Source organism: Salmo salar, chromosome 02 (assembly GCF_965601325.2).
Source record: "Salmo salar chromosome 02, fSalSal1, whole genome shotgun sequence".
NCBI lineage: Eukaryota > Metazoa > Chordata > Actinopteri > Salmoniformes > Salmonidae > Salmo > Salmo salar.
The window spans coordinates 88,409,916-88,482,004 of NC_138292.1; the positions used below are offsets into that span (position 1 = coordinate 88,409,916).

General features: G+C 44.1%; 1 protein-coding gene and 1 long non-coding RNA gene across 8 annotated transcripts; both read right to left on the bottom strand.

Moving 5' to 3' along the window:
* Positions 1 to 27,111: 27,111 nt before the first annotated feature.
* On the bottom strand, positions 27,112 to 30,948 carry LOC106594139 (uncharacterized). 7 transcript variants are annotated; one of them, XR_014382318.1, is made up of 6 exons: positions 30,755 to 30,930; positions 30,386 to 30,485; positions 29,383 to 29,521; positions 29,193 to 29,273; positions 28,859 to 29,045; positions 27,112 to 28,497 (listed from the first exon to the last, which is right to left on the bottom strand). It is a non-coding gene; the product is annotated as an uncharacterized LOC106594139 (long non-coding RNA). The 7 variants fall into 7 exon arrangements; XR_014382315.1 differs by having other exon boundaries at positions 28,859 to 29,041; positions 30,755 to 30,921; XR_014382314.1 differs by having other exon boundaries at positions 28,859 to 29,273; positions 29,383 to 29,971; positions 30,755 to 30,948.
* Positions 30,949 to 42,812: 11,864 nt separating this feature from the next.
* LOC123732503 (uncharacterized) lies at positions 42,813 to 54,176 on the bottom strand. The gene is made up of 2 exons (XM_045711706.2): positions 53,585 to 54,176; positions 42,813 to 46,284 (listed from the first exon to the last, which is right to left on the bottom strand). The coding sequence occupies exons 1-2, from the start codon at positions 53,916 to 53,918 to the stop codon at positions 45,230 to 45,232; spliced, it is 1,389 nt and encodes a 462-aa protein (XP_045567662.1). The 5' UTR covers positions 53,919 to 54,176; the 3' UTR covers positions 42,813 to 45,229.
* Positions 54,177 to 72,089: the final 17,913 nt, after the last annotated feature.

A 72,089-nucleotide genomic window follows, 5' to 3' on the forward strand; every position in this document is an offset into this window, starting at 1 on the left:
ATATAACCTGACTAGAGGGAGCCAGTCGTCAACGTAACCTGACTAGAGGGAGCCAGTCATCACTATAACCTGACCAGAGGGAGCCAGTCGTCACTATAACCTGACTAGAGGGAGCCAGTCGTCAATATAACCTGACTAGAGGGAGCCAGTCGTCACTATAACCAGACTAGAGGGAGCCAGTCGTCACTATAACCTGACCTAGAGGGAGCCAGTCGTCACTATAACCTGACTAGAGGGAGCCAGTCATCACTATAACCTGACTAGAGGGAGCCAGTCGTCACTATAACCTGACTAGAGGGAGCCAGTCGTCACTATAACCTGACTAGAGGGAACCAGTCGTCAACGTAACCTGACTAGAGGGAGCCAGTCATCAACGTAACCTGACTAGAGGGAGCCAGTCGTCACTATAACCTGACTAGAGGGAGCCAGTCGTCAACGTAACCTGACTAGAGGGAGCCAGTCATCAATATAACCTGACTAGAGGGAGCCAGTCGTCAACATGACCTGACCTAGAGGGAGCCAGTCGTCACTATAACCTGACTAGAGGGAGCCAGTCGTCAATATAACCTGACTAGAGGGAGCCAGTCGTCAATATAACCTGACTAGAGGGAGCCATTCGTCACTATAACCTGACTAGTTGGAGCCAGTCGTCACTATAACCTGACCTAGAGGGAGCCAGTCGTCACTATAACCTGACTAGAGGGAGCCAGTCATCACTATAACCTGACTAGAGGGAGCCAGTCGTCAGTATAACCTGACTAGAGGGTGCCAGTCGTCACTATAACCTGACTAGAGGGAGCCAGTCGTCAACGTAACCTGACTAGAGGGAGCCAGTCATAAACGTAACCTGACTAGAGGGAGTCATTCGTCAACGTAACCTGACTAGAGGGAGCCAGTCGTCACTATAACCTGACTAGAGGGAGCCAGTCGTCACTATAACCTGACTAGAGGGAACCAGTCGTCAACGTAACCTGACTAGAGGGAGCCAGTCATCAACGTAACCTGACTAGAGGGAGCCAGTCGTCACTATAACCTGACTAGAGGGAGCCAGTCGTAAACGTAACCTGACTAGAGGGAGCCAGTCATCAATATAACCTGACTAGAGGGAGCCAGTCGTCACTATAACCTGACTAGAGGGAGCCAGTCGTCACTATAACCTGACTAGAGGGAGCCAGTCGTCAATATAACCTGACTAGAGGGAGCCAGTCGTCAACATGACCTGATCTAGAGGGAGCCAGTCGTCACTATAACCTGACTAGAGGGAGCCAGTCGTCAATATAACCTGACTAGAGTGAGCCAGTCGTCAATATAACCTGACTAGAGGGAGCCAGTCGTCACTATAACCTGACTAGAGGGAGCCAGTCGTCACTATAACCTGACCTAGAGGGAGCCAGTCGTCACTATAACCTGACTAGAGGGAGCCAGTCATCACTATAACCTGACTAGAGGGAGCCAGTCGTCATTATAACCTGACTAGAGGGTGCCAGTCGTCACAATAACCTGACTAGAGGGAGCCAGTCGTCAACGTAACCTGACTAGAGGGAGCCAGTCATCAACGTAACCTGACTAGAGGGAGCCAGTCGTCAACGTAACCTGACTAGAGGGAGCCAGTCGTCACTATAACCTGACTAGAGGGAGCCAGACGTCAATGTAACCTGTCTAGAGGGAGCCAGTCATCAATATAACCTGACTAGAGGGAGCCAGTCGTCACTATAACCTGACTAGAGGGAGCCAGTCGTCACTATAACCTGACTAGAGGGAGCCAGTCGTCAATATAACCTGACTAGAGGGAGCCAGTCGTCAACATGACCTGACCTAGAGGGAGCCAGTCGTCACTATAACCTGACTAGAGGGAGCCAGTCGTCAACGTAACCTGACTAGAGGGAGCCAGTCGTCAACGTAACCTGACTAGAGGGAGCCAGTCGTCACTATAACCTGACTAGAGGGAGCCAGTCGTCACTATAACCTGACCAGAGGGAGCCAGTCGTCACTATAACCTGACTAGAGGGAGCCAGTCGTCACTATAACCTGACTAGAGGGAGCCAGTCGTCACTATAACCTGACTAGAGGGAGCCAGTCGTCACTATAACCTGACCAGAGGGAGCCAGTCGTCACTATAACCTGACCAGAGGGAGCCAGTCGTCACTATAACCTGACTAGAGGGAGCCAGTCGTCACTATAACCTGACTAGAGGGAGCCAGTCGTCACTATAACCTGACTAGAGGGAGCCAGTCGTCACTATAACCTGACTAGAGGGAGCCAGTCGTCACTATAACCTGACTAGAGGGAGCCAGTCGTCAACGTAACCTGACTAGAGGGAGAAGGTCGTCAACGTTACCTGACTAGAGGGAGCCAGTCATCAATATAACCTGACTAGAGGGAGCCAGTCGTCAACATAACCTGACTAGAGGGAGCCAGTCATCACTATAACCTGACCAGAGGGAGCCAGTCGTCACTATAACCTGACTAGAGGGAGCCAGTCGTCAATATAACCTGACTAGAGGGAGCCAGTCGTCACTATAACCTGACTAGAGGGAGCCAGTCGTCACTATAACCAGACTAGAGGGAGCCAGTCGTCACTATAACCTGACCTAGAGGGAGCCAGTCGTCACTATAACCTGACTAGAGGGAGCCAGTCATCACTATAACCTGACTAGAGGGAGCCAGTCGTCACTATAACCTGACTAGAGGGAGCCAGTCGTCACTATAACCTGACTAGAGGGAACCAGTCGTCAACGTAACCTGACTAGAGGGAGCCAGTCATCAACGTAACCTGACTAGAGGGAGCCAGTCGTCACTATAACCTGACTAGAGGGAGCCAGTCGTCAACGTAACCTGACTAGAGGGAGCCAGTCATCAATATAACCTGACTAGAGGGAGCCAGTCGTCACTATAACCTGACTAGAGGGAGCCAGTCGTCACTATAACCTGACTAGAGGGAGCCAGTCGTCAATATAACCTGACTAGAGGGAGCCAGTCGTCAACATGACCTGACCTAGAGGGAGCCAGTCATCACTATAACCTGACTAGAGGGAGCCAGTCGTCACTATAACCAGACTAGAGGGAGCCAGTCGTAACTATAACCTGACCTAGAGGGAGCCAGTCGTCACTATAACCTGACTAGAGGGAGCCAGTCATCACTATAACCTGACTAGAGGGAGCCAGTCGTCACTATAACCTGACTAGAGGGAGCCAGTCGTCACTATAACCTGACTAGAGGGAACCAGTCGTCAACGTAACCTGACTAGAGGGAGCCAGTCATCAACGTAACCTGACTAGAGGGAGCCAGTCGTCACTATAACCTGACTAGAGGGAGCCAGTCGTCAACGTAACCTGACTAGAGGGAGCCAGTCATCAATATAACCTGACTAGAGGGAGCCAGTCGTCACTATAACCTGACTAGAGGGAGCCAGTCGTCACTATAACCTGACTAGAGGGAGCCAGTCGTCAATATAACCTGACTAGAGGGAGCCAGTCGTCACTATAACCTGACTAGAGGGAGCCAGTCGTCACTATAACCTGACCTAGAGGGAGCCAGTCGTCACTATAACCTGACTAGAGGGAGCCAGTCATCACTATAACTTGACTAGAGGGAGCCAGTCGTCACTATAACCTGATTAGAGGGAGCCAGTCGTCACTATAACCTGACTAGAGGGAGCCAGTCGTCAACGTAACCTGACTAGAGGGAGCCAGTCATCAACGTAACCTGACTAGAGGGAGCCAGTCGTCAACGTAACCTGAATAGAGGGAGCCAGTCATCACTATAACCTGACTAGAGGGAGCCAGTCGTCAACGTAACCTGACTAGAGGGAGAAGGTCGTCAACATAACCTGACTAGAGGGAGCCAGTCGTCAACGTTACCTGACTAGAGGGAGCCAGTCATCAATATAACCTGACTAGAGGGAGCCAGTCGTCAACGTAACCTGACTAGAGGGAGCCAGTCATCACTATAACCTGACCAGAGGGAGCCAGTCGTCACTATAACCTGACTAGAGGGAGCCAGTCGTCAATATAACCTGACTAGAGGGAGCCAGTCGTCACTATAACCAGACTAGAGGGAGCCAGTCGTCACTATAACCTGACCTAGAGGGAGCCAGTCGTCACTATAACCTGACTAGAGGGAGCCAGTCATCACTATAACCTGACTAGAGGGAGCCAGTCGTCACTATAACCTGACTAGAGGGAGCCAGTCGTCACTATAACCTGACTAGAGGGAACCAGTCGTCAACGTAACCTGACTAGAGGGAGCCAGTCATCAACGTAACCTGACTAGAGGGAGCCAGTCGTCACTATAACCTGACTAGAGGGAGCCAGTCGTCAACGTAACCTGACTAGAGGGAGCCAGTCATCAATATAACCTGACTAGAGGGAGCCAGTCGTCAACATGACCTGACCTAGAGGGAGCCAGTCGTCACTATAACCTGACTAGAGGGAGCCAGTCGTCAATATAACCTGACTAGAGGGAGCCAGTCGTCAATATAACCTGACTAGAGGGAGCCATTCGTCACTATAACCTGACTAGTTGGAGCCAGTCGTCACTATAACCTGACCTAGAGGGAGCCAGTCGTCACTATAACCTGACTAGAGGGAGCCAGTCATCACTATAACCTGACTAGAGGGAGCCAGTCGTCAGTATAACCTGACTAGAGGGTGCCAGTCGTCACTATAACCTGACTAGAGGGAGCCAGTCGTCAACGTAACCTGACTAGAGGGAGCCAGTCATAAACGTAACCTGACTAGAGGGAGTCATTCGTCAACGTAACCTGACTAGAGGGAGCCAGTCGTCACTATAACCTGACTAGAGGGAGCCAGTCGTCACTATAACCTGACTAGAGGGAACCAGTCGTCAACGTAACCTGACTAGAGGGAGCCAGTCATCAACGTAACCTGACTAGAGGGAGCCAGTCGTCACTATAACCTGACTAGAGGGAGCCAGTCGTAAACGTAACCTGACTAGAGGGAGCCAGTCATCAATATAACCTGACTAGAGGGAGCCAGTCGTCACTATAACCTGACTAGAGGGAGCCAGTCGTCACTATAACCTGACTAGAGGGAGCCAGTCGTCAATATAACCTGACTAGAGGGAGCCAGTCGTCAACATGACCTGATCTAGAGGGAGCCAGTCGTCACTATAACCTGACTAGAGGGAGCCAGTCGTCAATATAACCTGACTAGAGTGAGCCAGTCGTCAATATAACCTGACTAGAGGGAGCCAGTCGTCACTATAACCTGACTAGAGGGAGCCAGTCGTCACTATAACCTGACCTAGAGGGAGCCAGTCGTCACTATAACCTGACTAGAGGGAGCCAGTCATCACTATAACCTGACTAGAGGGAGCCAGTCGTCATTATAACCTGACTAGAGGGTGCCAGTCGTCACAATAACCTGACTAGAGGGAGCCAGTCGTCAACGTAACCTGACTAGAGGGAGCCAGTCATCAACGTAACCTGACTAGAGGGAGCCAGTCGTCAACGTAACCTGACTAGAGGGAGCCAGTCGTCACTATAACCTGACTAGAGGGAGCCAGACGTCAATGTAACCTGTCTAGAGGGAGCCAGTCATCAATATAACCTGACTAGAGGGAGCCAGTCGTCACTATAACCTGACTAGAGGGAGCCAGTCGTCACTATAACCTGACTAGAGGGAGCCAGTCGTCAATATAACCTGACTAGAGGGAGCCAGTCGTCAACATGACCTGACCTAGAGGGAGCCAGTCGTCACTATAACCTGACTAGAGGGAGCCAGTCGTCAACGTAACCTGACTAGAGGGAGCCAGTCGTCAACGTAACCTGACTAGAGGGAGCCAGTCGTCACTATAACCTGACTAGAGGGAGCCAGTCGTCACTATAACCTGACCAGAGGGAGCCAGTCGTCACTATAACCTGACTAGAGGGAGCCAGTCGTCACTATAACCTGACTAGAGGGAGCCAGTCGTCACTATAACCTGACTAGAGGGAGCCAGTCGTCACTATAACCTGACCAGAGGGAGCCAGTCGTCACTATAACCTGACCAGAGGGAGCCAGTCGTCACTATAACCTGACTAGAGGGAGCCAGTCGTCACTATAACCTGACTAGAGGGAGCCAGTCGTCACTATAACCTGACTAGAGGGAGCCAGTCGTCACTATAACCTGACTAGAGGGAGCCAGTCGTCACTATAACCTGACTAGAGGGAGCCAGTCGTCAACGTAACCTGACTAGAGGGAGAAGGTCGTCAACGTTACCTGACTAGAGGGAGCCAGTCATCAATATAACCTGACTAGAGGGAGCCAGTCGTCAACATAACCTGACTAGAGGGAGCCAGTCATCACTATAACCTGACCAGAGGGAGCCAGTCGTCACTATAACCTGACTAGAGGGAGCCAGTCGTCAATATAACCTGACTAGAGGGAGCCAGTCGTCACTATAACCTGACTAGAGGGAGCCAGTCGTCACTATAACCAGACTAGAGGGAGCCAGTCGTCACTATAACCTGACCTAGAGGGAGCCAGTCGTCACTATAACCTGACTAGAGGGAGCCAGTCATCACTATAACCTGACTAGAGGGAGCCAGTCGTCAACGTAACCTGACTAGAGGGAGCCAGTCGTCAACTATAACCTGACTAGAGGGAGCCAGTCGTCACTATAACCTGACTAGAGGGAGCCAGTCGTCACTATAACCTGACTAGAGGGAGCCAGTCGTCACTATAACCTGACTAGAGGGAGCCAGTCGTCACTATAACCTGACTAGAGGGAGCCAGTCGTCACTATAACCTGACTAGAGGGAGCCAGTCGTCACTATAACCTGACTAGAGGGAGCCAGTCGTCACTATAACCTGACTAGAGGGAGCCAGTCGTCACTATAACCTGACTAGAGGGAGCCAGTCGTCACTATAACCTGACTAGAGGGAGCCAGTCGTCACTATAACCTGACTAGAGGGAGCCAGTCGTCACTATAACCTGACTAGAGGGAGCCAGTCGTCACTATAACCTGACTAGAGGGAGCCAGTCGTCAACGTAACCTGACTAGAGGGAGCCAGTCGTCACTATAACCTGACTAGAGGGAGCCAGTCATCAATATAACCTGACTAGAGGGAGCCAGTCGTCAACTATAACCTGACTAGAGGGAGCCAGTCATCACTATAACCTGACCAGAGGGAGCCAGTCGTCACTATAACCTGACTAGAGGGAGCCAGTCGTCAATATAACCTGACTAGAGGGAGCCAGTCGTCACTATAACCTGACTAGAGGGAGCCAGTCGTCACTATAACCTGACTAGAGGGAGCCAGTCGTCACTATAACCTGACTAGAGGGAGCCAGTCGTCACTATAACCTGACTAGAGGGAGCCAGTCATCACTATAACCTGACTAGAGGGAGCCAGTCGTCACTATAACCTGACTAGAGGGAGCCAGTCGTCACTATAACCTGACTAGAGGGAGCCAGTCGTCAACGTAACCTGACTAGAGGGAGCCAGTCATCAACGTAACCTGACTAGAGGGAGCCAGTCGTCACTATAACCTGACTAGAGGGAGCCAGTCGTCAACGTAACCTGACTAGAGGGAGCCAGTCATCACTATAACCTGACTAGAGGGAGCCAGTCGTCACTATAACCTGACTAGAGGGAGCCAGTCGTCACTATAACCTGACTAGAGGGAGCCAGTCGTCACTATAACCTGACTAGAGGGAGCCAGTCGTCAACATAACCTGACCTAGAGGGAGCCAGTCATCACTATAACCTGACTAGAGGGAGCCAGTCGTCACTATAACCTGACTAGAGGGAGCCAGTCGTCACTATAACCTGACCTAGAGGGAGCCAGTCGTCACTATAACCTGACTAGAGGGAGCCAGTCATCACTATAACCTGACTAGAGGGAGCCAGTCGTCACTATAACCTGACTAGAGGGAGCCAGTCGTCACTATAACCTGACTAGAGGGAGCCAGTCGTCAACGTAACCTGACTAGAGGGAGCCAGTCATCAACGTAACCTGACTAGAGGGAGCCAGTCGTCACTATAACCTGACTAGAGGGAGCCAGTCGTCAACGTAACCTGACTAGAGGGAGCCAGTCATCACTATAACCTGACTAGAGGGAGCCAGTCGTCACTATAACCTGACTAGAGGGAGCCAGTCGTCACTATAACCTGACTAGAGGGAGCCAGTCGTCACTATAACCTGACTAGAGGGAGCCAGTCGTCACTATAACCTGACTAGAGGGAGCCAGTCGTCACTATAACCTGACTAGAGGGAGCCAGTCGTCACTATAACCTGACTAGAGGGAGCCAGTCATCACTATAACCTGACTAGAGGGAGCCAGTCGTCACTATAACCTGACTAGAGGGAGCCAGTCGTCACTATAACCTGACTAGAGGGAGCCAGTCGTCAACGTAACCTGACTAGAGGGAGCCAGTCATCAACGATAACCTGACTAGAGGGAGCCAGTCGTCAACGTAACCTGACTAGAGGGAGCCAGTCATCACTATAACCTGACTAGAGGGAGCCAGTCGTCACTGTAACCTGACTAGAGGGAGCCAGTCGTCAACTATAACCTGACTAGAGGGAGCCAGTCGTCACTATAACCTGACTAGAGGGAGCCAGTCGTCACTATAACCTGACTAGAGGGAGCCAGTCGTCAACGTAACCTGACTAGAGGGAGCCAGTCGTCACTATAACCTGACCAGAGGGAGCCAGTCGTCACTATAACCTGACTAGAGGGAGCCAGTCGTCACTATAACCTGACTAGAGGGAGCCAGTCGTCACTATAACCTGACTAGAGGGAGCCAGTCGTCACTATAACCTGACTAGAGGGAGCCAGTCGTCACTATAACCTGACTAGAGGGAGCCAGTCATCACTATAACCTGACTAGAGGGAGCCAGTCGTCACTATAACCTGACTAGAGGGAGCCAGTCGTCACTATAACCTGACTAGAGGGAGCCAGTCGTCACTATAACCTGACTAGAGGGAGCCAGTCGTCAACGTAACCTGACTAGAGGGAGCCAGTCGTCACTATAACCTGACTAGAGGGAGCCAGTCGTCAACGTAACCTGACTAGAGGGAGCCAGTCATCAATATAACCTGACTAGAGGGAGCCAGTCGTCACTATAACCTGACTAGAGGGAGCCAGTCGTCACTATAACCTGACTAGAGGGAGCCAGTCGTCACTATAACCTGACTAGAGGGAGCCAGTCGTCACTATAACCTGACTAGAGGGAGCCAGTCGTCACTATAACCTGACTAGAGGGAGCCAGTCGTCACTATAACCTGACCTAGAGGGAGCCAGTCGTCACTATAACCTGACTAGAGGGAGCCAGTCATCACTATAACCTGACTAGAGGGAGCCAGTCGTCACTATAACCTGACTAGAGGGAGCCAGTCGTCACTATAACCTGACTAGAGGGAGCCAGTCGTCACGTAACCTGACTAGAGGGAGCCAGTCATCACTGTAACCTGACTAGAGGGAGCCAGTCGTCACTATAACCTGACTAGAGGGAGCCAGTCGTCACTATAACCTGACTAGAGGGAGCCAGTCGTCACTATAACCTGACTAGAGGGAGCCAGTCGTCAACGTAACCTGACTAGAGGGAGCCAGTCATCACTGTAACCTGACTAGAGGGAGCCAGTCGTCACTATAACCTGACTAGAGGGAGCCAGTCGTCACTATAACCTGACTAGAGGGAGCCAGTCGTCACTATAACCTGACTAGAGGGAGCCAGTCGTCACTATAACCTGACTAGAGGGAGCCAGTCGTCACTATAACCTGACTAGAGGGAGCCAGTCGTCACTATAACCTGACTAGAGGGAGCCAGTCGTCACTATAACCTGACTAGAGGGAGCCAGTCGTCACTATAACCTGACTAGAGGGAGCCAGTCGTCACTATAACCTGACTAGAGGGAGCCAGTCGTCACTATAACCTGACTAGAGGGAGCCAGTCGTCACTATAACCTGACTAGAGGGAGCCAGTCGTCACTATAACCTGACTAGAGGGAGCCAGTCGTCACTATAACCTGACTAGAGGGAGCCAGTCATCACTATAACCTGACTAGAGGGAGCCAGTCGTCACTATAACCTGACTAGAGGGAGCCAGTCGTCACTATAACCTGACTAGAGGGAGCCAGTCGTCACTATAACCTGACTAGAGGGAGCCAGTCGTCAACTATAACCTGACTAGAGGGAGCCAGTCGTCACTATAACCTGACTAGAGGGAGCCAGTCGTCACTATAACCTGACTAGAGGGAGCCAGTCGTCACTATAACCTGACTAGAGGGAGCCAGTCGTCACTATAACCTGACTAGAGGGAGCCAGTCGTCACTATAACCTGACTAGAGGGAGCCAGTCGTCACTATAACCTGACTAGAGGGAGCCAGTCGTCACTATAACCTGACTAGAGGGAGCCAGTCGTCAACATAACCTGACTAGAGGGAGCCAGTCGTCACTATAACCTGACTAGAGGGAGCCAGTCGTCAACTATAACCTGACTAGAGGGAGCCAGTCGTCAACTATAACCTGACTAGAGGGAGCCAGTCGTCACTATAACCTGACTAGAGGGAGCCAGTCGTCACTATAACCTGACTAGAGGGAGCCAGTCGTCACTATAACCTGACTAGAGGGAGCCAGTCGTCACTATAACCTGACTAGAGGGAGCCAGTCGTCACTATAACCTGACTAGAGGGAGCCAGTCGTCACTATAACCTGACTAGAGGGAGCCAGTCGTCACTATAACCTGACTAGAGGGAGCCAGTCGTCACTATAACCTGACTAGAGGGAGCCAGTCGTCACTATAACCTGACTAGAGGGAGCCAGTCGTCACTATAACCTGACTAGAGGGAGCCAGTCGTCACTATAACCTGACTAGAGGGAGCCAGTCATCACTATAACCTGACTAGAGGGAGCCAGTCGTCACTATAACCTGACTAGAGGGAGCCAGTCGTCACTATAACCTGACTAGAGGGAGCCAGTCATCACTATAACCTGACTAGAGGGAGCCAGTCGTCACTATAACCTGACTAGAGGGAGCCAGTCATCACTATAACCTGACTAGAGGGAGCCAGTCGTCACTATAACCTGACTAGAGGGAGCCAGTCGTCACTATAACCTGACTAGAGGGAGCCAGTCGTCACTATAACCTGACTAGAGGGAGCCAGTCATCACTATAACCTGACTAGAGGGAGCCAGTCGTCAACTATAACCTGACTAGAGGGAGCCAGTCGTCACTATAACCTGACTAGAGGGAGCCAGTCGTCACTATAACCTGACTAGAGGGAGCCAGTCGTCACTATAACCTGACTAGAGGGAGCCAGTCGTCACTATAACCTGACTAGAGGGAGCCAGTCGTCACTATAACCTGACTAGAGGGAGCCAGTCGTCACTATAACCTGACTAGAGGGAGCCAGTCGTCACTATAACCTGACTAGAGGGAGCCAGTCGTCACTATAACCTGACTAGAGGGAGCCAGTCATCACTATAACCTGACTAGAGGGAGCCAGTCATCACTATAACCTGACTAGAGGGAGCCAGTCGTCACTATAACCTGACTAGAGGGAGCCAGTCGTCACTATAACCTGACTAGAGGGAGCCAGTCGTCACTATAACCTGACTAGAGGGAGCCAGTCATCACTATAACCTGACTAGAGGGAGCCAGTCGTCACTATAACCTGACTAGAGGGAGCCAGTCGTCACTATAACCTGACTAGAGGGAGCCAGTCGTCACTATAACCTGACTAGAGGGAGCCAGTCGTCACTATAACCTGACTAGAGGGAGCCAGTCGTCACTATAACCTGACTAGAGGGAGCCAGTCGTCACTATAACCTGACTAGAGGGAGCCAGTCGTCACTATAACCTGACTAGAGGGAGCCAGTCGTCACTATAACCTGACTAGAGGGAGCCAGTCGTCACTATAACCTGACTAGAGGGAGCCAGTCATCACTATAACCTGACTAGAGGGAGCCAGTCGTCACTATAACCTGACTAGAGGGAGCCAGTCGTCACTATAACCTGACTAGAGGGAGCCAGTCGTCACTATAACCTGACTAGAGGGAGCCAGTCATCACTATAACCTGACTAGAGGGAGCCAGTCATCACTATAACCTGACTAGAGGGAGCCAGTCGTCACTATAACCTGACTAGAGGGAGCCAGTCGTCACTATAACCTGACTAGAGGGAGCCAGTCGTCACTATAACCTGACTAGAGGGAGCCAGTCGTCACTATAACCTGACTAGAGGGAGCCAGTCGTCACTATAACCTGACTAGAGGGAGCCAGTCGTCACTATAACCTGACTAGAGGGAGCCAGTCGTCACTATAACCTGACTAGAGGGAGCCAGTCGTCACTATAACCTGACTAGAGGGAGCCAGTCGTCACTATAACCTGACTAGAGGGAGCCAGTCGTCACTATAACCTGACTAGAGGGAGCCAGTCGTCACTATAACCTGACTAGAGGGAGCCAGTCGTCACTATAACCTGACTAGAGGGAGCCAGTCGTCACTATAACCTGACTAGAGGGAGCCAGTCGTCACTATAACCTGACTAGAGGGAGCCAGTCGTCACTATAACCTGACTAGAGGGAGCCAGTCGTCACTATAACCTGACTAGAGGGAGCCAGTCGTCACTATAACCTGACTAGAGGGAGCCAGTCGTCACTATAACCTGACTAGAGGGAGCCAGTCATCACTATAACCTGACTAGAGGGAGCCAGTCGTCACTATAACCTGACTAGAGGGAGCCAGTCGTCACTATAACCTGACTAGAGGGAGCCAGTCGTCACTATAACCTGACTAGAGGGAGCCAGTCGTCACTATAACCTGACTAGAGGGAGCCAGTCATCACTATAACCTGACTAGAGGGAGCCAGTCGTCACTATAACCTGACTAGAGGGAGCCAGTCGTCACTATAACCTGACTAGAGGGAGCCAGTCGTCACTATAACCTGACTAGAGGGAGCCAGTCGTCACTATAACCTGACTAGAGGGAGCCAGTCGTCACTATAACCTGACTAGAGGGAGCCAGTCGTCACTATAACCTGACTAGAGGGAGCCAGTCGTCACTATAACCTGACTAGAGGGAGCCAGTCGTCACTATAACCTGACTAGAGGGAGCCAGTCGTCACTATAACCTGACTAGAGGGAGCCAGTCGTCACTATAACCTGACTAGAGGGAGCCAGTCGTCACTATAACCTGACTAGAGGGAGCCAGTCGTCACTATAACCTGACTAGAGGGAGCCAGTCGTCACTATAACCTGACTAGAGGGAGCCAGTCGTCACTATAACCTGACTAGAGGGAGCCAGTCGTCACTATAACCTGACTAGAGGGAGCCAGTCGTCACTATAACCTGACTAGAGGGAGCCAGTCGTCACTATAACCTGACTAGAGGGAGCCAGTCGTCACTATAACCTGACTAGAGGGAGCCAGTCGTCACTATAACCTGACTAGAGGGAGCCAGTCGTCACTATAACCTGACTAGAGGGAGCCAGTCATCACTATAACCTGACTAGAGGGAGCCAGTCGTCACTATAACCTGACTAGAGGGAGCCAGTCGTCACTATAACCTGACTAGAGGGAGCCAGTCGTCACTATAACCTGACTAGAGGGAGCCAGTCGTCACTATAACCTGACTAGAGGGAGCCAGTCGTCACTATAACCTGACTAGAGGGAGCCAGTCGTCACTATAACCTGACTAGAGGGAGCCAGTCGTCACTATAACCTGACTAGAGGGAGCCAGTCGTCACTATAACCTGACTAGAGGGAGCCAGTCGTCACTATAACCTGACTAGAGGGAGCCAGTCGTCACTATAACCTGACTAGAGGGAGCCAGTCGTCACTATAACCTGACTAGAGGGAGCCAGTCGTCACTATAACCTGACTAGAGGGAGCCAGTCGTCACTATAACCTGACTAGAGGGAGCCAGTCGTCACTATAACCTGACTAGAGGGAGCCAGTCATCACTATAACCTGACTAGAGGGAGCCAGTCGTCACTATAACCTGACTAGAGGGAGCCAGTCGTCACTATAACCTGACTAGAGGGAGCCAGTCGTCACTATAACCTGACTAGAGGGAGCCAGTCATCACTATAACCTGACTAGAGGGAGCCAGTCGTCACTATAACCTGACTAGAGGGAGCCAGTCGTCACTATAACCTGACTAGAGGGAGCCAGTCGTCACTATAACCTGACTAGAGGGAGCCAGTCGTCACTATAACCTGACTAGAGGGAGCCAGTCGTCACTATAACCTGACTAGAGGGAGCCAGTCATCACTATAACCTGACTAGAGGGAGCCAGTCGTCACTATAACCTGACTAGAGGGAGCCAGTCGTCACTATAACCTGACTAGAGGGAGCCAGTCGTCACTATAACCTGACTAGAGGGAGCCAGTCGTCACTATAACCTGACTAGAGGGAGCCAGTCGTCACTATAACCTGACTAGAGGGAGCCAGTCGTCACTATAACCTGACTAGAGGGAGCCAGTCATCACTATAACCTGACTAGAGGGAGCCAGTCATCACTATAACCTGACTAGAGGGAGCCAGTCGTCACTATAACCTGACTAGAGGGAGCCAGTCGTCAACGTAACCTGACTAGAGGGAGCCAGTCGTCACTATAACCTGACTAGAGGGAGCCAGTCGTCACTATAACCTGACTAGAGGGAGCCAGTCGTCACTATAACCTGACTAGAGGGAGCCAGTCGTCACTATAACCTGACTAGAGGGAGCCAGTCGTCACTATAACCTGACTAGAGGGAGCCAGTCGTCACTATAACCTGACTAGAGGGAGCCAGTCGTCACTATAACCTGACTAGAGGGAGCCAGTCGTCACTATAACCTGACTAGAGGGAGCCAGTCGTCACTATAACCTGACTAGAGGGAGCCAGTCGTCACTATAACCTGACTAGAGGGAGCCAGTCGTCACTATAACCTGACTAGAGGGAGCCAGTCGTCACTATAACCTGACTAGAGGGAGCCAGTCGTCACTATAACCTGACTAGAGGGAGCCAGTCGTCACTATAACCTGACTAGAGGGAGCCAGTCGTCACTATAACCTGACTAGAGGGAGCCAGTCGTCACTATAACCTGACTAGAGGGAGCCAGTCGTCACTATAACCTGACTAGAGGGAGCCAGTCGTCACTATAACCTGACTAGAGGGAGCCAGTCATCACTATAACCTGACTAGAGGGAGCCAGTCGTCACTATAACCTGACTAGAGGGAGCCAGTCGTCACTATAACCTGACTAGAGGGAGCCAGTCGTCACTATAACCTGACTAGAGGGAGCCAGTCGTCACTATAACCTGACTAGAGGGAGCCAGTCATCACTATAACCTGACTAGAGGGAGCCAGTCGTCACTATAACCTGACTAGAGGGAGCCAGTCGTCACTATAACCTGACTAGAGGGAGCCAGTCGTCACTATAACCTGACTAGAGGGAGCCAGTCGTCACTATAACCTGACTAGAGGGAGCCAGTCGTCACTATAACCTGACTAGAGGGAGCCAGTCGTCACTATAACCTGACTAGAGGGAGCCAGTCGTCACTATAACCTGACTAGAGGGAGCCAGTCGTCACTATAACCTGACTAGAGGGAGCCAGTCGTCACTATAACCTGACTAGAGGGAGCCAGTCGTCACTATAACCTGACTAGAGGGAGCCAGTCGTCACTATAACCTGACTAGAGGGAGCCAGTCGTCACTATAACCTGACTAGAGGGAGCCAGTCGTCACTATAACCTGACTAGAGGGAGCCAGTCGTCACTATAACCTGACTAGAGGGAGCCAGTCGTCAACATAACCTGACTAGAGGGAGCCAGTCGTCACTATAACCTGACTAGAGGGAGCCAGTCGTCACTATAACCTGACTAGAGGGAGCCAGTCGTCACTATAACCTGACTAGAGGGAGCCAGTCGTCACTATAACCTGACTAGAGGGAGCCAGTCGTCACTATAACCTGACTAGAGGGAGCCAGTCGTCACTATAACCTGACTAGAGGGAGCCAGTCGTCACTATAACCTGACTAGAGGGAGCCAGTCGTCACTATAACCTGACTAGAGGGAGCCAGTCGTCACTATAACCTGACTAGAGGGAGCCAGTCGTCACTATAACCTGACTAGAGGGAGCCAGTCGTCACTATAACCTGACTAGAGGGAGCCAGTCGTCACTATAACCTGACTAGAGGGAGCCAGTCATCACTATAACCTGACTAGAGGGAGCCAGTCGTCACTATAACCTGACTAGAGGGAGCCAGTCGTCACTATAACCTGACTAGAGGGAGCCAGTCGTCACTATAACCTGACTAGAGGGAGCCAGTCGTCACTATAACCTGACTAGAGGGAGCCAGTCGTCACTATAACCTGACTAGAGGGAGCCAGTCGTCACTATAACCTGACTAGAGGGAGCCAGTCGTCACTATAACCTGACTAGAGGGAGCCAGTCGTCACTATAACCTGACTAGAGGGAGCCAGTCGTCACTATAACCTGACTAGAGGGAGCCAGTCATCACTATAACCTGACTAGAGGGAGCCAGTCGTCACTATAACCTGACTAGAGGGAGCCAGTCGTCACTATAACCTGACTAGAGGGAGCCAGTCGTCACTATAACCTGACTAGAGGGAGCCAGTCGTCACTATAACCTGACTAGAGGGAGCCAGTCATCACTATAACCTGACTAGAGGGAGCCAGTCGTCACTATAACCTGACTAGAGGGAGCCAGTCGTCACTATAACCTGACTAGAGGGAGCCAGTCGTCACTATAACCTGACTAGAGGGAGCCAGTCGTCACTATAACCTGACTAGAGGGAGCCAGTCGTCACGATAACCTGACTAGAGGGAGCCAGTCGTCAACTATAACCTGACTAGAGGGAGCCAGTCGTCACTATAACCTGACTAGAGGGAGCCAGTCGTCACTATAACCTGACTAGAGGGAGCCAGTCGTCACTATAACCTGACTAGAGGGAGCCAGTCGTCACTATAACCTGACTAGAGGGAGCCAGTCGTCACTATAACCTGACTAGAGGGAGCCAGTCGTCACTATAACCTGACTAGAGGGAGCCAGTCATCACTATAACCTGACTAGAGGGAGCCAGTCGTCACTATAACCTGACTAGAGGGAGCCAGTCGTCAACGTAACCTGACTAGAGGGAGCCAGTCGTCAACGTAACCTGACTAGAGGGAGCCAGTCGTCACTATAACCTGACTAGAGGGAGCCAGTCGTCAACTATAACCTGACTAGAGGGAGCCAGTCATCACTATAACCTGACTAGAGGGAGCCAGTCGTCACTATAACCTGACTAGAGGGAGCCAGTCGTCACTATAACCTGACTAGAGGGAGCCAGTCGTCACTATAACCTGACTAGAGGGAGCCAGTCGTCACTATAACCTGACTAGAGGGAGCCAGTCGTCACTATAACCTGACTAGAGGGAGCCAGTCGTCACTATAACCTGACTAGAGGGAGCCAGTCGTCACTATAACCTGACTAGAGGGAGCCAGTCGTCACTATAACCTGACTAGAGGGAGCCAGTCGTCACTATAACCTGACTAGAGGGAGCCAGTCGTCAACGTAACCTGACTAGAGGGAGCCAGTCATCACTATAACCTGACTAGAGGGAGCCAGTCGTCAACGTAACCTGACTAGAGGGAGCCAGTCATCACTATAACCTGACTAGAGGGAGCCAGTCGTCACTATAACCTGACTAGAGGGAGCCAGTCGTCACTATAACCTGACTAGAGGGAGCCAGTCGTCACTATAACCTGACTAGAGGGAGCCAGTCATCACGTAACCTGACTAGAGGGAGCCAGTCGTCACTATAACCTGACTAGAGGGAGCCAGTCGTCACTATAACCTGACTAGAGGGAGCCAGTCGTCAACGTAACCTGACTAGAGGGAGCCAGTCGTCAACATAACCTGACTAGAGGGAGCCAGTCGTCAACGTAACCTGACTAGAGGGAGCCAGTCATCACTATAACCTGACTAGAGGGAGCCAGTCGTCAACGTAACCTGACTAGAGGGAGCCAGTCGTCACTATAACCTGACTAGAGGGAGCCAGTCGTCACTATAACCTGACTAGAGGGAGCCAGTCGTCAATATAACCTGACTAGAGGGAGCCAGTCGTCAACATAACCTGACTAGAGGGAGCCAGTCGTCACTATAACCTGACTAGAGGGAGCCAGTCGTCACTATAACCTGACTAGAGGGAGCCAGTCGTCAACTATAACCTGACTAGAGGGAGCCAGTCGTCACTATAACCTGACTAGAGGGAGCCAGTCGTCACTATAACCTGACTAGAGGGAGCCAGTCATCACTATAACCTGACTAGAGGGAGCCAGTCATCACTATAACCTGACTAGAGGGAGCCAGTCGTCACTATAACCTGACTAGAGGGAGCCAGTCGTCACTATAACCTGACTAGAGGGAGCCAGTCGTCACTATAACCTGACTAGAGGGAGCCAGTCGTCAACGTAACCTGACTAGAGGGAGCCAGTCGTCACTATAACCTGACTAGAGGGAGCCAGTCGTCACTATAACCTGACTAGAGGGAGCCAGTCGTCAACTATAACCTGACTAGAGGGAGCCAGTCGTCACTATAACCTGACTAGAGGGAGCCAGTCGTCACTATAACCTGACTAGAGGGAGCCAGTCGTCACTATAACCTGACTAGAGGGAGCCAGTCGTCACTATAACCTGACTAGAGGGAGCCAGTCGTCACTATAACCTGACTAGAGGGAGCCAGTCGTCACTATAACCTGACTAGAGGGAGCCAGTCGTCAATATAACCTGACTAGAGGGAGCCAGTCGTCAACTATAACCTGACTAGAGGGAGCCAGTCGTCACTATAACCTGACTAGAGGGAGCCAGTCGTCACTATAACCTGACTAGAGGGAGCCAGTCGTCACTATAACCTGACTAGAGGGAGCCAGTCGTCACTATAACCTGACTAGAGGGAGCCAGTCGTCACTATAACCTGACTAGAGGGAGCCAGTCGTCACTATAACCTGACTAGAGGGAGCCAGTCGTCAACTGTAACCTGACTAGAGGGAGCCAGTCATAAACGTAACCTGACTAGAGGGAGCCAGTCGTCACTATAACCTGACTAGAGGGAGCCAGTCGTCACTATAACCTGACTAGAGGGAGCCAGTCGTCACTATAACCTGACTAGAGGGAGCCAGTCGTCACTATAACCTGACTAGAGGGAGCCAGTCGTAAACTATAACCTGACTAGAGGGAGCCAGTCATCAATATAACCTGACTAGAGGGAGCCAGTCGTCACTATAACCTGACTAGAGGGAGCCAGTCGTCACTATAACCTGACTAGAGGGAGCCAGTCGTCAATATAACCTGACTAGAGGGAGCCAGTCATCACTATAACTTGACTAGAGGGAGCCAGTCGTCACTATAACCTGATTAGAGGGAGCCAGTCGTCACTATAACCTGACTAGAGGGAGCCAGTCGTCAACGTAACCTGACTAGAGGGAGCCAGTCATCAACGTAACCTGACTAGAGGGAGCCAGTCGTCAACGTAACCTGACTAGAGGGAGCCAGTCATCACTATAACCTGACTAGAGGGAGCCAGTCGTCAACGTAACCTGACTAGAGGGAGAAGGTCGTCAACATAACCTGACTAGAGGGAGCCAGTCGTCAACGTTACCTGACTAGAGGGAGCCAGTCATCAATATAACCTGACTAGAGGGAGCCAGTCGTCAACGTAACCTGACTAGAGGGAGCCAGTCATCACTATAACCTGACCAGAGGGAGCCAGTCGTCACTATAACCTGACTAGAGGGAGCCAGTCGTCAATATAACCTGACTAGAGGGAGCCAGTCGTCACTATAACCTGACTAGAGGGAGCCAGTCGTCACTATAACCTGACTAGAGGGAGCCAGTCGTCACTATAACCTGACTAGAGGGAGCCAGTCATCACTATAACCTGACTAGAGGGAGCCAGTCGTCACTATAACCTGACTAGAGGGAGCCAGTCGTCACTATAACCTGACTAGAGGGAACCAGTCGTCAACGTAACCTGACTAGAGGGAGCCAGTCATCAACGTAACCTGACTAGAGGGAGCCAGTCGTCACTATAACCTGACTAGAGGGAGCCAGTCGTCAACGTAACCTGACTAGAGGGAGCCAGTCATCAACGTAACCTGACTAGAGGGAGCCAGTCGTCACTATAACCTGACTAGAGGGAGCCAGTCGTCACTATAACCTGACTAGAGGGAGCCAGTCGTCAATATAACCTGACTAGAGGGAGCCAGTCGTCAACATAACCTGACTAGAGGGAGCCAGTCGTCACTATAACCTGACTAGAGGGAGCCAGTCGTCACTATAACCTGACTAGAGGGAGCCAGTCGTCAATATAACCTGACTAGAGGGAGCCAGTCGTCACTATAACCTGACTAGTGGGAGCCAGTCGTCACTATAACCTGACCTAGAGGGAGCCAGTCGTCACTATAACCTGACTAGAGGGAGCCAGTCGTCAACGTAACCTGACTAGAGGGAGCCAGTCATCACTATAACCTGACCAGAGGGAGCCAGTCGTCACTATAACCTGACTAGAGGGAGCCAGTCGTCAATATAACCTGACTAGAGGGAGCCAGTCGTCACTATAACCAGACTAGAGGGAGCCAGTCGTCACTATAACCTGACCTAGAGGGAGCCAGTCGTCACTATAACCTGACTAGAGGGAGCCAGTCATCACTATAACCTGACTAGAGGGAGCCAGTCGTCACTATAACCTGACTAGAGGGAGCCAGTCGTCACTATAACCTGACTAGAGGGAACCAGTCGTCAACGTAACCTGACTAGAGGGAGCCAGTCATCAACGTAACCTGACTAGAGGGAGCCAGTCGTCACTATAACCTGACTAGAGGGAGCCAGTCGTCAACGTAACCTGACTAGAGGGAGCCAGTCATCAACGTAACCTGACTAGAGGGAGCCAGTCGTCACTATAACCTGACTAGAGGGAGCCAGTCATCACTATAACCTGACTAGAGGGAGCCAGTCGTCACTATAACCTGACTAGAGGGAGCCAGTCGTCAATATAACCTGACTAGAGGGAGCCAGTCGTCAACATGACCTGACCTAGAGGGAGCCAGTCGTCACTATAACCTGACTAGAGGGAGCCAGTCGTCAATATAACCTGACTAGAGGGAGCCAGTCGTCAATATAACCTGACTAGAGGGAGCCATTCGTCACTATAACCTGACTAGTTGGAGCCAGTCGTCACTATAACCTGACCTAGAGGGAGCCAGTCGTCACTATAACCTGACTAGAGGGAGCCAGTCATCACTATAACCTGACTAGAGGGAGCCAGTCGTCAGTATAACCTGACTAGAGGGTGCCAGTCGTCACTATAACCTGACTAGAGGGAGCCAGTCGTCAACGTAACCTGACTAGAGGGAGCCAGTCATAAACGTAACCTGACTAGAGGGAGCCAGTCGTCAACGTAACCTGACTAGAGGGAGCCAGTCGTCACTATAACCTGACTAGAGGGAGCCAGTCGTCACTATAACCTGACTAGAGGGAACCAGTCGTCACTATAACCTGACTAGAGGGAGCCAGTCGTAAACGTAACCTGACTAGAGGGAGCCAGTCATCAATATAACCTGACTAGAGGGAGCCAGTCGTCACTATAACCTGACTAGAGGGAGCCAGTCGTCACTATAACCTGACTAGAGGGAGCCAGTCGTCAATATAACCTGACTAGAGGGAGCCAGTCATCACTATAACTTGACTAGAGGGAGCCAGTCGTCACTATAACCTGATTAGAGGGAGCCAGTCGTCACTATAACCTGACTAGAGGGAGCCAGTCGTCAACGTAACCTGACTAGAGGGAGCCAGTCATCAACGTAACCTGACTAGAGGGAGCCAGTCGTCAACGTAACCTGAATAGAGGGAGCCAGTCATCACTATAACCTGACTAGAGGGAGCCAGTCGTCAACGTAACCTGACTAGAGGGAGAAGGTCGTCAACATAACCTGACTAGAGGGAGCCAGTCGTCAACGTTACCTGACTAGAGGGAGCCAGTCATCAATATAACCTGACTAGAGGGAGCCAGTCGTCAACGTAACCTGACTAGAGGGAGCCAGTCATCACTATAACCTGACCAGAGGGAGCCAGTCGTCACTATAACCTGACTAGAGGGAGCCAGTCGTCAATATAACCTGACTAGAGGGAGCCAGTCGTCAATATAACCTGACTAGAGGGAGCCAGTCGTCACTATAACCAGACTAGAGGGAGCCAGTCGTCACTATAACCTGACTAGAGGGAGCCAGTCGTCACTATAACCTGACTAGAGGGAACCAGTCGTCAACGTAACCTGACTAGAGGGAGCCAGTCATCAACGTAACCTGACTAGAGGGAGCCAGTCGTCACTATAACCTGACTAGAGGGAGCCAGTCGTCAACGTAACCTGACTAGAGGGAGCCAGTCATCAACGTAACCTGACTAGAGGGAGCCAGTCGTCACTATAACCTGACTAGAGGGAGCCAGTCGTCACTATAACCTGACTAGAGGGAGCCAGTCGTCAATATAACCTGACTAGAGGGAGCCAGTCGTCAACATGACCTGACCTAGAGGGAGCCAGTCGTCACTATAACCTGACTAGAGGGAGCCAGTCGTCAATATAACCTGACTAGAGGGAGCCAGTCGTCAATATAACCTGACTAGAGGGAGCCATTCGTCACTATAACCTGACTAGTTGGAGCCAGTCGTCACTATAACCTGACCTAGAGGGAGCCAGTCGTCACTATAACCTGACTAGAGGGAGCCAGTCGTCAACGTAACCTGACTAGAGGGAGCCAGTCATCACTATAACCTGACCAGAGGGAGCCAGTCGTCACTATAACCTGACTAGAGGGAGCCAGTCGTCAATATAACCTGACTAGAGGGAGCCAGTCGTCACTATAACCAGACTAGAGGGAGCCAGTCGTCACTATAACCTGACCTAGAGGGAGCCAGTCGTCACTATAACCTGACTAGAGGGAGCCAGTCATCACTATAACCTGACTAGAGGGAGCCAGTCGTCACTATAACCTGACTAGAGGGAGCCAGTCGTCACTATAACCTGACTAGAGGGAACCAGTCGTCAACGTAACCTGACTAGAGGGAGCCAGTCATCAACGTAACCTGACTAGAGGGAGCCAGTCGTCACTATAACCTGACTAGAGGGAGCCAGTCGTCAACGTAACCTGACTAGAGGGAGCCAGTCATCAACGTAACCTGACTAGAGGGAGCCAGTCGTCACTATAACCTGACTAGAGGGAGCCAGTCATCACTATAACCTGACTAGAGGGAGCCAGTCGTCACTATAACCTGACTAGAGGGAGCCAGTCGTCAATATAACCTGACTAGAGGGAGCCAGTCGTCAACATGACCTGACCTAGAGGGAGCCAGTCGTCACTATAACCTGACTAGAGGGAGCCAGTCGTCAATATAACCTGACTAGAGGGAGCCAGTCGTCAATATAACCTGACTAGAGGGAGCCATTCGTCACTATAACCTGACTAGTTGGAGCCAGTCGTCACTATAACCTGACCTAGAGGGAGCCAGTCGTCACTATAACCTGACTAGAGGGAGCCAGTCATCACTATAACCTGACTAGAGGGAGCCAGTCGTCAGTATAACCTGACTAGAGGGTGCCAGTCGTCACTATAACCTGACTAGAGGGAGCCAGTCGTCAACGTAACCTGACTAGAGGGAGCCAGTCATAAACGTAACCTGACTAGAGGGAGCCAGTCGTCAACGTAACCTGACTAGAGGGAGCCAGTCGTCACTATAACCTGACTAGAGGGAGCCAGTCGTCACTATAACCTGACTAGAGGGAACCAGTCGTCACTATAACCTGACTAGAGGGAGCCAGTCGTAAACGTAACCTGACTAGAGGGAGCCAGTCATCAATATAACCTGACTAGAGGGAGCCAGTCGTCACTATAACCTGACTAGAGGGAGCCAGTCGTCACTATAACCTGACTAGAGGGAGCCAGTCGTCAATATAACCTGACTAGAGGGAGCCAGTCATCACTATAACTTGACTAGAGGGAGCCAGTCGTCACTATAACCTGATTAGAGGGAGCCAGTCGTCACTATAACCTGACTAGAGGGAGCCAGTCGTCAACGTAACCTGACTAGAGGGAGCCAGTCATCAACGTAACCTGACTAGAGGGAGCCAGTCGTCAACGTAACCTGAATAGAGGGAGCCAGTCATCACTATAACCTGACTAGAGGGAGCCAGTCGTCAACGTAACCTGACTAGAGGGAGAAGGTCGTCAACATAACCTGACTAGAGGGAGCCAGTCGTCAACGTTACCTGACTAGAGGGAGCCAGTCATCAATATAACCTGACTAGAGGGAGCCAGTCGTCAACGTAACCTGACTAGAGGGAGCCAGTCATCACTATAACCTGACCAGAGGGAGCCAGTCGTCACTATAACCTGACTAGAGGGAGCCAGTCGTCAATATAACCTGACTAGAGGGAGCCAGTCGTCAATATAACCTGACTAGAGGGAGCCAGTCGTCACTATAACCAGACTAGAGGGAGCCAGTCGTCACTATAACCTGACTAGAGGGAGCCAGTCGTCACTATAACCTGACTAGAGGGAACCAGTCGTCAACGTAACCTGACTAGAGGGAGCCAGTCATCAACGTAACCTGACTAGAGGGAGCCAGTCGTCACTATAACCTGACTAGAGGGAGCCAGTCGTCAACGTAACCTGACTAGAGGGAGCCAGTCATCAACGTAACCTGACTAGAGGGAGCCAGTCGTCACTATAACCTGACTAGAGGGAGCCAGTCGTCACTATAACCTGACTAGAGGGAGCCAGTCGTCAATATAACCTGACTAGAGGGAGCCAGTCGTCAACATGACCTGACCTAGAGGGAGCCAGTCGTCACTATAACCTGACTAGAGGGAGCCAGTCGTCAATATAACCTGACTAGAGGGAGCCAGTCGTCAATATAACCTGACTAGAGGGAGCCATTGGTCACTATAACCTGACTAGTTGGAGCCAGTCGTCACTATAACCTGACCTAGAGGGAGCCAGTCGTCACTATAACCTGACTAGAGGGAGCCAGTCATCACTATAACCTGACTAGAGGGAGCCAGTCGTCAGTATAACCTGACTAGAGGGTGCCAGTCGTCACTATAACCTGACTAGAGGGAGCCAGTCGTCAACGTAACCTGACTAGAGGGAGCCAGTCATAAACGTAACCTGACTAGAGGGAGCCAGTCGTCAACGTAACCTGACTAGAGGGAGCCAGTCGTCACTATAACCTGACTAGAGGGAGCCAGTCGTCACTATAACCTGACTAGAGGGAACCAGTCGTCAACGTAACCTGACTAGAGGGAGCCAGTCATCAACGTAACCTGACTAGAGGGAGCCAGTCGTCACTATAACCTGACTAGAGGGAGCCAGTCGTAAACGTAACCTGACTAGAGGGAGCCAGTCATCAATATAACCTGACTAGAGGGAGCCAGTCGTCACTATAACCTGACTAGAGGGAGCCAGTCGTCACTATAACCTGACTAGAGGGAGCCAGTCGTCAATATAACCTGACTAGAGGGAGCCAGTCGTCAACATGACCTGATCTAGAGGGAGCCAGTCGTCACTATAACCTGACTAGAGGGAGCCAGTCGTCAATATAACCTGACTAGAGTGAGCCAGTCGTCAATATAACCTGACTAGAGGGAGCCAGTCGTCACTATAACCTGACTAGAGGGAGCCAGTCGTCACTATAACCTGACCTAGAGGGAGCCAGTCGTCACTATAACCTGACTAGAGGGAGCCAGTCATCACTATAACCTGACTAGAGGGAGCCAGTCGTCATTATAACCTGACTAGAGGGTGCCAGTCGTCACTATAACCTGACTAGAGGGAGCCAGTCGTCAACGTAACCTGACTAGAGGGAGCCAGTCATCAACGTAACCTGACTAGAGGGAGCCAGTCGTCACTATAACCTGACTAGAGGGAGCCAGTCGTCACTATAACCTGACTAGAGGGAGCCAGTCGTCACTATAACCTGACTAGAGGGAGCCAGTCGTCACTATAACCTGACTAGAGGGAGCCAGTCGTCACTATAACCTGACTAGAGGGAGCCAGTCGTCACTATAACCTGACTAGAGGAAGCCAGTCGTCACTATAACCTGACTAGCCCTTTCACACGTACCATCACACGGGGTGTGATCGTTCTACAGTGGTCCCTGAAGCGTACGATCATGTCCCGTGTGATTAGAACACTAATTTAGAATGCTCATTTAGAACGGCCAGTTTCGAATGACGCAACAATTAACATTTGAGCTGGCCACACTTTTTTCAGAAACTATTTACACAAACAGTCCTTACGTAAACTATACCATGAATTAGCTAATAGCAATTACTATGTACAATTCTTGAAAGTAATCCGACAATTAGTTTCAGCCGCAGCTGGCCACACTTTTTTCAGAAACTATTTACACAAACACAGTCCTTACAAAGTTATGTCCAGAATGTGAGCAGTTTATTTTTGGATGCAATGTTCAGATATTCACAGAAGTATCTATAGCATAACACAATCATCCTAACCGGAAAAATGTAGGCTACATTTGTCCTAGCGATACTCTCGGCTGACATAAACTACACTATGAATTAGCTAATAGCAATTACTATTTACAATTAATCACATCACGGGTTTGCTCACCGTTGATCAAAATAATTGAGTAAAACACTTTCTAGAAATCGAAAGTAATCCGACGATTAGTTTCAGCGCGCAGCCATGCATTTTTTTCCTCACAGAAACCGAAGATAATAACAGACAAGATGAGTTCGGTCTGTTTATAGTATGCACGTTGAAGGGGTGTGTCTACTGTCGTTCACATCCCACCATCATTTCCAGAAGTCCTCAAAAAATGAGTGAACTCTTACTCACCTCATTTTGTTATAACATCTTTGGTCAAAAGATTACGTGAAACCCAGAATGCATTGTATGTCAACAAACATGGCTCCATACACATAGCTGGAATTAGCTTAGCTCATCATAATCAGTATAACCTTCAAATAAGTATTTTACACACATAATATGTGCCCATTACAATCTATGCAAGAATCGGAATGCATGATTTGTCACCTAGAATTGAAAACATGTGAATAAAACAGTAAATACACAAATAATTACCACACAAAACATTTTCTGATGGTGATTTATTGATACAAGTGACGCATGCCGGCAGTCAATCACGTACCCTCTCACTCTGAGCCATTCAGTGTTGTTGTTTATGTATGTAGCTCGTGAGCTAAGCTGTAGCAATAGCAATGTCTTTCAAAAGGAGACAACTCACAAATGTGGAAATTCTGGAGATTTTTTTTAATTCTGACATTGAGTCTGAGTATGAAAGTCAGGAATCAGATTCTGACAGTGACAGTGAGGAGCTGCCCCCCAACCTTGTAGCCATTGAGAACCCTGAATCTGAGGTTCCCTTGTCCACTGACGAAGTACCAGGTCCCTTTGAAGATGCTGGTGGTGATGGAGGCAGACCGACAGTGGATGAAGTACAAGAGTTCTGTGGTAGCTGGAAGGCCGCCAGCCATTTCACCCCTCCTGGCCCTGCTGTTTGCTTTGACGAGTTCCAGTCTGGAGTGCAACGCCCCTTGCCATTTCCAACTGAGGCAGAGTGCTTCAAGTTGTTTCTGACAGAGGAGCTCGTGGGAAACATAGTACAGGAGACCAATCGCTATGCCTTGGAGCTACAGGAGAAGAGAGAGCCAGGAGTGAGGGGGAAACTCGCTAAATGGGTGACAACCACAATTAGTGAAATGTATACCTTCCTGGTGACAGTCCTCCTCATGGGGATAGTAAAGAAGAACTCCCTAAGAGACTACTGGAGCACAGATCCTATGTTTGCAACTCCCTTCTTTGCCACCCTCTTTTCCCAAGACCGCTTCCTAATTCTGCTGCGATGCCTGCATTTCGTCAACAATGCTACTGCCATCCTAAGTGACCCGTTATACAAAATAAGAATTGTTCTTATCAGCCTGACATCAGCATTTGGTCGGGTCTTTGTGCCATACAAGGACCTATGCATTGATGAGTCCCTGATGTTATGGAAAGGTAGGCTGGCGTTCCGTCAATATATTCCCTCCAAAAGGCACAGGTTTGGGGTCAAGTTCTTTGTCATGTGCGACGTGAAGACAGGATATGTCCTGGATATTATAGTGTACACAGGGTCTACCACTGACATCAAACATTATGAGGGGCTTGGGGTGTCTGGGTCCGTGGTGATGACCATGCTGGCTCCTCATCTCGGCAAGGGACACACTTTGTACGTGGACAATTGGTACAGCAGTCCCACACTCTTCCAGCATCTGCTCTTCAACTGCACAGGGGCCTGTGGCACAGTCAGGTCGAACAGGAAGGGGATGCCGGCATTCGGATGCAGGAAGATGCAGAGAGGGGAGGTGGAGTTCCAGGAGAACGGTCAACAGCTGGCAGTAAAGTGGCATGACAAAAGAGACGTCCATGTCCTCTCCACTGTCCATACAGCAACCATGTCGGCCACAGGGAAGGTGGACCACCTGACGGGAGAGAGAAAGATAAAACCAGATTGTGTGCTAGACTATAACCTCAAAATGGGGGCCGTGGATAAGGCGGACATGATAAACAGCTTTGTGGAATGCACTCGGAAAACGACCAAGTGGTATAAGAAGATATTTTTCCAGCTGATCGACACTGCTGTCCTCAACGGCAGCATAGTTCACCGCCAACTAACAGGTGAGATGATTACTGAACAAGGTATTTTTGTAATTGGATGTACAGTTCACATACAAATCCATTATGCAATTACAGTGACAATATCTCACCAACCTACCCACTGCCTCATCATCCTCTAACTTTCCTCATCCTCCCCACTCCCTCATAGGTAAAGTAATTACCTACCAAAAATACAGAGAGAACCTCATGAGAGAGCTGTTGGAGGAGCACCACACCCCTCGGCGCCCCTCCACTGGGGGTCGCCCTGCTTTAGACAATCCCCTACGCCTCACTGCACGGCATTTTCCCTGCAAAGTCCCTCAAACTGCTGCTCAAGGTAGTCGCACACGGAGGCACTGCAAAGTCTGCCTGTCTGGCGCCAGGAGAAGTAAGCAGAGGAAGATGACAAAATACATGTGTTTAGCTTGTGATACACCTCTATGTATTTCACCATGCTTTGAGGAGTATCACATGCTCAAGCATTATTGAGCACATCTGCAGCAATAAGTGACTGACTGACCTGACAGGTGACTTGACAGGTGACCTGCCATGATACTATGCCTTTAGAGGTGGGGGTGGAAATGCAGTTGTTGTTCAGTCACTGCATGAATATTAAATATGGGTTATGCATATTCAATTTTTTGTCCTCTAGTAAAACAAGTTGTTGTTGAACCAACTACCAATACTTCAATAAAATAGACGACTATTACATATTGGCCTATGTGTTTTCTTGCTGTGTTTCCATCCAGTAAAACTGTTAAGGAGAGAACGTTAGCATACAAAAGCTGTCCTCAATCTTCAGCTCGAAAGATGTCCAGTTATGATATTGGCAAATACTGTTTGTGGTTTCTGAAAGTACAGAATAAAGAGGAATTATTAATTAGAATACAATATAAGGATATAGCAATAAAACAATATTACAAATAACATAATAAACACAGCTATAAAAATAGTTTATTGCATTGACAAAATCACAGATTTGAGTTATAACAGTAAGAAACTAACTTTTGAGCTCCACAAGGGGGCAAGGCAGGGCAGAACAGAGCCATGCTGAATAGACCAAATAAACAAACCATGGTCATATGTTTTATTTTATTTAACTAGGCAAGTCATTTAACAGCAAATTATTATTTACCTATGATGGCCTACACCGGCCAAACTCGGACAACGCTGGGCCAATTGTGCGCTGCCCTATGGGACTCCCAATCACAGCCAGTTGTGATACAGCCTGGATTTGAACCAGGGTGTCTGTAGTGATGCCTCTAGCACTGAGATGCAGTGCCTTTGAGCGCTGCGCCACTAGGGAGTCATAAGGCCATGTAGCTTCAAAATACAACACAAGCTAATACTTCTCCGACGCAACTAGCATTGTTTTACAGAGCTAATAGAAGAATGTAGCTAGCTACCTAAGCACGATTGAATATAACACCATGAAGGTGGGCCTCCCTGTGGCTCAATTGGTAGAGCATGGTGTTTGCAATGGTGTTTGCAACGCCAGGGTTGTGGGTTCGATTCCCACAGGGGGCCAGTACGGAAGAAAAAAAAACGTATGAAATGTATTCATTCACTACTGTAAGTCGCTCTGGATAAGAGCGTCTGCTAAATGACTAAAATGAAAAGTTATAAAATGAGTAACGTCCCCTCGCTTATAAGAAGTATACATTATTCTCGCTACGGCATACCGAAACTATTATAACGTAATAAGGCACTTACTTAGAAACGCAGCATGGATTTGAACCAGGGAGTCTGTAGTGACGTCTCTAGCACCGTGCTGTGCCTTTGACCCCGTGCTGTGCCTTTGACCGCTGCGCCACTAGGGAGTCATAAGGCCATGTAGCTTCAAAATACAACACAAGATAATACTTCTCTGACGCAATTAGCATTGTTTTACAGAGCTGATAGAAAAATGTAGCTAGCTACCTAAGCACGATTGAATATAACATAAAGGTTATAAAATGAGTAACGTTACCTCACGTGTCCGCGGTTATAAAGAATATACACAAATCTATTATGCTCCATACATACAGTACGCTACAATAGAAACGACATACATACACTATTACAATGTAATAATGCACTTACTTTGATAGAAACGCACACATTTCCAAAGTTATTATTAGTAACGAAAACAATGAGGGCAACAGATGGAAAATGTGAACACGTGTGCAGATCCTGTTCTGACGGGAGATTAGCAAATGTCTGCAGACTTGAACTGCACAAACAATTGGAAAGTGCTTGGGGAATTTTGTCCGGGTCAGAAATGTCCCAAAAATTAAATTGTCCGCAAAAGAAAAAATGACTATTTTTATGTGAATGAATGAGGAGGCGGAACACACCTAAATTCAAACTGTTCTTAGAAAATAAAAACTTGTTAGAAAATCATTTGAAATTGAAGTTGAAACAGCCTATAAATAAAAACAGTCTGCGTGCTTTGGTTTGAGGGCAGCGCGGATTAAATGCACTGTTACGTAACAATCACATTCTGGAATGGAGAGAACATTCTAACATCACGTGCACAAAAAAACTCACGCTGTGGCAACCGTTAGAGATATTTGGAACTCACGCGTGAAAGGGCTAGAGGGAGCCAGTCGTCACTATAACCTGACTAGAGGGAGCCAGTCGTCGACGTAACCGGACTAGAAGGAAACCCCACTCCTCCTCCCGCGGTTGGACTTCGTAAATTCTGCCGTTATGCTATTGAAGTTTTCAGTAATAGACTACACTAGCAGTCGGCAACCTTTTCCAGTTGGAGTGCAAATTTATCTGACCATTTCTACCAATCTGCGTGCCAGTTAGGATTTTCATATGCACATTTTCATGGAACAGTTTCACTTAGTTTATAATAGTATCTCAAAATTATTGTCTGTGATTAATCTACATTCTATCTAAATCTAAATGAAAATTATACAAATCTATAAGTAACTTTTATTGCCATTGCCAACTATGTAAAAATAGCCTACATAAAGCCAACAAATAAAAACATTGCAGCCTGCAGGTAGAAAATATCCTGATAAAAACAAATATCCTAGAAATCACATTGGCTGCACATGGCCTGTCTACAACAAACTTGAAACATTGTATCAACTATCAACTGGGTCCTCCGAAACTTGCAACATTGTATAAAATATTTGGGGCCCTCGGAGTTTCCAGGCCAGTGAGTTCGGGACAGACACAGCTGTCGGCTATTTGTACAAAGAATAAGAAGTAATCAGGTATTTTGTGACATTTCCACTGGATCAGAGCATTACATTTTACCCTTTTATGCTGAGTGGTTATCGAAAGGGTGAGAGCTGGAAATATTTAACGAAAATACTTTGAGGAACTATTGTCAGGTACACTAGTCCTACTTCTATATGTGTAATCAGGAGTGCATCTTCGTCCTTCCTCAACATTGACAGGAGGGTTTCAAACAAAAGACAATGAATGAATTGACAAAACTGACGCATCTTGCGGGGTCAGGTCAAATCAAATTTTATTTGTCACATACACATGGTTAGCAGATGTTAATGCGAGTGTAGCGAAATGCTTGTACTTCTAGTTCCGACAGTGCAGTAATATCTAACAAGTAATCTAACAAATTCACAACAACTACCTTATACACACAAATGTAAGGGATGAATAAGAAAATGTACATAAAAATATATGTATGAGCAATGGCCGTGCGTCATAGGCAAGATGCAGTAGATGGTATAGAATACAGTATATACATATGAGATGAGTAATGTATGATATGTGAACATTATTAAAGCGGCGTTATTAATGTTAGTGATGGCTGTTTAACAGTCTGATGGCCTTGAGCTAGAAGCTGTTTTTCAGTCTCTCGGTCCCAGCTTTGATGCAACTGTACTGACCTCGCCTTCTGGATGATAGCGTTGTGAAGAGGCAGTGGCTCGGGTAGTTGTTGTCCTTGATGATCTTTTTGGCCTTCCTGTGACATCGGGTGGTGTAGGTGTCCTGGAGGGCAGGTAGTTTGCCACTGGTGATGCGTTGTGCAGACCGGACCACCCTCTGGAGAGCCTTGCGGTTGAGGGAGGTGCAGTTGCCATACCAGGCGGTGATACAGCCCGACAGGATGCTCTTGATTGTGCATCTGTAAAAGTTTGAGTGTTTTTGGTGACAAGCCCAATATCTTCTGCCTCCTGAGGTTGAAGAGGCACTGTTGCGCCTTCTTCACCACACTGTCTGTGTGGGTGGACCATTTCAGTTTGTCTGTGATGTGTACGCCGAGGAACTTAAAACTTTCCACTTTCTCCACTACTGTCCCGTCGATGTGGATGGGGGGCTGCTCCCTCTGCTGTTTCCTGAAGTCCACGATCATCTCCTTTGTTTTGTTGAAGTTGGGTGAGAGGTTATTTTCCTGACACCACACTCCGAGGGCCCTAACCTCTTCCCTGTAGGCAGACCTGTCGTTGTTGATAATCAAGCCGACCACTGTAGCGTTGCCTGCAAACTTGATGATTGAGTTGGAGGCGTGCATGGCCACGCAGTCATGGGTGAACAGGGAGTACAGGAGAGGGCTGAGAACGCACCCTTGTGGGGACCCAGTGTTGAGGATCAGCAGGGTGCAGATTTTGTTTCCTACCTTTGCCACCTGGGGCGGCCGGTCAGAAAGTCCAGGACTCAGTTGCACATGGCGGGGTCAAGACCCAGGGTCTCGAGCTTAATGACTAGTTTGGAGAGTACTATGGTGTTCAATTCTGAGCTGTAGTCAATGAACAGCATTCTTATATAGGTGTTCCTCTTGTCCAGATGAGACAGGGCAGTGTGCAGTGCGATGGCGATTGCATCGTCAGTGGACCTATTGGGGCGGTAAGCAAATTGGAGTGGGTCTAGGGTATCGGGTAGGTGGAGGTAATATGATCCTTGACTAGTCTCTCAAAGCACTTCATGATGACAGAAATGAGTGCAACGGGGCAATAATCATTTAGTTCTTAGCTTTCGTGGGAACAGGAATCTGTCTGACTTTGTTGTTCACACAGGAGAGAGACGTGACTATCGTGGATCCTCTGGGGAGCCTCAACAACCTCATGATGCTGACGAGGCAGAGAAGAGTCTCTCCAGACCAGAACACCTCAAGAAACACCTGCAGAGATCCACAGGGAAGAGAACTCACTGCTGCTCTGATTGTGGGAAGAGATTCACCTCATCAGGCATTAAAATTCATCAGAGAATCCACACAGGAGAGAAACCTTATAGCTGTTCTCAATGTGGGAAGAGTTTCACTCAGCTAAGCAGCCTGATATCACACCAGAGAACACACACAGGAGATAAATCTTATAGCTGTGCTCAATGTGGGAAAAGTTTTACTAGTCTAGCAAGTGGACTACACACCATATAACACATACTGGAGAGAAACCTCAGCTGTGATCATTGTGACCAGAGATAATCTGATAAAATACCTCTGATCAAACATCAGAAAATACATACATGAAGGAGTTGTTTCATGATATCAATGAATTAATGTCACAATGTAGAATGTTTAAACATTATAGTAGGAATATTTTTATAATGTCACAATGTTGAACCCTAAACGTTTGCCCCTGTTCTATTGATTTCAACTTGATAGGGATTTTAGCCTCACGGAAAAATACAGGCTCTGAATTGAAAGAGTACTATTTATGTCATTTAACGAAAATTGACTAACAAAAAAAGAGTTGTGTTACACTTACCATGTTGGTGACCCACTTGAATCAAAATGCAACACTTCAAAATGTAGCTAGCTGTTTTCTACAAATTGTCCTCTAACCATTGTCCTCTAACCATGTACACATTATTCCCAGATTCCGTGTGGTTTTTGAGCTGTTAGTTTTAACAAGGCTTGCAACCTCTTCTCCCACAAATTATTTTAGCGATGAGTTATGACAAATAAGTGTTGCGTTCCTTTGTTTAGCGACCCCTAAATTTAAATGTATCACTCCAAAATGTAGCTGACTGTCTTCTGCAGGTTGTCCTCTAACCAGTGAGGTAAAATACATCTCCCATTTCCATGTGTTTTTGTTGTTGTTAGTTTCAACAGCATGTACAACCAGATTTTTTCCCCCTAATTGATATCAGTGATTTATTGCTACTTGTCAAAACAACAGCGTTTATGGTGCTTGTGCAGTTTATAAGGTGCTTGTTTTAAAAAACTGCAAGTAATATGATTATTGTGGCAGATGTTTGTGTATACAGTATAGCCCATTTTATGTTTAGGTTTTCAATATATCACAAACTGTTTCTGCATATTGGTTATTGATTTGTACATGTTAAAACTGTGTTTTGACATTGGGGCTATCCCACCTAGCAACATGTAATTGAAAAGACGTTGAAAATAAGAATATGCAACCAAATATTTCATAATTACATTTCATGAAACATTTACAGTGGGGGGAAAAAGTATTTGATCCCCTGCTGATTTTGTACGTTTGCCCACTGACAAGGAAAGGATCAGTCTATAATTTTAATGGTATGTTTATTTGAACAGTGAGAGCCAGAATAACAACAAAAATATCCAGAAGAACCCATGTTTGAAATGTTATAAATTGATTTTCATTTAAATGAGGGAAATAAGTATTTGACCCCCTCTCAATCAGAAAGATTTCTGGCTCCCAGGTGTCTTTTATACAGGTAACGAGCTGAGATTCGGAGCACACTCTTAAAGGGAGTGCTCCTAACCGCAGCTTGTTACCTGTAAAAAAGACACCTGTCCACAGAAGCAAACAATCAATCAGACTCCAAACTCTCCACCATGGCCAAGACCAAAGAGCTCTCCAAGGATGTCAGGGACAAGATTGTAGACCTACACAAGGCTGGAATGGGCTACAAGACCATCGCCAAGCAGCTTGGTGAGAAGGTGACAACATTTGGTGCGATTATTCGCAAATGGAAGAAACACAAAAGAACTGTCAATATCCCTCGGCCTGGGGCTCCATGCAAGATCTCACCTCGTGGAGTTGCAATGATCATGAGAACGGTGAGGAATCAGCCCAGAACTACACGGGAGGATCTTGTCAATGATCTCAAGGCAGCTGGGACGATAGTCACCAAGAAAACAATTGGTAACACACTATGCCGTGAAGGACTGAAATCCTGCAGCGCCCGCACGGTCCCCCTGCTCAAGAATACATATACATGCCCATCTGAAGTTTGCCAATGAACAACTGACTGACTCAGAGGACAACTGGTGAAAGTGTTGTGGTCAGATGAGACCAAAATGGAGCTCTTTGACATCAACTCAACTCGTCCTGTTTGAAGGAGGAGGAATGCTGCCTATGACCCCAAGAACACCACCTTCACCGTCAAACATGGAGGTGGAAACATTATGCTTTGGGGGTGTTTTTCTGCTAAGGGGACAGAACAACTTCACCACATCAAAGGGACGATGGACGGGGCCATGTACCGTCAAATCTTGGGTGAGAACCTCCTTCCCTCAGCCAGGGCATTGAAAATGGGTTGTGGATGGGTATTCCAGCATGACAATGACCCAAAACACACAGCCAAGGCAACAAAGGAGTGGCTCAAGAAGAAGCACATTAAGGTCCTGGAGTGGCCTAGCCAGTCTCCAGACCTTAATCCCATAGAAAATCTGTGGAGGGAGCTGAAGGTTCGAGTTGCCAAACGTCAGCCTCGAAACCTTAATGACTTGGAGAAGATCTCCAAAGAGGAGTGGGACAATATCCCTCCTGAGATGTGTGCAAACCTGGTGGCCAACTACAAGAAACGTCTGACCTCTGTGATTGCCAACAAGGGTTTTGCCACCAAGTACTAAGTCATGTTTTGCAGAGGGGTCAAATACTTATTTCCCTCATTAAAATGCAAATCATTTTATAACATTTTTGACATGCGTTTTTCTGGATTCTTTTGTTGTTATTCTGTCTCTCACTGTTCAAATAAACCTACTATTAAAATTATAGACTGATCATTTCTTTGTAAGTGGGCAAACGTACAAAATCAGCAGGGGATCAAATACTTTTTTCCCCCACTGTAGTAATCATAATTATTTATGTAACCAACTGACAATTTTTGGTACAATTATATTGACATTGTTGCCCTGCTTTTAGAATATCAGGGATCATTCTCAGATGTGCCAACCCAAATGTACTAGAGCATGACATTGGGGACTGGGCCCCGATCCAACAACATGCCTATCTAGTGAACCCTGAAAAGAGAGAGAAGCTCAGCAGTGAGGTGGAAAGTTACTACGGATATTGCAGGAGTTTCCCCTTGAAATCAGACATGTCTGTGGTAAGGACAACTTGGTTGCTGATTTTCTCAAGGATGGGCAGTCAAAAAGATTTGCGTTTAGCCAGTGCGTTTCCATGGATCACAATTTATTCTGACTGCACGTTCTTCCGTATTGGAGATGAGTTTTGTTTGTGCTCGTTCCAAGGGGACGAGAGTTTTAGAAGCTGGTGAATTTTAGGGAGATGAGAGTTCTAGAAGCTAGTGAGTTTTAGGGAGACGAGAGTTCTAGAAGCTGGTGAATTTTAGGGAGATGAGAGTTCTAGAAGCTAGTGAGTTTTAGGGAGACGAGACTTCTAGAAGCTAGTGAGTTTTAGGATTCTATAGAAAGAAAAAAGGATAAAAGATACGATTGTATATTATTATTATTTAGAAATGTGCGTTTCTTCTTGTTTTAATTATTGACAGCCAGTAGACACCATGTTTATATTGGTGAAGGTGAAGCATTGTAGTTGATTATAATGGAAATTGTTTTCTGCTGGTGGTGAGTAACCTTTTCCAACAAAAATATAGGATATGTTTGTTGTCTTAAAGGGGAAGGTGTTACAGGCTTTGGTTTTTCCATTTATGTTTTGAGGTTGGACTTTAGCACGTATAGCTCGTTAGCACGTCTAGCTCGTTAGCACGTAGGACGCTCATTAGTCCTTCAGTTGTTAATCTTTTGTTTTTTATCCTCTTATGTTTGTTGTGTAGTAAATATTTCTTTTTTTTTATTCCTGTGAAGCCATTGCGTTGCATTCATGTCTGAAATGTGCTGTATAAATAAAGCTTGATTTGATTTGAACATATTGCAAAAGAAATTAACCCAATGACTGACAATCAACAGACTTCATTTTAATTTGTATTTTATTTATTTTATTTAACTAGGAAGTCAGTTAAGAACAGATTCTTATTTACAATGACGGCCTACCAGGGAACAGTGGGTTAACTGCCTTGTTCAGGGGCAGGACAACAGATTTTTACCTTGTCAGCTCTAACCACTAGGCTACCTGCCGCCCTCTTGCATAACAAATGAGCACATATTTTAGTCCATCTTAGAATGAAAAACAGTATCAATTCAGTGTATCTTCCACTATGTCAAAACAGTATCACTTTTCAACCAACCCAGTGCATTTGTTGAAACTGAAAAGTTTTGAAATCAACAATACGTCAAAGGATTCAACAACTGTAAACTGAAACAAACAATTGGATCAAACAGATCAATCCCACTGGACATTAGGTTTCATTCAGATCCTGCAGGGCTTAGATTAAGGAAGGACTAATTAAACTAGGACATTTAAGTAGCTTTCCTGAACGTGGCTTAAATTTGGCTTAGTTTGTCGGAGACTGGAGTCAGGTAAGTAAGCCTAAATGAGAATACCTAGGTTAAGCCTGATTAGGTTCAGTATGAACACCTGGGTTAAGCCTGATTAGATTCAGTATGAACACCTGGGTTAATCCTGATTAGGCTCAGTATGAACACCTGGGTTAATCCTGATTAGGTTCAGTATGAACACCTGGGTTAACCCTGATTAGGTTCAGTATGAACACCTGGGTTGAACCTGATTAGGTTCAGTATGAACACATGCTGTTGGTCTAGTGGTGCTCATTAAAATCCGGAATAGAAAACACCAATACTGGTGTGAATCTGGAGACGAAACAATGGCAGAGGCAAAAATAATTTGTTCAAAAAAACTTTAGTGTGCATGAAAAAACACTCCAAAACAAATGTTGTCAAACCATCCAGTTATTGAAGGTAAAACCACACTGCTGCTACTGAGCAGTAGAACAAGAGGGTTGGGCTGCAATTTGCAGTGAATTCAATGGAAATGTAACCACAAGAAGAGTACAACAACTAGAGATGAGATATCTGCATTATTATCAGGATTACAAGAAGAAACAACAACTAGAGGTGAGATATCTGCATTATTATCAGGATTACAAGAAGAAACAACAACTAGAGGTGAGATATCTACATTATTATCAGGATTACAAGAAGAAACAACAACTTCAGGTGAGATATCTGCATTATTATCAGGATTACAAGAAGAAACAACAACTAGAGGTGAGATATCTGCATTATTATCAGGATTACAAGAAGAAACAACAACTTCAGGTGAGATATCTGCATTATTATCAGGATTACAAGAAGAAACAACAACTAGAGGTGAGATATCTGCATTATTATCAGGATTACAAGAAGAAACAACAACTTCAGGTGAGATATCTGCATTATTATCAGGATTACAAGAAGAAACAACTTCAGGTGAGATATCTGCATTATTATCAGGATTACACATTTCTCATATTCATATTTTTGTGACATCACTTTTATTATTAAATGATATCTGCCTTTTATAGACTCTGTGGAAGAACCTTAAACTGGCTTTAAAACGAGAGAAAGCAGAGATCAGAAGAGAGAGATTTACTACTGGTGGTGGACCACCAAAACAACACAACACTGATGAATTGAGTGACTTCCTGTCTGGAATAATAGAGCAGCAGCAACCTCTGGATGGTATACCAGATGATGACCAACCTCTGGACGGTATACCAGATGATGACCAACCTCTGGATGGTATACCAGATGATGACCAACCTCTGGATGGTATACCAGATGATAACCAACCTCTGGATGGTATACCGGACGATGACCAACCTCTGGATGGTATACCAGATGATGACCAACCTCTGGATGATATACCAGATGATGACCAACCTCTGGATGGTATACCGGATGATGACCAACCTCTGGATGGTATACCGGACGATGACCAACCTCTGGATGGTATACCGGACGATGACCAACCTCTGGATGGTATACCGGATGATGACCAACCTCTGGATGGTATACCAGATGATGACCAACCTCTGGATGGTATACCAGATGATGACCAACCTCTGGATGGTATACCAGATGATGACCAACCTCTGGATGGTATTCCAGATGATGACCAACCTCTTGATGGTATACCAGATGATGACCAACCTCTGGATGGTATACCCGATGATGACCATTTGGACAGTTCAGATGAAGAACTGAGCACAAATGGTACATATACCAAAGACAGTAAATTGGTTACTTCCTTTGGTAAATATATTCCACTGTCTGAGTCAATCTTTATTCTTCTTCATTCTAAGGACCATATGAGTTTATTTGTGCGTCTAACCATGTTCTTTTTCCAGAGGAAAGGAATGTGAACAGGTTGGAAGAGCCAGTACACAGTGAGGGTGGAATGTGAACAGGTTGGAAGAGCCAGTACACAGTGAGGGTGTAATGTGAACAGGTTGGAAGAGCCAGTACACAGTGAGGGTGTAATGAGAACAGGTTGGAAGAGCCAGTACACAGTGAGGGTGGAATGTGAACAGGTTGGAAGAGCCAGTACACAGTGAGGGTGTAATGTGAACAGGTTGGAAGAGCCAGTACACAGTGAGGGTGTAATGTGAACAGGTTAGAAGAGCCAGTACACAGTGAGTGGGTTCCCTCCACATCTGCTATAACATCCCTGAGAGAAGATGCTGACACCACCTTTCAACAGAGAACAAAGAAGTTAACCTCAGCCATGAGCCCATCTGTTTCTCATCCTCTGACCATATTACTATGTAGTAACTATTAGTAGACCATGTTACTATGTAGTAACTATTAGTAGACCATGTTACTATGTAGTAACTATTAGTAGACCATGTTACTATGTAGTATCTATTAGTAGACCATATTACTATGTAGTAACTATTAGTAGACAATATTAATATGTAGTAACTATTAGTAGACCATATTACTATGTAGTAACTATTAGTAGACCATATTAATATGTAGTAACTATTAGTAGAACATGTTACTATGTAGTAACTATTAGTGGACCATGTTACTATGTAGTAACTATTAGTGGACCATGTTACTATGTAGTAACTATTAGTGGACCATGTTACTATGTAGTAACTATTAGTAGACCATATTACTATGTAGTAACTATTAGTAGACCATATTACTATGTAGTAACTATTAGTAGACCATGTTACTATGTAGTAACTATTAGTAGACCATGTTACTATGTAGTAACTATTAGTGGACCATGTTACTATGTAGTAACTATTAGTAGACCATATTACTATGTAGTAACTATTAGTAGACCATGTTACTATGTAGTAACTATTAGTGGACCATGTTACTATGTAGTAACTATTAGTAGACCATGTTACTATGTAGTAACTATTAGTAGACCATATTACTATGTAGTAACTATTAGTAGACCATGTTACTATGTAGTAACTATTAGTAGTAGACCATGTTACTATGTAGTAACTATTAGTAGTAGACCATGTTACTATGTAGTAACTATTAGTAGACAATATTACTGTGTAGTAACTATTAGTAGACCATGTTTCTCACCCTAATATCCACTGTCACCAAGTAGTTGTCCACTATGTTGTCCTCTGAAACTGAGACCAATGAAGAGTTGAGGGAAATCCTTCCATCCTGAGTTGCACCTTTCCAACAGGCAACAATGTTTGACAACTATAAATGAGGAGTTCATCCACCCTGAACATTGATGGTAAACCAGTTGTTATGGTTACGGCACTCCTCAGCATCAGGAGTTGATGGTAAACCAGTTGTTATGGTTACGGTACCCCTCAGCATCAGGAGTTGATGGTAAACCAGTTGTTATGGTTACGGTACTCCTCAGCATCAGGAGTTGATGGTAAACCAGTTGTTATGGTTACGGTACTCCTCAGCATCAGGAGTTGATGGTAAACCAGTTGTTATGGTTACGGTACTCCTCAGCATCAGGAGTTGATGGTAAACCAGTTGTTATGGTTACGGCACTCCTCAGCATCAGTAGTTGATGTAAAACCAGTTGTTATGGTTACGGTACTCCTCAGCATCAGGAGTTGATGGACACTTGATGGGAACATGACATCCATCTAACCAGCCAATCACTCCTGGGAACTGCCCATATTCAGAGAATTGCACTTTATAGTTGGCTTGGCCAGCAGCATCAGGAAACTAGATGTAAAGACTCCTCAGTTCACAAATGGCCCTGGAGACTTTATAGTTGGCTTGGCCAGCAGCATCAGGAAACTAGATGTAAAGACTCCTCCTGCAGACTTTGTGAACTATTAAACACACAGTTGCTTCACTGGCACCACACAAATCACCAGTTTCACAATGAAAGATTCCAGATGCCAAAACCCTCAGTGATCAGAACTTGGAGAGAATTGGGTAAAGGCCTTCCTCTTTGAGACAGAGGAAAGTCTAGGCTCAAGGAGAGATATTATCTCCAATGCATTTTCTTTGTACATACGAAAGCAGTCTAAAAGTAATGTAATGGATTACTCCTATCCACAAGTACTGGTCTGGCTGGCCTCTGTAGTGCATGTTGGTCTTCATTTAGACATTCCACATAGTCCAGGCTCCCTCACAAACAGCACTAAGCAGAAGTTAAACCTGCCTCTTTGAAAGATTAATTTAATCTTCAATTTAGTCCTAGAGTAGCTCTAATCCTCCCTCTTGCAATCGGCTTTGATTAGTCCAGAACAGGCTAAATCAACGACTATTTTAAGATAACTCAAAGCGACTTGCACAGACTTAAGACAGCTCAAACAAGCATTTTAGTCTGGGACTAAGCTTAAGCCTTGTCTGGGAAACCGGCCGAGTTTTTTATATAATATTACTAAATGTGTTTCTTTCTGTGTTGCAGGGGCAGTCAAGAAATGGAACAGCAAGGCCACAGAACATGACATAAGCAGAGCTGTGGGAGACCACCTCAAGCCCCTGGTAGAGCCGGGGGTGGTGTTTACCACTCCACCACAAATTCAGCAGGCTGGAAAAGTGATCATTTTAAGGTGGACCAAGAAATGTGTTGCTTTTACACATATTTGTTCATTGGTTTGGAAATAGTCTTGATTGGTCAGTCATTGGATTCATTTGTTTTACAATATGTTTAAATCAAATCAAGCTTTATTTATACAGCACATTTCAGACATGGATGCAACGCAATGGTTTCACAGGGGGAAAAAAAACAGAAATATTTAGTACACAACAAACGGAGGATAAAAAACAAGATTAACAACTGAAAGACTAATGAACATACTAAGGAAATGCCATTGATTAAAATATTAACAATTGGATGCAACATCCAACCCAAAATATCAGCTTGTTTTACTACATTGTTTGTTGTTACGTTTCCAAGCAAGAAAAATCTAAAATGTTGCTCAAACCGAAGAGGAACTAATAAAGAGTCACTGACAACAACCACAACTAAACATGTGGGTTTTTAGGAGGGGCTCTGAAAGACACTATGGGGGTGTCCACTGAAAGTTGACTAGTAACAACAACTGGGACCTAAAAGACACCCACCATGAGACCCACTAAATCTGCCCAAGAAGAGGAAAACAAACGAAAAACCCACACCAAACTTAAAGACAGGACGCAAACCAAAAAAGCGGAGCAACTAAAGGTGTTGACTCGCCACATCTATCAAGACAACTGGAGCACTGGGCCAGACACTCTTAAATAGAACCTGGACCAGCTCAGGTGAAACACCTTCCCACTAACGAGATGGACAAGTCAGCACAGGTGTAACACATACTGACTAACGAGGTGACCAATCAGTGCGTCCTACGTGCTAACGAGCTAGACGTGCTAACGAGCTAACACCAATCAGTGCACCGAAGACAAATTTCAGTTGTACAACTGACTTGGTATCCCCCTTTCCTACGTGCTAAAGTCCAACCTCAAAACATAAATGGAAAAACCAAAGCCTGAAACACCTTCCCCCTTAAGACAACAAATATATCCAATGTTTTTGTTGGACAAGTTTGCTTACCAACAACAGAAAACAACTTCCATTTCACATAATCATCTACAATGCTTCACCTTCTACAAAATAAGCATGGTGTCTACTGGCTGTCAACAATTAAAAACAAGAAAAAAACACGTATTTCTAAATAATAATATACAATCGTGTTATTTTTTTGTCCTATAGAATCCTAAAACTCACTAGCTTCTAGAACTCTCGTCTTCCTAAAACTCACTAGCTTCTAGAACTATCGTCCCCTTGGAACGAGCACAAACAAAACTCATCTCCAATACGGAAAAACGTGTCAAAATAAATTGTGATCCATGGTAACGCACTGACTAAACGCAAAACACAAATCTTTTTAACTGCCCAGCCTTGAGACAATCAGCAACCAAGTTGTCCTTACCACAGACATGTCTGATTTCAAGAGGCAACTCCTGCAATATCTGTAGTAACTTTCCCCCTCACTGCAGAGCTTCTCTCTCTTTTCAGGGTTCACTAGATAGGCATGTTGTTGGATCGGGCCCAGTCCCCAATGTCATGCTCTAGTACATTTGGGTTGGCACATGTGAGAATTAACCCTAATATTCTAAAAGCAGGGCAACAATGTCAATAAAATTCTCAGTTGGTTACATAAATAATTATGATTACTAAATGTTACATGAAATGTAAATATGAAATATTTGGTTGCATAGTCCTTTTTTCAAAGTATTTTCAATGACATTTTTCTAGGTGGGATAGCCCAATGTCAAAACACAGTTCTAACGTGTACAAATCAATAACCAATATGCAGAAACAGTTTGTGATATATTGAAAACCTAAACATAAAATGGGCCATACTGCATACACAAACATCTGCCACAACAATCATATTACTTTTTAAAAACAAGCACCTTATAAACTGAACAAGCTCCAAAAACGCTGTTGTTTTGACAAGTAGCAATAAATCACTGATATCGATAAGGGGTGAAATCAGGTTGTACGGGATGTTGAAACTAACACAACTAAAAAAACACATGGAAATGGGAGATATCTGTTAACTCACTGATTAGAGGACAACCTTTCAGAAGACAGTCAGCTACATTTTGGACTGATGCATTTCAATTTAGGGGTCGCTAAACAAAGGAACACAACACTTATTTGTCATAACTCATCGCTAAAATAATTTGTGCGAGAGGAGGAAGATGAGGTTGCATGTCCTGTTAAAACTAACAGCTCAAAAACCACACGGAATCTGGGAATAATGTGTACAACCCTGGTTAGAGGACAATTTGTAGAAAACAGCTCGCTACATTTTGAAGTGTTGCATTTTGATTCAAGTGGGTCACCAACGTGGTAAGTGTAACACAACTCTTTTTGTGTTAGTCACTTTTTGTTAAATCACATAAATAGTACTCTTTCAATTCAGAGCCTGGATTTTCCCACTGAGGCTAATATCCATATCATGTTGAAATCAATAGAACGGGGGAAACCGTTTAGGGTTCTACATTGTGACATCATTAAAATACTCCAACTACAATGTTTAAACATTCTACATTGTGACATTGATTAATTGATATCATGAAACAACTCCGTCATGTATTTTCTGATGTTTGATCAGATATCTTTTATCAGAGTATCTCTTCCCACATTGATCACAGCTAAAACGTTTCTCCCCTGTGTGTGTTCTTTGGTGTCTAGTCAGGCTGCTTAGCCAAGTAAAACTATTCCCACATTGGTTACAGCTATAAGATTTCTCTCCTGTGTGTGTTCTTTTGTGTCTAGTCAGGCTGCTTAGCCGAGTAAAACTATTCCCACATTGGTTACAGCTATAAGATTTCTCTCCTGTGTGTGTTCTTTTGTGTCTAGTCCACATGCTAGGCTTAGTAAAACTCATTCCACATTGAGCACAGCTATAAGGTTTCTCTCCTGTGTGTGTTCTCTGGTGTGCTGTCAGGCCCCCAGATGAAACAAAACTCTTCCCACATTGATTACAGCTATAAGATTTCTCTCCTGTGTGTGTTCTCTGGTGTACAACAAGACAGCTAGACTTAGTAAAAATCTTCCCACATGCATCACAGCTATATGATTTCTTTCTTGTGTGTATTCTCTGGTGACCTATCAGGGCGATTACCCTAGCAAAACTCTTCCCACATTGATCACAGCTATAAGGTTTCTCTCCTGTGTGTGTTCTTTGGTGTATAATAACATAACTAGATTTATAAAAACTCTTCCCACATTGATCACAGCTATAAGGTTTCTCTCCTGTGTGTGTTCTCTGGTGTGATATCAGGCTGGTTGACAGAGGAAAACTCTTCCCACAGTCAGAGCAGAAGTAAGGTTTCTCTCTTGTGTGCTTTCTCAGGTGTATTTTAAGTTCTGATGAAAATTTAAACATTTTCCCACAATCAGAGCAGCAGTAAGAATTATCACTTGTGTGAATTCTCCGGTGTAGTTTAATGCCTGATGAGGTGCATCTTTTCCCACAGTCAGAGCAGCGGTGAGATCTCTTCCCTGTGGTTCTCCGCTGGTGTTTCTTGAGGTGTTCTGATGTGGAGAGACTCTTCTCTGCCCTGTCAGCATCATGAGGTTGTTGAGGCTCCCTAGAGGATCCAGGATAGTGAAGTTTCTCTCCTGTGTGAACAACAAAGTCAAACAGATGGTTAATGGCCCACAACAGCGGAAATCCACTGTAAAAGGTGATGCCAACAGTGTAGCCATGATGTTCTACAACAATTGACGTCTGTAATGAATGTAATGATTACTTGACATTTGTCTTAAAATGAGCAAGAATAGTCATATTTTGTCTTGTTTTCACATTAGTAGTAACATCGATGATTGTAGGCTAGAAATAAATTAAAGTTGTTGAATTAAGCAGTGTGCCAGACAACTTTTGGTCTCCAATATAGGCCCCTTTCTGTGTTTGCTAAAATTGCGGCATGAGGGCAATGCACATGCAATTTGGTTGTAGAAACTCCTCCCAGCTAATGAGGAAACAGATAGTTATGGATGTACTATATCTGCCTGGAGCAAAAATGGTGAGAAAAGATTTTAGTTTTTCACAATGTATTCTGAATGTGAATGGGGGAAAACTCAGGGGAGTAACCTCCATTTCCAGGTTGCTTATGAGTACATTTCACATTACTTTGGATTATAATTGTAAGGCTCATTTGAATCTTTTTATTTAAATTTTTATTTCACCTTAATTTAACCAGGTAGGGAAGTTGAGAACAAGTTCTCATTTACAATTGTGACCTGGCCAAGATAAAGCAAAGCAGTTCGACAACATCCAACAACACAGAGTTACACATGGAGTAAAACAAATATACAGTCAATAATACAGTAGAAAAATAAGTATATGTACGATGTGAGCAAATGAGGTGAGATAAGGGAGGTAAAGGCAAAAAAGTCCATGGTGGCAAAGTAAATACAATATAGCAAGTAAAACACTGGAATGGTAGATTTGTAGTAGAAGAAAGTAGAGTGCAAAGTAGAAGTAGAGATAATGGGGTGCAAAGGAGCAAAATAAAATAAATAAATACAGTAGGGGAAGAGGTAGTTGTTTGGGCTAAATTATAGATGGGCTATGTACAGGTGCAGTGATCTGTGAGCAGCTGACAGCTGGTGACAGCTGACAGCTGGTGCTTAAAGCTAGTGAGGGAGATGAGTGTTTCCAGTTTCAGAGATTTTTGTAGTTCGTTCCAGTCATTGGCAGCAGAGAACTGGAAAGAGAGACGGCCAAAGGAGGAATTGGCTTTGGGGGTGACCAGAGAGATATACCTGCTGGAGCGCGTGCTACAGGTGGGTGCTGCTATGGTGACCAGTAAGCGGAGATAAGGGGGGACTTTACCTTGCAGGGTCTTGTAGATGACCTGGAGCCAGTGGGTTTGGCGACGATTATGAAGCGAAGACCAGCCAATGAGAGCGTACAGGTCGCAGTGGTGGGTAGTATATGGGGCTTTGGTGACAAAATGGATGGCACTGTGATAGACTGCATCCAGTTTGCTGAGTAGAGTGTTGGAGTGCTGAGTAGAGTGTTGGTCAGTTTTACATTTACATTTACGTCATTTAGCAGACGCTCTTATCCAGAGCGACTTACAAATTGGTGCATTCACCTTATGATATCCAGTGGGACAACCACTTTACAATAGTACATCTATAGCTTTTTTTGGGGGGGGGGGGGGGGGGTTAGAAGGATTACTTAATCCTATCCCAGGTATTCCTTAAAGAGGTGGGGTTTCAGGTGTCTCCGGAAGGTGGTGATTGACTCCGCTGTCCTGGCGTCGTGAGGGAGCTTGTTCCACCATTGGGGTGCCAGAGCAGCGAACAGTTTTGACTGGGCTGAGCGGGAACTGTGCTTCCGCAGAGGTAGGGAGGCGAGCGGGCCAGAGGTACATTTCACACTACTTTGGATTATAATTGTAAGGCTCATTTGAATCTCCTGCTTAATACGTTTGTGTTATTGTCGCAAATCAACCACTTTGTACTTAAAAAAAACACTTCAACCAGAAAAAATGCCCTTTGGCTAGCTTTTCCATCAAGGTGACAATGAGGGTTTGTACACTGTTTGAACACTGTTTATTTGGCCCATAACTTCACCTAACAACAAATATAGGAAAATAGCTCTGTGTGTTGTACAATAGCCTATCCATCAACGAACAGTTCTCTACACATTATGACCAAAGTAGGAATGTTGGATCCAACATGGAGCACGGCATAACTGTCTTTACCAGAGTAATGAATGAAGAAGCACTTTGGTTGTTGTTGCATGTCGTGATGTTAGTCATGAGACTGCCATTCAGAAAATGATTTCCTGGATCAGCTGATGATAGTTGAACATGTGACTGTAACTAAACAGCTACAGTATTAAGAATTGTGTGTAATTATTGAAGAACCGCGTTAATGACAGTAACCATTTGGGTGTTGTCAATAAAGTTACTATATATATACATATATATATATTAACCTTTATTTAACCAGGTAGGCCAGTTGAGAACAAGTTCTCATTTACAACTGTGACCTGGCCAAGATAAAGCAAAGCAGTGCGACAAAAACAACAGTTACACGTGGGATAAACAAACGTACAGTCAATAACACAATAGAAAAATCTATATACAGTGTGTGCAAATGGAGTAAGGAGGCAAGACAATAAATATGCCATAGTCGCAGAGTAATTACAATTTAGCAGATTAACACTGGAGTGATAGATGAGCAGATGATGATGTGCAAGTAGAAATACTGGTGTGCAAAAGAGCAAAAAAAGTTAATAAAAACATGGGGATGAGGTAGGTAGTTGGATGGGCTATTTACAGATAGGCTGTGTTCAGCTGCAGCGATCGGTAAGCTGCTCAGATAGCTGATGCTTAAAGTTAGTGAGGGAGATATATGTCTCCAACTTCAGCGATTTTTGCAATTCGTTCCAGTCATTGGCAGCAGACAACTGGAAGGAAAGGCGGCCAAAGGAGGTGTTAGCTTTGGGGATGACTAGTGAGATATACCACCTGGAGCGCGTGCTATGGGTGGGTGTTGCTATGGTGACCAGTGAGCTGAGAAGGCGGAGCTTAACCTAGCAAAGGCTTATAGATGTCCTGGAGCCAGTGGGTTTGGCGACGAATATGTAGCGAGGGCCAGACGACAAGAGCATACAGGTCGCAGTGGTGGGTGGTATATGGGGCTTTAGTGACAAAACGGATGGCACTGTGATAGACTGCATCCAGTTTGCTGAGTAGAGGGTTGGAGGCTATTTTGTAAATGACATCGGCGAAGTTAACCTCTTACATCTAGACGTTCCGCTAGCGGAACACCTGCTCCAATATCCAATGATAGGCGTGGCGCGAATTACAAATTCCTCAAAAATACAAAAACTTCAATTTTTCAAACATATGACTATTTCACAGCATTTTAAAGACAAGACTCTCCTTTATCTAACCACAATGTCCGATTTCAAAAAGGCTTTACAGCGAAAGCAAAACATTAGATTATGTCAGCAGAGTACCAATCCAGAAATAATCAGACACCCATTTTTCAAGCTAGCATATAATGTCACAAAAACCCAGAAGACAGCTAAATGCAGCACTAACCTTTGATAATCTTCATCAGATGACAACCCTAGGACATTATGTTATACAATACATGCATGTTTTGTTCAATCAAGTTCATATTTATATCAAAAAACAGCTTTTTACATTAGCATGTGACGTTCAGAACTAGCATACCCCCCGCAAACTTCCGGAGGAATTTGCTAACAATTTACTAAATTACTCACGATAAACGCTCACAAAAAGCATAACAATTATTTTAAGAATTATAGATACAGAACTCCTCTATGCACTCGATATGTCCGATTTTAAAATAGCTTTTTGGTGAAAGCACATTTTGCAATATTCTAAGTACATAGCCCAGCCATCACGGGCTAGCTATTTAGACACCCGGCAAGTTTAGCACTCACCAATATCAGATTTACTATTATAAAAGTTTGATTACCTTTTGTTGTCTTCGTCAGAATGCACACCCAGGACTGCTACTTCAATAACAAATGTTGGTTTGGTCCAAAATAATCCATCGTTATATCCGAATAGCGGCGTTTTGTTCGTGTGTTCCAGACACTATCCGAAATGGTAAAGAAGTGTCGCGCGCATGGCGCAATTCGTGACAATAAAATTCTAAATATTCCATTACCGTACTTCGAAGCATGTCAACCGCTGTTTAAAACCAATTTTTATGCCATTTATCTCGTAGAAAAGCGATAATATTCCGACCGGGAATCTGCAATAAACTAAACAGCCGAATTAAAATACTCCACGGGGGCTAATCGCGCACGCGCCTCACTCCATTGTCACCTAATGGGACACTTGAATAAGATGATAATCTGTTTCAGCCTGAGGCTGCCTCGTCAACCTTCATGATTTTCCCGCGTCCTGAGAGCCTATTGGAGCCCTGGGAATTGTCACGTTACAGCTAAGATCCTTACTTTTCAATAAACAGATGCAAGACGCACGACTCCTTGTCAGACAGGCCACTTCCTGCATGAAACCTTGTCAGGTTTTTGCCTGCCATAGGAGGGAGTTCTGTTATACTCACAGACACCATTCAAACAGTTTTAGAAACTTTAGGGTCTTTTCTATCCAAACCTGAACAATAGTATGCATATTCTAGCTTCTGAGTTGGTGTAGGAGGCAGTTAAAAATGGGCACATATTTTTTCCAAAATTCTCAATACTGCCCCCTAGCCCAAACAGGTTAAAAAACATTGGATACAGCAAACTCTGAAATTATTTAGTATTTCTGTGCCCACAAACTGTTTTCCCAGCGTAACATAAGGAGCCACTAAATGATACGAAGGTCGAGTGCATTTTCATTCACGCCTCGCTGGAAGCCCCGCCTTCCACAGGTGATGAGCGTGAGGCTCGGGTTTATTCCTTAAATTTAATACCACTCTTCACCGACCCAGGAAAGGGCGGGGACAAACAGGTGTTGTACCTCGTTTCCCTCCTTCAGGGAACACTAATTATAGTGTTAGGTTCTAATTTTTCTGAGTAAATAACTCACGGACACTAGAGAAGCTTAACCAAGTTTAATTCTTCCCAAAGGGTCGTTACAGCTGTAATTCAGACAAAAACATGTTCTCACCATCACAAGTATATATACCCCACTTTGAACACGCCTCCTTCTCCTTACATCTTCTGGTTCGACAGGAAGAGGGTAACAGGATACTAAACCCTTATTACTCCCTTCAGGGGATCTGACCTGACCTCCTGACCTCAACCCCTCCTTCGCCTAATCCACAGATGTCCATCCGCTTCCCCTATAGCAATCCTGTGATCCTCTCCCGTCCACCCAGCACATTCCACAGCCACTCTGTCTTTCTAAAGATCTCACTCCTTTATATACTCTGCGTCTGATCTATCATATCTTTAATACCTCAATGTTAAAAGTTTAGCCAGAATCCAACAATAGTCATAAAGTTATGCTCATTTCAGTCGATCAACTTCGGTACAACATACTATGGGAAAATCATACCCCATGCCAACCCAAACGGATACTAAATGAAACGGCCCCAGGCAGACCACCCAGACGTGACCCTGCAAGATGCGTCAGTTTTGTCAAGTTATTAATTGCCTTTTGTTTGAAACTCTCCTGTCAATGTTGAGTAAGGACGCACACCTAATTACGCATATAGAAGTAGGACTAGTCTACCTGGCCTGTGTGCAAATGTAGGCCTATAAATGTGCCCATTTGGGGATGTCTGATAGTATTTCTGATTTTCTTAATGCACCACCACTAATGAGTTGTGGAGCTTCTCAAAGCAAATGTTTCTTCACCTCAAACAGCAAGTGCACCTCAGCCACGCTCAAGGTCCTAAACGATATCTTAACCGCCATCGATAAGAAACAATACTGTGCAGCCGTATTCATTGACCTGGCCAAGGCTTTCGACTGTCAATCACCACATCCTCATCGGTAGACTCAATAGCCTTGGTTTCTCAAATGATTGCCTCGCCTGGTTCACCAACTACTTCTCAGATAGAGTTCAGTGTGTCAAATCGGAGGGCCTGTTGTCCGGGCCTCTGGCATTCTCTATGGGGGTACCACAGGATTCAATTCTTGGGCCGACTCTCTTCTCTGTATACATCAATGATGTCGCTCTTACTGCTGGTGAGTCTCTGATCCACCTCTATGCAGATGACACCATTCTGTATACTTCTGGCCCTTCTTTGGACACTGTGTTAACAACCCTCCAGACGAGCTTCAATGCCATACAACTCTCCTTCCGTGGCCTCCAACTGCTCTTAAATACAAGTAAAACTAAATGCATGCTCTTCACCGATCGCTGCCTGCACCTGCCTGCCCGTTCAGCATCACTACTCTGGACGGTTCTGACTTAGAATATGTGAACAACTACAAATACCTAGGTGTCTGGTTAGACTGTAAACTCTCCTTCCAGTCTCACATCAAACATCTCCAATCCAAAGTTAAATCTAGAATTGGCTTCCTATTTCGCAACAAAGCATCTTTCACTCATGCTGCCAAACATACCCTCGTAAACCTGACCATCCTACCAATCCTCGACTTCGGCGATGTCATTTACAAAATAGCCTCCAATACCCTACTCAATAAATTGGATGCAGTCTATCACAGTGCCATCCGTTTTGTCACCAAAGCCCCATATACTACCCACCACTGCGACCTGTACGCTCTCGTTGGCTGGCCCTCGCTTCATACTCGTCGCCAAACCCACTGGCTCCAGGTTATCTACAAGACCCTGCTAGGTAAAGTTTCCCCTTATCTCAGCTCGCTGGTCACCATAGCAGCACCCATCTGTAGCACGCGCTCCAGCAGGTATATCTCTGGTAACCCCCAAAGCCAATTCCCCCTTCGGCCGCCTCTCCTTCCAGTTCTCTGCTGCCAATGACTGGAACGAACTACAAACATTTCTGAAACTGGAAACACTTATCTCCCTCACTAGCTTTAAGCACCAGCTGTCAGAGCAGGTCACAGATCACTGCACCTGTACATAGCCCATCTATAATTTATCCCAAACAACTACCTCTTCCCCTACTGTATTTATTTATTTATTTTTGCTCCTTTGCACCCCATTATTTCTACTTTGCACTTCCTTCTACTTCAAATCTACCATTCCAGTGTTTTACTCGCTATATTGTTTTTACTTTGCCACCACGGCCTTTTGCCTTTACCTCCCTTATCTCACCTCATCTGCTCACATTGTATATAGAGTTTTTTTTCTACTGTATTAAAGACTGTTTGTTTTACTCCATGTGTAACTCTGTGTTGTTGTATGTTGTCGAACTGCTTTGCTTTATCTTGGCCAGGTCGCAATTGTAAATGAGAACTTGTTCTCAACTTGCCTACCTGGTTAAATAAAGGTGATTTTTTTTTTTTTAAGATCAATGTCTTTGTTTTATAGAAAGTACTCACTGTATTTACTGGTGTTAATCAGCTCCCCAGTCTTCTCTTCTTCGTCCTCCTCTAATGTGACAGTAATCTCCCCCTCTTCATCCTTCATTCCAAAAACGTCTTCATCTTCTTTCACTTCATCCTCCACTCCAAAAACTGCATCCTCCTCCTCTTTCACTCTGAAGGCGTCTTTCTCTGTAACGTCTTTCTCTTCATCTTTCACTGTAACAGCCTCACCCTCTACTTGTTTTTGTATTGTAACAGCCTCCTCCTCTCCCTCCTCTTTAACGAGAGCCTCTTTCTCCGTCCAGCAGACCTCTTCTTTAGCAGGAGGAGAGTAGCTTAGTGAACTCATGGTCGGGAATAATAGCTAGATAGCATTAGCGATTAGACTAGTGCTAACTTGACCAGACAGCTAGTTGACTTACAACGTAAATATTACATCAAATGGGGTAGCCAGTTGTTTCCACATAAGTATGTTTAAATCATAGTGGCAATTAAACCACGAAATTGTCTAAAGAGATTGAATGTTCCGACTTTGTTGGCTAGCGAGCTACCGAGGTGGCTGCAGTTGTTGAAGAAGCGTTCCGTCCACTAGATTATACGTCACACTAGAAACATCGCCTGAAAGACACATATCGCCATCTGCTGTCTGGAGGGAGGAAACGCAGTTGAGGAGGGAAAACTTTTTTTCTTCTTCATTGAATTATAATATTATAAAGCAGTTTAGGGAAAAGTTTTTTCCTCTCCATTAAATATGAATATTATATTAACACGTACAAAGAGCAACAAGTGTTGTTTGATTAGTTCAGATTTTTTTATGAGAATTTAAAACAAACTCTACATCGACTCCACATCTGTATTTCTGATTCGGTCAAATAACTAGATATCAAAATAAGTACCTAGTTATTGATACCCTTGATAAAGATGAGCAAAAATGTATGTATAAAATAAATAAATAAACTTTACCCACTTCCAGGATATTTTAGCCCAAAACCTGGTTACCTCTCTGCTAGGAGGCTGAAACTTGGCCATAAGTGGATCTTCCAGCAAGACACATCAACATTCACGAAGAAATGGTTAATTGGGCACAAAATCATCATTTTCAATGGCGATCTCAGTCTTCGGACTTGAACTCCATTGAAAACCTGTGGTTTGAATTGAACAGGGCAGTCCAGAAGCGCAGACAAAATAAATCAAGGACATGGAGAGATTCTGTTTGGAGGAATGGTCTAAGATCTGACCCAATGTGTTCTCTAATCTCATAAAACATTTCAGTGTCGTTAGTCTCCCAATGGGAGGGTGCTGGAGTATTGAAAACATGGTGGCAATAATTCAGACCACTACCTTTTGAGAATTACATGTTAAACTAAATCTCTTTCTCTGAGCAATTGTATTAGTATAAAATAATATAATTTCCCTATATTTTTGACACAATATAGCTCAGTATTTTAATTCTTTATTTTATAGAGTCGTTTTGCTCATCTTTATCAAGGGTGTCAACAATTTTGTCCCCCACTGTACCTCCATACTGCTCCTACATGGTGTAACAATACATCACGTAGATGTATATAATGAACAGACTAGGTCTATACTGCTCCTACATGGTGTAACAATACATCACATAGATGTATATAATGAACAGACTAGGTCTATACTGCTCCTACATGGTGTAACAAGACATCATGTAGATGTATATAATGAACAGACTAGGTCTATAGTGCTCCTACATGGTGTAACAATACATCATGTAGATGTATATAATGAACAGACTAGGTCTATACTGCTCCTACATGGTGTAACAATACATCATGTCGATGTATATAATAAACAGACTAGGTCTATACTGCTCCTACATGGTGTAACAATACATCACATAGATGTATATAATGAACAGACTAGGTCTATACTGCTCCTACATGGTGTAACAAGACATCACGTAGATGTATATAATGAACAGACTAGGTCTATACTGCTCCTACATGGTGTAACAATACATCATGTAGATGTATATAATAAACAGACTAGGTCTATACTGCTCCTACATGGTGTAACAATACATCATATAGATGTATATAATAAACAGACTAGGTCTATACTGCTCCCACATGGTGTAACAATACATCATGTAGATGTATATAATAAACAGACTAGGTCTATACTGCTCCCACATGGTGTAACAATACATCATGTAGATGTACACTACCTTTCAAAAGTTTGGGGTCACTTAGAAATGTCCTTGTTTTTGAAAGAAAAGAAGAAAAAAAAGTCCATTAAAATAACATCAAATTGATCAGAAAACAGTGTCGACATTGTTAATGTTGTAAATGACTATTGTAGCTGGAAGAAGTATAATCCACCTAAACTAACAGAACCGGGCTAATAAACTGGCTGGTGTTCATGAGTTTATAAAACACATACTTTATACATGTCATAAATTACCTGCATTGATGAGACACACAGTGTGGATGAATGATCAGTAGTCGACAGGATATAAATAGCACTCCTAAAGAAGATGCAGTGTGGATGAATGATCAGTAGTCGACAGGATATAAATAACACTCCTAAAGAAGATGCAGTGTGGATGAATGATCAGGATATAAATAGCACTCCTAAAGAAGATGCAGTGTGGATGAATGATCAGGATATAAATAGCACTCCTAAAGAAGATACAGTGTGGATGAATGATCAGGATATAAATAGCACTCCTAACGAAGATGCAGTGTGGATGAATGATCAGTAGTCGACAGGATATAAATAGCACTCCTAAAGAAGATGCAGTGTGGATGAATGATCAGTAGTCGACAGGATATAAATAGCACTCCTAAAGAAAATGCAGTGTGGATGAATGATCAGTAGTCGACAGGATACAAATAGCACTCCTAAAGAAGATGCCAGTTCAGTTAGCTACCTAATGAATTTTCCAGTTTGCTACCAACTTGAAAGAGGGAACTTTAGCATAAAACCCACATGGAAAACTGAGATTCAGCAAATAACATATAAAGACTGGTTTATTTGACACCAAACCAACAACAGAAACAGAAACTACTAATGTACAATGTAAAAGGTGCATTTTATGATGTAATGTCAACTTTATACATTTCTATCCCGGGACCATTCCATTTTCAACTCAACCACAGCAACTCCCCATAAATCTGCTGTGGATTACCCAGAATCCCGAAATAAATTAATACATATGTGATAATTCAAAAACATAACTGTTTGTGCTTATAGATCTTCAATACAACTAGGTTACTAAGTCTTTAACCACACTGTGTTGTTACACTGGTTCCTACCCTTTAACTTTTTGTCTGAAAATTAAATATACATTTTACTCAACTGCGTTACCCACTCCAGTCAGCAGATGGCGGTGTGGGAATTTAAGGCAATGCTGTTGGTGTGACGTATAATGTAGTGGACGGAACGCTTCTTTCAACAGCAGCAACAGTTAATCAGCCACCTAGGTAGCTTGCTAGACAAAATAGCCGAACCAATAAAGCTCTTTAGACGCTTTAGTGTATATTATCCACTGTGTTTTCAACCCACTTCTGTCGTCTAGTTAGGTATCCGATTTAATGTAATATAGACGATGTTGTTGTTATTAGTCAGCAAGCGGGCTGGTTAAGTTAGCATTAGCCTAGCTAGCTAACATCTCCGACCATGATTTCACTAAGCTACTCTCCTCCTGCTAAAGTAGAAGAGGTCTGCTGGACGGAGAAAGAAGCTGTCGTGAAAGAGGAGGAAGAAGAGGAGGCTGTTTCAATACAAAAACAAGTACAGGGTGAGGCTGTTACAGTGAAAGAAGAAGAGAAAGACGCGTTCAGAGTGAAAGAGGAGGCGGATGTTACAGTAAAAGAAGAGGCCGAAAAAGAGGAGGATGCAGTTTTTGGAGTGAAAGAGGAGGAGGGGGAGATGACTGTCACATCCAAAAAGGAGGTGGAAGAAGAGGAGGAAACTGGATATCTGGGCCCGGTTTCCCAAACGCATCTTAAGGCGTCTAATGGTTCTAACGGTGAACTTAGCCATAAGATGGTTTTGAGAAACCGTTCCCTGATTAACACTAGTAAGTACTGTCTTAAAACAGAGGCACAAACTCTGCAGGTGTTGAACTGATGTGTGGTGTTAAAGGGGAAATCTGCAATTACAACATCCATTTTTTGACTTTTTAAATTATTTATTTATAGCCATTGATTCATATTCTTGAAGAATATAACACATGCCTCATGAGCTTAGTTCAACTGTTGTACCCCATCAGAACCCAGAATAAGCTTTTTTTACTCCAATGTTTAGAAACAATGTAAATCAACACTGTATAGCCTCAACATGGTTAAAACTATAATGTTGATATCATGGATAGTTAGTCCTTGCATCCATAGGTCTGTCTATGAATTTGAGAGTAGTTACATTTCTCCAGACCCATCATCATCTTATTTCCTAAACAGTGGTGGAATTACAGCTTTGTTATTGTTTCAACTGCAGATTGGTTCATTGATTGATGTGGCTTGTTTAAAGGGACAACCTAGGTTTTAAACAGAAACAAAATGGCTGCCCAGATACTTGGTTTTGTAAACAGCTGAGGGATGGGGAAGGAGAAATGTAACCACTCAAATTCATAGAGAAAGCTATTGTAGCAACCTTAACCCAAAACCTAGCGACCTCGTTAAGAAGTTCAGACATCTTACCGAGATTACATTTCATTCATGAATTGGTTTGAAATCTTTGTTTTAAACCCTTCTCAAAGTTGGTGCCTTGATGGATTTGTAAAAAAACAGGTTTATCATAAAAAAATATTTTAATATGTTTGAAATTGATACCTTTATATAACTAGGCAACTCAGTTAAGAACAAATTCTTATTTACAATGATGGCCTACCCCGGACGACGCTGGGCCAATTGTGCGCCGCCCTATGGAACTCCCAATCAAGGCTGGTTGTGATACAGCCTAGATTTGAACCAGGGTGTCTAGTGATGCCTCAAGCACTGAGATGCAGTGTCTTAGACCGCTGCGCCACTCGGGATCCCTTAAATCATGTTCTAGTGCTGTCCCCAACAAAAATAATTATTGGTCAACCAAGTGTGTTGGTCAACCAAGTCATCTGTTCTTTCTACCAATCGCCCCATGTGTTTTAATAAAATCAACTATATGTACAGAACTTGTCTGATGCTTTAAGCACGCTGTTTGATTAAATAATTACAGATACACCAGTTACGAGATGGAGCCAGTCGTCAAGATAACCTAACCAGAAGAAAGAGAACTCTTCCCGAAACCCCCCCTCCTCCGCTGCCTTTATGCTCCTGAAGTTTTCGGTAATAGACCACACCAGCGGTATCTTACCATTTCTACCGATTTGCGTTTCTATTGATTTTCATATTCACATTTTACTGGAACAGTTTCATTTAATTTATAATATTATTGAAAAATCATTGTCTGTGATTAATCTACATTCTATCTAAATCTACATAAAAATTATACAAATCTAAAAGTAACTTTTATTGCCATTGCCAACTATGTAAAAAAATGGCCTACATAAAGCCAACAAATAAAAACATTGCAGCCTGCAGGTAAAAAATATCCTGATAAAAATAAATCATATGTTGTACCTAGTTTCCCTCCTTCAGGGAACAGTAGTTATAGTCATAACTTGTGGATTTAATAGTATGTTGTACCTAGTTTCCCTCCTTCAGGGAACAGTAGTTATAGTCATAACGTTACGCTTGTCATGTGATGAACTTGAACTTAAATACGGTATCTTGCTGTCAGACAGTTTTTTTTAAAATTCTGAAATGCACTCGAACTACGTATAATTTAGTGTCTCCTTATGTTACGCTGGGAAAACAGTTTATGGGCACAGAAATCCTAAATCATTTCAGAGTTTGCTAAATCCAATGGTTCTAACCGAGAGTCACCTTAACCTGTTAGGGCTAGGGGGCAGTATTTGCACGGCTGGATAAAAAAAATGTACCCGATTTAATCTGGTTACTAATCCTACCCAGTAACTAGAATATGCATATACGTATTATATATGGATAGAAAACACTCGAAAGTTTCTAAAACTGTTTGAATGGTGTCTGTGAGTATAACAGAACTCATTTGGCAGGCAAAACCCTGAGACATTTTCTGACAGGAAGTGGATACCTGATGTGTTGTATTACCTTTAAACCTATCCCATTGAAAAACACAGGGGCTGAGGAATATTTTGGCACTTCCTATTGCTTCCACTAGATGTCACCAGCCTTTACAAAGTGTTTTGAGTCTTCTGGAGGGAGATCTGACCGAACAAGAGCCATTGAACGATGATGGCCCATTAGACACCTGGCGCGCGAGTTCATGTTGGGTACCCTCGTTCCAATACGTTATAAAAGAGTATGCATTCGTCCACCTTGAATATTATTCATGTTCTGGTTAAAAAAGGCCCTAATGATTTATGCTATACAACGTTTGACATGTTTGAACGAACGTAAATATATTTTTTCCCCTCGTTCATGACGAGAAGTCCGGCTGGCTTAGATCATGTGCTAACAAGACGGAGATTTTTGGACATAAATGATGAGCTTTTTTGAACAAAACTACATTCGTTATGGACCTGTGATACCTGGAAGTGACATCTGATGAAGAGAATCAAAGGTAATGGATTATTTACATAGTATTTTCGATTTTAGATCTCCCCAACATGACGTCTAGTCTGTATCGCAACACGTATTTTTCTGGGCGCAGTGCTCAGATTATTGCAAAGTGTGATTTCCCAGTAAGGTTATTTTTAAATCTGGCAAGTTGATTGCGTTCAAGAGATGTAAATCTATAATTCTTTAAATGACAATATAATATTTTACCAATGTTTTCTAATTTTAATTATTTAATTTGTGGTGTTGACTTGACTGCCGGTTATTGGAGGGAAACGATTTCCTCAACATCAATGCCATAGTAAAACGCTGTTTTTGGATGTAAATATGAACTTGATAGAACTAAAAATGCATGCATTGTCTAACATAATGTCCTAGGAGTGTCATCTGATGGAGATTTTGAATTGACAAAACATTACACACAACACTTGTAAATGTACTGTCCTAACATGATTAACACTAGTAAGTACTGTCTTGAATACAGAGGCACAAACTCTGCAGTTGTTGAACTGATGTTTGGTGTTAAAGCGGAAATCTGCAATAGCTACATCCATATTTTGACATTTAAATTATTTATTTATAGCCATTGATTCTTGAAGAATATAACACATGCCTCATGAGCTTAGTTCAACTGTTGTACCCATCAGAACACCAAATAAGCTTTTTTTTCTCCAATGTTTAGAAACAATGTAAATCAACACTGTATAGCCTCAACATGGTTAAAACTAAAATGTTGATATCATGGATGGTCAGTCCTTGCATCCATAGGTCTGTCTGTCTGTAGTTACATTTCTCCAACCCCATCATCATCTTATAACCAAAACAGTGGTGGGTTGACAGATTTGTTATTGTTTGAACTGCAAGTTGCCGCAAGTTGTGTGGGTTTTTTAAACAGCAACAAAATGGCTGCCTAGAGACTTGGTTTGGTAAACAGCTGAGGGATGGGGGAAGGAGAAAGCTATTGTATCAACCGTAACCCAACACCTAGCGACCTCGTCAAGAAGTTCAGACATCTTGGCGTGACAGTTAAGGTGTTGGTTGGACAGTTGCTGGACCCAGGTTTGAGTTCAGCTTAGGGCTACCCCCCTGAATTCACTACACTCTGAATACAAGGACTGGCCATCCATGATGTCATAATGATAGTTTAACCAGGTTTCTAGGCTATATAGTATATTCTAGAATTCATCCATTATGTCATAATGATAGTTTAACCAGGTTTCTAGGCTATATAGTATATTCTAGAATTCATCCATGATGTCATAATGATAGTTTAACCAGGTTTCTAGGCTATATAGTATATTCTATAACTGCCAGTGTAGATTTCCTGTGGAGGCGAATTATTAGAGCTGTTGATAAGTCATTGTATAATATTCAGCCATTTTTTTTTCATGCCATTACATTAAAGGCAAGACATACCTAGATTCAATTACATTCATGAATTGGTTTGAAACCTTTGTTTTAAACCCTTCTCAAAGTTGGTGCCTTGACGGATTTGTAAAACATTGTTTGTTATGAAACACTTTTTTTTTAATGTAACCTTTATTTAACTAGGCAAGTCAGTTAAGAACAAATTCTTATTTACAATGACTGCCTACCCTGGACGATGCTGGGCCAATTGTGCGCCGCCCTATGGGACTCCCAATCACGGCCGTTTGTGATACAGCCCGGATTTGAACCAGGGTGTCTGTAGTGACACCTCAAGCACTGAGATGCAGTGTCCGCTGCGCCACTCGGGAGCCCCAAAATAATGTTCTAGTGCTGTCCCCAACTAAAATACATCTTGGTCAACCAAGAGTCATCTGTTCTTTCTACTAATCGCCCCAAGTGTTTTTATCAAATCTAAATGTACTGAACTTGTCTGATGCTTTAAGCACGCTGTTTGATTAAAGAAAGACACACAAATGACTAGAGGGATCCAGTCATGTTCTTTCAGTTGGAGTGCCAATTTATCTTACCATTTCTACCAATCTCTGTGCCAGTTATGATTTTCATTTGCACATTTTTGTGGAACAGTTTCATTTAATTTATAATAGTATCTCAAAGTCATTGTCTGTGATTCATCTACATTCTATCTAAATCTAAATGAAAATTATACAAATCTAAAAGTAACTTTTATTGCCATTGCCAACTATGTAAAAATAGCCTACATAAAGCCAACAAATAAAAACATTGCAGCCTGCAGGTAGAAAATATCCTGATTAAAAATACATTTCCTAGAAATCACATTTGCTTCACATGGCCTGTCTACAACAAACTTGAAACATTGTATCAACTATCAACTGGGTCAGGAAACTCTGATAGCAGCTTGCAACATAGTATAACATATTCTGGGCCCTCAGTTTCCTGCTCCAGTGAGTTTGAGACAGACACAGCTGTAGGCTATTTGTTCAAGGGATTAGAAGTAATCAGGTATTTTATGACATTTCCACTGGATCAGAGCATTGCATTTTTCCCTTTCATGCTGAGTGGTTATCGAAAGGGTGAGAGCTGGAAATATTTTAAGAAATTACTTTGAGGAACTATTGTCATTTGCAATTGATTTTGATTAGACTTTGTTTACTTGCTGTTTGAGGTGAAGAAAAATTACTTTGAGAAGCTCCACAACTCATTAGTGGTGGTGCGTTAAGACAATCAGAAATACTACCAGACATCCCCAAATGGGCACATTTATAGACCTACATTTGCACACAGGCCAGGCAGACTAGTCCTAGTTCTATATGTGTAATCAGGTGTGGGTCCTTACTCAACATTGACGGGAGTGTTTCAAACAAAAGACAATGAATAAATTGACAAAACTGACACGTCTTGAAGAGGTCAAGTCTGGGTGGTCTGCCATAGGCTGTTTCATTTAGTATCTGTAGGGGTTTGCTAAATCCAGTGGTTCTACCCGAGAGTCACCTTAACTTTATTGACAACACCCAAATGAATACTGTCATTAATGTGGTTCTTCAATAATTACACATAATATTTAACAGTCACATGTTCAACTATCATCAGCTGATCCAGGAAATCATTTTCTGAATGACAGTCACATGACAAACATTACGACATGCAACAACAACTAAAGTGCTTCTTCATTCATTACTCTGGTAAAGACAGTTATGCCGTGCTCCACATTGGATCCAACATCCCTAACAAATATATGTTTATAATGTGTTATTGTCTGCTTGATTTACAGTAGGGTCTCATTAGTCTGTTTGGACGCAGAGATACTTATCTCATAATGTGTAGAGAACTGTTTCTTGATGGATAGGCTATTGTACAACACACACAGCTATTTTCCTTTATTCAGGACATTTAGAATGACAACACATTACAGAGTAGCCTAGTGGGATTATTCACAAAATTATCTGGTGATCAGGTTATGAAATGTCATGACAAAGACATTTTAGTTTCCATGTTTCACCTGAAATATTAAATGATTTATAGTCCTATGTCTATGTTATTGTTAGGTGAAGTTATGGGTCCTACAGTAGGTCTATGTTACTAGGTGAAGTTATGGGCCAATTTGTTAAACACTTAGTGTACAAACCCTCGCTGATGGCAAAGCTAGCCAAAGAGCATTCTACTGGATGAAGTGTTTTTTTAAAGTATAAATCAGTTGTTATGCGACAATAACACAGACATTATATTAAGCAGGAGATTCAAGCGAGCCTTACAATTATAATCCAAAAGTAGTGTGAAATGCACTCATAAGCAACCTGTAAATGGAGGCTATTTTTGCTGTCAGCCTATGAGAACTCCCCTGAGTTTTCCCCCACGGTGGTGAATTAGTAAATAGACACAGAGCTTAATGTGAGTTTCCTTGAGTAGCACTCTTGATCTTGCGATGATAGTGCGCTGTAATATTCAGAATACGTTGTGGAAAACTAAAATCTTTGCTCACCATTTTTGCTCCAGGCAGATATACTACATCCATAACTAGCGGTTTCCTCATTATCAGATATACTACATCCATAACTAGTGGTTTCCTCATTACCAGATATACTACATCTATAACTAGTGGTTTCCTCATTAGCAGATATACTACATCCGTAACTAGCGGTTTCCTCATTAGCAGATATACTACATCCGTAACTAGCGGTTTCCTCATTACCAGATACACTACATCCATAACTAGCGGTTTCCTCATTAGTAGGGAGGTGTTTCTGCAATCAAATTGTGTGTGCATTGCCCTCATGCCGCGATTTTATTGAACACAGAAAGGGGCCTATATTGGAGACCAAAAGTCATCTGGCACACTGCTTAGGATTTCAACAACTTGAATAACTTATTTCTAGTTACCACGAATGTGAAAACAAGACATTACTTGTTGCTAACTTGACTGTCTTAATTGTCAAATTATTTAACAGACGTCAATTGTTGTACAACTTCATGGGTACGCTCTGGGCATCACCCTTTCTGCTGTTGTGGGCCTTTAACCATCTGTCTAACTTTGTTGTTCACACAGGAGAGAGACGTGACTATCGTGGATCCTCTGGGGAGTCTAAACAACATCATGAAGCTGACGAGGCAGAGAAGAGTCTCTTCAGATCAGAACACCTCAAGAAACACCAGCAGAGACCCACAGGGAAGAAATCTTACTGCAAATCTTCATCGGAACTTAACATACACCAGCGAGTACACACAGGAGAGAAAGCTCACCACTGTTTTGATTGTGGGAAGAGTTACTCAAGATCAGATGCACTGAAAGTACACCTGAGAATTCACACTGGAGAGAAACCTTTTGGCTGTGATCAATGTGGGAAGAAATGGACTGTGTCAAACTCCTTGACAGTGCACCAGAGAATACACACAGGAGAGAAACCTTATAGCTGTTATCAATGTGGGAAGAGTTGTACTACATCTAGCCATCTAATTGCACACCAGAGAACACACACAGTAGAGAAATATTTTATCTGTGATCAATGTGGGAAGAGTTGTAATACATCTAGCCATCTAATTGTACACCAGAGAACACACACAGGAGAGAAACCTTATAGCTGTGGACAATGTCGGAAGAGTTTTGGTCAATCTGTCCATTTGACAGTGCACCAGAGAACACACACAGGAGAGAAACCTTTTAGCTGTAATCAATGTGGGAAGAGTTTTAGTACATCTGACTATACACCAGAGAACACACACAGGGGAGAAACTTTATAGCTGTGGTCAATGTGACAAGAGATTCTCCGATAAAAGATCTCTGATCAACCATCAGAAAATACATACATGAAGGAGTTGTTTCATGATATCAATGAAATATCCCACCTAGCAAAATGTAATTGAAAATACGTTGAAAAGAAGACTATGCCCGAAGTCCAATATACATTCGGTTTCAGTTGAAAGTTAAAAATATGTCTTTTCGGGTTGTTTTTTTCAATGACTTGAAAACAACTTAATTTCAACGTACTTGCAGCCTATACACATGGACGCAGTATAATAAATTAGTCTATAATCAATTTTATTAACAATCCTACATCACTTCAGTATTTCTTTACAACATTAACCTCTTACATCTAGATGTGCCGCTAGCGGAACGCCTCGCCAATATCCAATGATAGAGCGTGGCGCGAATTACAAACACCTCAGAAATCCAAAAACTTCAATTGTTCAAACATATGACTATTTTACACAATTTTAAAGACAAGACTCTCCTTTATCTAACCACATTGTCCGATTTCAAATAGGCTTTACAACGAAAGCAAAACATTAGACTATGTCAGGAGAGTACCCAGCCAGAAATAATCACACACCCATTTTTCAAGCTAGCATATAATGTCACAAAAACCAAAACCACAGCTAAATGCAGCACTAACCTTTGATGATCTTCATCAGATGACACTCCTAGGACATTATGTTATACAATACATGCATGTTTTGTTCAATAAAGTTCATATTTATATCAAAAAACAGCTTTTTACATTAGCATGTGACGTTCAGAACTAGCATACCCACCGAAAACTTCCGGTGAATTTACTAAATTACTCACGATAAACGTTCACAAAAAACAGAGCAATTATTTTAAGAATTATAGATACAGAACTCCTTTATGCAATCGCGGTGTCCAATTTTAAAATAGCTTTTCGATGAAAGCACATTTTGCAATATTCTGAGTAGATAGCCCGACCATCATGGCTAGCTATTTTGACACCCACCAAGTTTGGCACTCACCAATCTCAGATTTACTATAAGAAAAATTGGATTACCTTTACTGTTCTTCTTCAGAATGCACTCCCAGGACTTCTACTTCAATAACAAATGTTGGTTTGGTCCCAAATAATCCATAGTTATATCCAAATAGCTGCGTTTGTTCTTGCGTTCAAGACACTATCCGAAGGGTGACGCGCCGGCGCCTATCGTGACAAAAGATTTCTAAATATTCCATTACCGTACTTCGAAGCATGTCAAACACTGTTTAAAATCAATTTTTATGAGATTTTTCTCGTAAAATAGCGATAATATTCCGACCGGGAGACCTTGTTTTCGTTCAAACACTGAAAATGGAGTCTTCACATGCACGCGCACACCCGTGTCATTGTTCACAGAACGACCACTTTCCAAAAGCCCTACTGTTTTTCACCCAGGGACTGCAGAGTCATCATTCCCCGTTCTGGCGCCTTCTGAGAGCCTATGGGAGCCTTGGAAAATGTCACGTTACAGCAGAGATCCTCTATTTTTCATAAAGAGGCTATAGAAGGCTAAGAAATGGTCAGAGAGGGCACTTCCTGTATGGAATCTTCTCAGGTTTTGGCCTGCCATATGAGTTCTGTTATACTCACAGACACCATTCAAACAGTTTTAGAAACTTTAGGGTGTTTTCTATCGAAATAAAATAATTATATGCATATTCTAGTTTCTGGGCAGGAGTAATAACCAGATTAAATCGGGTACGTTTTTTATCCGGCTGTGAAAATACTGCCCCCTATCCTAAACAGGTTAAAATGCTAATCGTCTTTATTCCACTACTGAAGAAGCATGACTCAAATCACCTTATATTTCAAACATTCAGCCTGACAAAAGATACATGTTTTATTATTCCATGCCTCACCATTAAGTTAATTATTTCCAACACATATTAACAAAGGAGTGTACATTTGGTTTTGATATTTAATATTTAAAATTCATGTAACATTTAGTATACATAATTATTTATGCATCCAACTGACAATTGTTGGGTACAATTATATTGACATTGTTGCCCTGCTTTTAGAATATCAGGATTAATTCTCAGATGTGCCAACCCAAATGTACTAGAGCATGACATTGGGGACTGGGCCCCGATCCAACAACATGCCTATCTAGTGAACCCTGAAAAGAGAGAGAAGCTCTGCAGTGTGGTGGAAAATTACTACGGATATTAAGGAGCTAGTTCTAGAAGCTAGTAAGTTTTAGGAAGACGAGAGTTCTAGAAGCTAGTAAGTTTTAGTTAGACGAAAGTTCTAGAAGCTAGTGAGTTTTATTCTAAAGAAAGAAAAATGAGAAAAAAATAAGTTGATTGTATATTATTATTTAGAAATACGTTTTTTTTCTTGTTTTAATTGTTGACAGCCAGTAGACGCCATGTTTATATTGGTGAAGGTGAAGCATTGTAGTTGATTATAATGTGAAATGGAAGTTGCTTTCTGTTGGTGGTGAGCAAACTTGTCCAACAAAAATATAGGATATATTTGTCTTAATGGGGGAGGTGTTACAGGCTTTGGTTTTTCCATTTATGTTTTGAGGTTGGACTTTAGCACGTCTAGCTCGTTAGCACATATAGCTCGTTAGCACGTCTACCTCGTTAGCACGTTGTCGTGTCTTTGGCATCATTAACTTGAAGACATGTTTATCAAATAACTCTCTAATTATTATTACGGATTAAACTGATTAATCGTGTAACTGTAATTAACTAGAAGGTCGGGGCACCAAGGAAAATATTCAGATTACAAAGTTATAATTTTCCTAATATAACTTTCAGATATCATAATATCTGATCTATGAGTCTTCTGATTTACTGACTTATTATTTACCTCACGTCAATCTCATTCCAAATGTCGTAAATTGTTGGTTATCTGCACGAACCCAGTCTTCACTATGAGTCATCCATACATCAATTGTCATTTATTTACTAATCTAAATAATTCAACAGAAATGCAAAACAAACAGATATGGTTACAAGGAAATGATAGGAGAATGTGCCCTAGTGGGCTAAACCGGCATGGCGGCTTTTTAGACAAAAGGGGAGTGTGGGTCAGCTGAGAAGACACTACAGAGTTGATAAATATTAACAATTGAAATGCTAATCCTTTGCACATGAATGCTCACTCATTCGGGAACAATTGCAATCAATATATATATTTACGCTCAGTGTGTCGTCAGGATCTTTGTTGAAAAGTTCTGTTGGAGAGTTTTGTCCTCGCGTTCTCTCTCTGTCTCTCTCTCTCTCGGTTAGAATGGATATTTCAAAGTGACATTCATTAATGTCATTATAGAATGGATGTTTCATCGGTCTTCGTGTTCAATGATACCGAATTCCTAGCTGCAAACCAGTAATTAATATCAAAGACTTGTTATTATTCTGTATCGATAGTCTAATAGTTTAACCACGTGGTATGGTTAACCTCTTGGGGCTAGGTGGGACGCTAGCGTGCCACCCGTGGTACACTCCATCAACAGCAGGTGCATTTCAAGAGCGGCAAATTTGAATCCAAATAAATGTCAAAATTCAAATTTTTCAAAAATACAACTATTTTACACCATTTGAAAGATAAACGTCTCCTTAATCTAACCACGTTTTACGATTTCAAAAAGGTTTTACGGCGAAAGCATAAATTTAGAGTATGTTAGGACAGTACATTTACAAGAGTTGTGTGTAATGTTTTGTCAAGTCAAAGACAGGGTCACCAAAACCATAAAACCAGCTAAAATGATGCACTAACCTTTTACAATCTCCATCAGATGACACTCCTAGGACATTATGTTAGACAATGCATGCATTTTTAGTTCTATCAAGTTCATATTTATATCCAAAAACAGCGTTTTACTATGGCATTGATGTTGAGGAAATCGTTTCCCTCCAATAACCGGCAGTCAAGTCAGCGTCACAAATTAAATAATTAAAATTAGAAAACATTGGTAAAATATTATATTGTCATTTAAAGAATTATAGATTTACATCTCTTGAACGCAATCAACTTGCCAGATTTAAAAATAACCTTACTGGGAAATCACACTTTGCAATAATCTGAGCACTGCGCCCAGAAAAATACGCGTTGCGATACAGACTAGACGTCATGTTGGGGAGATCTAAAATCGAAAATACTATGTAAATAATCCATTACCTTTGATTCTCTTCATCAGATGTCACTTCCAGGTATCACAGGTCCATAACGAATGTAGTTTTGTTCAAAAAAGCTCATCATTTATGTCCAAAAATCTCCGTCTTGTTAGCACATGATGTAAGCCAGCCGGACTTCTCGTCATGAACGAGGGGAAAAAATATATTTCCGTTCGTTCAAACATGTCAAACGTTGTATAGCATAAATCATTAGGGCCTTTTTTAACCAGAACATGAATAATATTCAAGGTGGACGAATGCATACTCTTTTATAACGTATTGGAACGAGGGTACCCAACATGAACTCGCGCGCCAGGTGTCTAATGGGCCATCATCGTTCAATGGCTCTTGTTCGGTCAGATCTCCCTCCAGAAGACTCAAAACACTTTGTAAAGGCTGGTGACATCTAGTGGAAGCAATAGGAAGTGCCAAAATATTCCTCAGCCCCTGTGTTTTTCAATGGGATAGGTTTAAAGGTAATACAACACATCAGGTATCCACTTCCTGTCAGAAAATGTCTCAGGGTTTTGCCTGCCAAATGAGTTCTGTTATACTCACAGACACCATTCAAACAGTTTTAGAAACTTTAGAGTGTTTTCTATCCATATATAATACGTATATGCATATTCTAGTTACTGGGTAGGATCCAGACGTGCAAATGCTGCCCCCTAGCCCCAACAGGTTAAAGTTCAGTAGAGGGATGCATGGTCAAACCTATTAGCCAACTCGTAATGGAGTGGAGGCCTGGTCTGGTGATAGAAACCCTGGGTGGGGGTTTTATTCGGAATGACAGAAAAAGCTGTCTCATGACGCCAGGTCTCGTCTGTTCATGGGGGCGTGCCGATGACTTGGTAAAACTTTAAACAGAAAATACAATTCTCTCACATTAACATCTTACAAGCATCCCAACATATTCCAAATAGCTTTATCCTTATTCATTAATTTTATACAACCATTTAGATGTAAGTCTCATAGCTGAGGTTATTATATAAACAGCGCCATCTTAATGTGGCCGTATTGTCTCTCATGAGCTTCACAAAATTGTACCAAACGGACCAGTTCGTAGCTGGATTCTTCACTGATCTTTTATACCTTCTCCAGAACATAAATGTCGTTCGGTTCTCCAATTCTGTGAGGTGGAAGAATCCTTTGTTCTCTATACTGTGGAAAATAAAGGAAAGCCGCGCACTCTAAGAGCTCAGATGCAAAAATTTAATAACCAACGTTTCGATAGCGAAGCTGTCTTCATCAGGGTATCATCACAAACACTGCAAGATGAGTCATTTATATAGTGTCAAGAGACACACAGGTGTTTGTAATCATGGCCAAGTATGGCCTAATATCATTGGTTAACTCAAATATTTTGATCTGAAGCCATTCTTGTGATAATTGTGATTTTGCCATTGTAATTGTTTGTTAGATACATTTTAGACTACAAATGCTATGATCGTATGCTATTCATTTGTTTGTTCTTTTTGTATGTTCTTTGTATGCCATTTAAAAAAAAATATTGTACCTAAAGAGGGCAAAGTCATGACAACTATAGCTCGTTAGCACGTAGGGTGGACTGATTGGTGTCACCTCGTTAGTCAGTATGTGTTACACCTGTGCTGGCTTGTCCATCTCGTTAGTGGGAAGGTGTTTCACCTGAGCTGGTCCAGGTTCTATTTAAGAGTGTCTGGCCCAGTGCTCCAGTTGGCTTGATAGATGTGGAGAGTCAACACCTTTAGTTGCTCCACCTTTTTGGTTTGCTTCCTGTCTTTAAGTTTGGTGTGGGTTTTTCTTTTGTTTTCCTCTTCTTGGGCAGATTCAGTGGGTCTCATGGTGGGTGTCTTTTATGTCCCAGTTGTTGTTACTAGTCAACTTTCAGTGGACACTGTGAGAGCAAAATTGCAAGATTATGTTATAATACTTGTATTGCATCAAATGGTTGTTTTATGCAACAGAATAGAGGGTTCTTAGAACTATTGTGTCTGTGTGTTCTACTGAGGATGGGCCTCTGGGAGAAAACACTGACAGGAGATTTACAATGTCTTTTGGGTGATAAAACCTAAAGAGACCGCATTCCAGAGCATGAGTTAATGTTTCTGTTCTATATGGTACCAGGGAGAGATGACCCCAGGGCCAGACCCTGGTCTCTACACAAAGAGTACTGTTTTTACAGCAGATACTGTCTGCTGTGAATTATAAGTATCTTTCATACATCATTAATCTTGTGACCCATTCTATACATCTGTTGTTTGTCATGTAGATTGAAAGGGGTGTATCTTGGCTGTAAAAGACCTTTGTACTTTTGTCTCATGGCTCTCAACGAATCATCTGGGGTTGATTCGTCGACCAGCCATCATTATCGTAGAGCACTCAATTGATTCACTTTATATGTGTGTGTTGTATTGATCTGCTCCCTTATTATTAAGTGAATAAAGATGTAGTTTCAGAATAACTCTGACTTGTGTGATAAGTTTCTCTTCATTTGATATGAACGAAATTAACCACATTTGTGGATGTTAATCTACACTTGGTGACTACTCCTGACGACCTGGGTAAATGGTGCACCAGGGATCCCTCTAACTTGGGATCTCAGGGAGACCACACTTTGGGAATGGAGCAG

Coding starts and splice junctions, on each gene's coding strand:
- LOC123732503 (XM_045711706.2), bottom strand. CDS start 53,918: ATGAGTTCACTAAGCTACTCTCCTCCTGCTAAAGAAGAGGTCTGCTGG. Junction 46,285..53,584: donor GATTAACACCAGTAAATACA/GTGAGTACTTTC, acceptor TTGTTCACACAG/GAGAGAAACTTCACTATCCT.